The sequence below is a fragment of the Taudactylus pleione genome, unplaced genomic scaffold (genome assembly GCF_031769625.1).
Source record: "Taudactylus pleione unplaced genomic scaffold, aTauple2 ptg000188l, whole genome shotgun sequence".
NCBI lineage: Eukaryota > Metazoa > Chordata > Amphibia > Anura > Myobatrachidae > Taudactylus > Taudactylus pleione.
In genome coordinates, this window is record NW_028284590.1 from 5,174,056 (window position 1) to 5,246,144 (window position 72,089).

Sequence of the window (72,089 nt, forward strand, 5' to 3'; positions counted from 1 at the left end):
TACATGAATTTTACAACAAAGCAACATACTTATTTATTTTTCTATATGACTGGCAACTTCTATGGTAAACCTTTTGTAGGTACATGAATGGGACAATAAAAATACTCTAGGGGTACCACAAATATGCTATAGCATTAGGAGGTGCCCTTGTTTGTGTTTTATTTCATAATATGGAATTGGCATGTAATGCCGGCTGTTGAGATGCCTCCTGTCAAAATACCAACAGCGGCATCTGGTTGGTATCCCGACAGGGGTCGGGTAAGTATACTTACTCTAAACTTTTGGCCATGGCTATAAATGTTCACGTCAAGATGAGCTGGATCTGTCTAGAAGGATGTCCTGTGACTTCCCCAGCAGTAGCTGACCTCAGCTCTGTATATCTCTTTCATGCTCCACTGGCACAACTTTGGTACACACATTTAGCAAAAAAGAGGCAATCACTGACCTCATATTGGACACCAGTGGCAATTTCCATGCAATGATTTGGAAGAGGAAATATAATGAGTAATAATATACTGTAAAATATGCAGCCTTTTTTTATTATATACTTAGCGGGCCTTTATAAGGGATCACAATGCAAAACAAACAACTCATCTATATAAAAGATGCCATGCATGCAATGTAATAATAAACAGAGGACAGCAATTGGTGGATACTTGGTCAATTAGATAAATATAGGACACCAAAGCCAATGTTTCATGCTAAGACGTCATTCTGTAATCACTGGTATTATGTCCAAAGCAGTCATACTGCCAAATTAATTGAATTGTATGTATAGCTACTGATTAAATTAATGGATGCTCAATATTGTTTTGTAAATAGGGTGTAAGACTCTACTAAATAATTATACACAATGCCGCATCCTCAGCAGCCAGTAAAAAGACGTGTTTACCATAAATAATAAATTGTCATAATGATATAAGTGCCCAGTAATAAATTTATATTATTGCCAAAACATTCCTTAGTCATGAGTCATTGGAGTATTCAGTTCATTATGTAAAAAAGCAGCTTCTGTTCCATTTGCAGTTCCTAAACTATTTATTATTTATTTACAAAAATAGAAAAAGAGGTATAAATGTGATTATTATTATTTCCTATATCACAATAAATAGCATGCCTGGCTCCGGAATTTTATCAAGTCAAATACTTGTAAGGCAGAGTTTAAAGAGAGGTTGGTTGGGAATGGGGGGGTCCCCCTGCAGGAGAGGAAACTATTGGGATTTAGAAGACCCAGATTAGCAAGGGCGTAACTAAAAGATCCTTTACTGGAGGGAGTCCACAGCTGGGGGTGGCCATCTTCCTTATCATGCCCCATGTGTTAAAGAGGACCCTTACAAAATGTTGCCATGGGGCCCACATATGTCTATATATGCCAGGGCTGGATTATAGGCGGCACCACCACACATTCACTGCAATTAGTACATTAATGGAGAGCTTAACAGCATTTTGCTGCCTGTGCTCCAATTCACCTCGGTGGCTCAGCAGATCCATAAACAGCGGCCAACGCAGAGCTCATTGCTCTGCTGTGTGTTTCTCTGTCCAGGCCTGGTGGCTGCTCCTTCCTATTGGCCCACACACCATGTTGCTGATGCAGAGCTTACATGTCAGCCGGCTCTCGGTATAAGCCAAGGTGAGTCAGTGACATGTCTACCCCGCCGACTGGGAGGAGTCTCCATGGTCAGCAAAGCACAGGCATTTCAGGGGATAGGCTACCAAAATATGGCATCATTTATTCATTATGGGGCATGGGGCTGTTAGGAATCGACCATCCGCTCGTTCCTTATGCAACACTGGCTGCCTGAATACTTATAAGAATGGTTAGTGGCGTCTCTGCCTTCCAATCACATCCTGTGGTATTAGGGATGGGAATCATTTGATGTTTCACCAGAAGCATCGGTAAGATGGTGCCCATGTTTGATGTTTAACCCTGCAATGGTGATAATTCACTGTTTTCTCACCATCACTAGATTTCTCCCCCGATTTTTCCCATGTATTTTCCAATGTTGTTGTTTTTTGTTTTTGTTTTTTTTACACTGTGTTGCTGCTGGCAGCTGCAGTTACTGTGTGTGTGATGCTGACATTTCAATACACAGTTTACACACACTGCTGCGTTCATGCATGCTGCCGAGGGTTGTGGCTGACAGAGTGAAAGATACTCTGGACAGCCAATCAACAGCAGCAGCACGTTGCACAGCCCCGCCCCCAGCTCACTGCCACTGGTACTGCTCTTTAGTCAGTCACTGCCTGCAGGGCTGGGCTGGCTGCATATGTGCTTCTGGGAGCAGTGACTGACAGTGAAAGGACCACGAGGTGCAGACAGAATAGCGTCACACAGTCTCCCAGCAACACCGCTATTTTTTTTAACCATTGGGCTATAACTATATATATATATATATATATATATATATATATATACAGTCAAGTGCATAAATATTGGGAGATTGACAGAATTTTCATATTTTGTCCTCTATTCACCACCACAATGGCTTTGAAATGAAACAAACAAGATGTGCTTTAACTGCAGACTTTCAGATTTAATTTGAGGATAATTACATCCACATCAGGTGAATGGTGTAGGAATTACAACAGTTTCTATATGTGCCTCCCACTTTTTAAAGGGCCAAAAGTAATGGGACTATCAACTGAAAAGCTATTTCATGGACAGGTGTGGGCTATTCCCTCGTTATTTCATTATCAATTAAGCAGGTAAAAGGTCTGGAGTTGATTCTAGGTGTGACATTTGCATTTAGAATCAGTTGCTGTCGACTCTCAATATGAGATCCAAAGAGCTGTCACTATCAGTGAAGCAAGCCATCATTAGGCTTAGCAAAAACATTAGGTGTGGCCAAATCAACTGTTTGGAACATTCTTAAAAAGAAAGACCACACCGGAGAGCTCAGCAACACCAAAAGACCCAGAAGCTCACGGAAAACAACTGTGGTGGATGACAGAAGAATTATTTCCCTGGTAAAGAAAAACCCCTTCACAACAGTTAGCCAAATCAAGAACACTCTCCAGGAGGTAGGTGTATATGTGTCATAGTCAACAATCAAGAGAAGACTTCACAAGAGTGAATATAGAGGGTTCACCACAAGATGTAAACCATTGGTGAGCCACAAAAACAGGAAGACCAGATTAGTTTGCCAAACAACATCTAAAAAAGCCATCACAGTTCTGGAACAACATCCTATGGACAGATGAGACAAAGATCAACTTGTACCAGAGTGATGGGAAGAGAAGAGTATGGAGAAGGAAAGGAACTGCTCATGATCCAAAACATACCACCTCATCAGTGATGCATGGTGGTGGTAGTGTCATGGTGTGGGCATGTATGGCTGCCAATGGAACTGGTTCCCTTATATTTATTGATGATGTGACTGCTGACAAAAGCAGCAGAATTAATTCTGAAGTGTTTCGGGCAATATTATATGCTCATATTCAGTCAAATGCTTCAGAACTCATTGGATGGCGCTTCACAGTGCAGATGGACAATGACCCGAAGCATACTGCAAAAACAACCAAAGAGTTTTTTAAGGCTAAAAAGTGGAATGTTAAGCAATGGCCAAGTCAATCCCTGACCTGAATCCGATTGAGCATGCATTTCACTTGTTGAAGACAAAACTGAAGGGAAAATGCCCCAAGAACAAGCAGGAACTGAAGACATTTGCAGTAGAGGCCTGGCAGAGCTTCACCAGGGATGAAACCCAGCATCTGGTGATGTCTATGCGTTCCAGACTTCAGGCTGTAATTGCCTGCAATGGGATTTGCAACAAAGTATTAAAAAGTGAAAGTTTGATTTAGGATTGTTTAGTTTGTCCCATTACTTTTGGGCCCTTTAAAAGTGGGAGGCACATATAGAAATCGTTGTAATTCCTACACCGTTCACCTGATTTGGATGTAATTACCCTCATATTAAATCTGAAAGTCTGCAGTTAAAGCACATCTTGTTTGTTTCATTTCAAAGCCTATGTGGTGGTGAATAGAGGCCAAACTATGAAATTCTGTCAATGTCCCAATATTTATGGACCTGACTGTATATATATTGTAAGCCTCCATAAAATAATCATATTATAAGGTGCTAAAACCCTTCGAAGTAGTCACCTGTGAAGTGAGTTCCGATACTGCCAGCTTGAGTCAGGTAATTCCCCTAATTAGACTGTTGGAAAAGCAGCTTGAGTAACTGAAGGAGGAGCTGAAACAAAGTGATTCTGCAATCTACATTGGACCTGTAGATCATCGGGAACCAAGGATTGTCAGGACCTTCCAATCGGATCAATACATTTTGGCGACCATGCTCGATCCTAATTTATGTCATATGTCGTGTCTTTCTTCCCAATGTAGACAGATCTGAAAAGATGCAAAGACCTGTTGGTATAGCAAATTGTCAGCTCAAGTGCCATGTGATGCAGTGATGGCTTCTCCTTCAGTTTCTCCAGGAAGTGCGGCTGCCAAGGAAAAGCTAAACTTTCCCAAAAGACCCACTGGTGATGCAGGTGAGTCATCACAACCAAGTTTTGACATCTAAAAGAATTGCCTACAATTAAATTAATGAGACCTCTACCGTGACTCCATTTGATACTGTCACCATTCAAAGAATGGTTGAGGGCTATTTTTAATGATAGCATCCAAATAGACATGTCAGGCAGTTCATTTGACTACTAGCAGGAAAAAAGGCAATTTGGAGACCCTTGCACAAACTGGCTTTGCTTTACTAGAGCTTCATTCCATTGTGTACTCCGAAAGAGTGTTCAGCACAGCTGGGAACCTTGTCATTGATCGGCTATGGAGGCTACTTCCTCAAAATGTGGAAAAGATGAAATTTATCAAAATGAACTACAAATTCCACGATGAAGACCTTTACCACAATTACATCATAAAATTCCAGAGGTATCTGTAATGGTGGATTCCAGTGGGGACAAATTAATATTGTGTGAAGAAAGATGATGTAGACATTGATGAGGGTGAGGAATCGGATGATGATGGCTACAACATCTTGCCAGTTTGTGCACGTAGAGATCATTGGCAGCAATGTCAGCTGCCCATTCGTAGTTTGTCTTCTGGGGGCCCAAACAAACCAATCGCTTTATGATTGAGGATATTGTTGATGAAGGTGTTGGTGGTGAAGATGGTAGGTATTTGGATCTAGCAAAGAGTAGGGAGCTAGCTGATGCTGGACTGCTTGTTGGTACTTTTTTAGCCAAAGTTTCTGAATTTTGAAAAAACTTTTTTGATGGATGCGCGCAGATGATGTAAAAAGGTACGTTCTGGAGCTACTTAAATTCTAAAAGGTCCAGAACGTTTTCTATAAGACATTTTATGAATTGTAACACCTGCTCCGTGATTTATTTATTAGAGTGTACCTGCGGTTTAAAATATGTTGGTAAGACTAAGAGCAATGTGAAATTTCATATCCAAGAACATTTGAGAAACATTAAAAATAAGGTGGAAAGTCATTCCATCTCCAGACACTTCAAAGTACACCATGGGTCAAATCCAGAATTCCATACTTTAAAGGAATTGAACATGTGAAATCAGGTCCCAGGGAAGTGATCTGGTGGTAAAACTCTCACAGAGGGAGATGATCTGGATATTCGAGCATAATACCATTATGCCTAATGGCTTGAACAAAATTACAAAATAGCTCCATTCCTGGAATTTAATTCATTTATTATTATTTATTTATTAATAGTTTCTTATATAGTGCAGCAAATTCCGTTGTGCTTTACAATTTGAATCAACATTAACATTATACTGGGTTGTAAAAGACATACATACATACATACATACATACATACATAAAAGACATACATAAGGATAAGAGGGCCCTGCTCGCAAGCTTACAATCTATATTCATGTTCCTTTGGACTTTTACTGCACTTTTTATTGTTCATCTGAGTTCTGACCCTATCTTTTTACTGATTTTTATTGAGTTTTGCTGATTTTTACTAATTTTTATTGAGTTCTGACCCTAGCTTTTTACTGATTTTTATTGAGTTTTTACTGATTTTTAATGAGTTTAAATATAATTTATGGTTATTTTTAATCAAGTTTTTACTGCTGCCTTATTTCATTTTATTATATATGTATTGATATAATATCTGAATTGTTTCTTAGTTTTAATTTATGTAATTTATGTCTTAAGTCTCAATTATTAGCTCAGGTATGCACATGTTGTAGTTTAGGTGCAATTTTAAAGAAGCTCATTTTACTATTTGAGTTTCTGGAGTTCTAAACCTTAATTCTGATTGACGGATTCCCTTTCCCAATCTCCTTTCCCTTAATTTTATCCCAAAGGGTTAAATATTCTTTGAAACCCTTTATGGTATATGTATTATTTGTTTTGGGATAATGAAGTTCTTGTTTATGTAACATGTAGATATTATGTTTAATACTATGTTTATGCTGTACATGTTCTTATTTATCCTGGTATAGTGATCGCTATATATGCATACCCAAAAGATGGCTGCCTGTCTATAACCCGAGTTTTGTCCTACACAAGATGGATGACGGCTGCATATGGTCGCTGTTATATTTTTAAACCAAAAAAATTTCCACTTTTTGCGATGCTTACTGTATGTTTGCCCAGCACAAGATGGCCGCCGGCGTGTATGATATTACCGTCCTCTAGTAAGATGGTGACTTATCCTGAAGTGCGTGATCACACTTTCGGATCATGAATAAATTGTTTGAGCGCGATAACTCCAGACCTAGAAAGGAGGGTCATACACCTCAGTAGGCGCTGCGCTGATAGCACCACACGTCCGCTATGGTGAGCGGCGTGTTTGTGCTTTTATATATTCTTCTCATCCACTCGATGGCCCGTGATGCGGACATATGACGTCACCAAGATGGCCACCGCGCAGTGCGCATGCGCGGGCAGCGTTTTTAGAAAATTGGCTTGAGATTATGGTACACCCCTATTGGAGGGTATATAAAGTGGCACTACAGGACCTGGGCATTAACCCTGAGGAAGTCCAGAAGGACGAAACTCATTAGTACTGGTTCTCCTATACCTGAAAAACGTGGACTACTATCTGCTAAACCGTTCCTAAGATAAGCATTGTTTTTTTTAATTTATTTTGGGTTTTACTCTGTTTGTTGTGTCTCCTGTATGGCTAAAAAAAAAAAAAAACTATTTATGGATATTTTCTCCATATCTGGTCTACCATTTGTGGTGTATGAAGCCGGACGTCTGTTGTTTATCATCAGGAACACGGAGGAGTGACGCCTTTATATGCATTATTTAATGCAATATCTGGTACACAGATTTATGAACGTCTACTATAGATATTGTTTGCATTGAGAATACTACACTATTAGGGGAATTCAATATGGGAGCGATAAGTCCGTTTTTGCGTTAATATCGGAGCTATGACGTCATTATCGGAGGTTTTACTTTTACACCTTATTCAATATCAAAGACTTATCTCAGTTTTGAAAAGTCGAAGATAAAAAACAGGGATAAGTTTTCACCATTGAATAGTGCAGAATTGGGGTTTAGGGGTGCAGGCTTAAAAAAAATAGCCTGCACCCTTCAGAATTACCCCTTGAAACTATGTGTGTCAAAAAAAAATAAAAAAAATCGGGACACCCCAAAAAAGCACTTTGAATTTGGGGGCCAAAAAAAAAATTTTTGGGGAACAAAGTTAAAAAATAGCGAACTTGACTCTGGGGGGGTCCCCAAGTATGCCCCAGGTGTTTTTTTCATTGCAGCTCCTTGCGCAAGTGGGTTTTTCACGATTTTTTCAAGTCTGTTTAGCAACTTTAAAATATGCTGACCCCCATTTTCAAGTACCCCAAATTTGCTGGGCATAGTTATATTTCCCCCAAAAAAATTCTAAATGCTCTTCTGCACCACTTTCTTCAAAGTCGCATTTATGCACTTGCCGCGGCTATTAGAAAGCCCGAATTCCTTCAGGAGTTAAAAATGGGGGTACCCATAGTGATCCCCCATGTCTAGACATCATTAGGGGGGTCCCTAGAATATTTCCCGAAAATTCCCGTTTTTGTTAACCTGTAAAAAAAATGTGTAAAAATTTTGAAAAAAAATGACATAAGGTCCCCCTCCAAAAGCCAAACCAGCTCCCCACGCTTGCCAGCCAGTGGTGGTTTCTAAAAATACGGGGAACAAAATGTGTAGGGTTCCACCGTATTTTAGAAACCAACACCAGGCTGCAGGGACTAGTGCTGGTTTTAAATATTGGGGGCAAAAACGACGTGGGGTACCCCCTATATTTAAGACCAGCACCAGACCCAACCGACCGGGGTGTAATGCCACAGCCCGGAGACCCAATCACCGGGGCTCCAGGTCCAAAGCATTACACCCCAAGTCGGTCAGCGCAAGCCGGTGATCTCGGGGGAGTCGGGGACCCCCCAAAAAAGAGTCCCCCCTCTCCCGAGCACCACAGGCTTACGCTGAAGCCTGGGGCTCTTCCTCATACCCCTTGCTTGGTGGGTATGGGAGTAATAGGGGGGCCAAATAATGTAACACTATTGTACTTTACAGTGGAACTACAAGTGCCAGCATGCCTGCCATTTTGCACTTATGGAACTACAAGTGCCAGCAGACATGCGGCACCTGTAATTTCACTGTAAAATAAATAGTTAAAAAAAGACAAAACACACACACACCGTGACTAGTATAAGTTTATTACATACCTACCCATTCACACATACTTACCTATACCAGAAGTTTCTGTCCCCTTGTCCAGTAGAGATCCTTCAAATTTGGCCCTGTAAGGAAGATTTCATACTCGCCTGCATCCAGCGCTGGTCTCCGCAGTAATCCATGGGATTAAAAAACAAAAAAAACGAGTTACCCGATCCACGCTACAAGCTATCTGTATGTGTGTTGTCACATATACAGATAGCTCCCGAATGGCCACTGCTGGGACTTCACGGGGCATTGCAGTCCCATCAGCCAATCAGCGGCAGCGCTCACTGTAGAGCGCCCGCTGATTGGCTCCGGCAACTGACAGTTCCCACGTGGGCTGATTCATTATATAAAGAGGGTGAGAAATAGGCGCTCTCTGGTGTAGTATTTAAAAATATGGGAATTCCAAAGGTAAGTAATATGCGTAGTTATAATATGTTCAGGGCTCCAATAACAACCAAAGATGGCTAATAAAGATTGATATACATAGTGTTCCCGCTAGGCTGTTTTAGCGGGGCGCGGCGCCCTGCCCTCCTTCTGGAGGGCAAAAAGCACCCTGCCCTCCAGGAGGAGGGCAAAAAGCGCCCTGCCCTAACAGCCTGCGGGAGCCGTTCTCACCCGCGGGACGCAGTGTCCCGCGGGTGGACAAACATGCGGTGACCCGGTCACCGCTGGGGAATAGACGCCGGGCGCATGTGCCCGGCGTCTTTTCTCCCTTTCTGCAGCGCTTGGGGGCTGCCCGGCATGTCCGTAAGCGCCGGGCACGCCCCCAAGTATGACGAAAATGGGGACGCGTCTTATAGACACGCCCCCTTCTCGTAACCACGCCCCTTTTCGGACTGACTGGACAATCATTGAATCAGTCCAATTTGTTCACCCATGACTGTCTTAAAGTTGGATGTTTGAACTGATCTTATTGCATATGGTCATGTTCAGTGGGAAATGGGCGTACACCCCTTCCCTCCAATGCCTTCCAATGACAGTGACATGACAGACCAGAGGAGGAGAACCTGACGCAAAGTAAGTATAGTTTTATGGGGGTGGGGAAGGGGGCAGACCCAGACCCATTGTAAATCTTGTCCAAAACTACTAGTTAAAAACATGGTTTATCAACTACAAACAATGTGTATGGCTGGGAATAGAGCTGGATACAATGAAGTTGTGGGTGCAGCCCTTCTATACTTGGTACATTCTGCATATAATCTTAGGCAGTTACAGGTATCTATTTATGGGGTCTATTACTAAGCAGTGTTAGGAGACAGAGTGAAAAGTGATAAGGTGCCAGCCAATCAGCTCCCAACTGTCATCTCACAGGCTGTGTTTGAAAAATGACCGGTGGGAGCTGATTGGCTGGCACCTTATCACATTCTTATCACTTTTCACTCAGTCTCCTAATATTGCTTAGTAAATAGACCCTTTTATCTGTAAAAGCAATAGAACTAGTTGGGGGGGCTCAATTACTAAAATGCTAGATATGTTATGAGGAATACTGTAAATGAATTAAAATATATCTATCCTATGATAATATTCCTACTGTAGGACTTCAGTTAATCTTATACCATACTTGCCTACTTTTGAAAATGACTTTGAGGGAGATTGTAGATGGCTGCAGAATGCGACGCGCCGTTGTGGGGGGGTGGTCTGCTCCACCCAAAGGGCGTGTCTAACTCCACCTATGGGCGTATATATTCCTATAAGCTGACGCCCTAGCTCCCCCACTGACATTAATACATCTCTACCCTGCCATATTGACATTAATAGATTCCCCCCCAGACGCACACATTCATTTATATGAATAGATTCACACACACACAGTCTCACATACACATCCTATGAATAGATTCATACACAGTCACACACAGACAGTCTCAGCACATCCCATGAATAGATTCACACACACACACACACACACACCCACACACACAGTCTCTCACACACAGACACCCAGTCAGTCACACACATCATATGAAGATTTCACCTGCACACACATACATCACATTACTACACCCACGCATACTGTACATCACATTACTACACATACATCACATTACTACACACACACACACACATCACATTACTACACATACATCACATTACTACACCCACACATACTGTACATCACATTACTACACCCACACATACTGTACATCACATTACTACACATACATCACATTACTACACACACACATACATCACATTACTACACACACACACATCACATTACTACACATACATCACATTACTACACACACACATACATCACATTACTACACACACACATACATCACATTACTACTACACACACATACATCACATTACTACACATACATCACATTACTACACACACACATACATCACATTACTACACATACATCACATTACTACACCCACACATACTGTACATCACATTACTACACATACATCACATTACTACACCCACACATACTGTACATCACATTACTACACCCACACATACTGTACATCACATTACTACACATACATCACATTACTACACACACACACATCACATTACTACACATACATCACATTACTACACCCACACATACTGTACATACATCACATTACTACACCCACACATACTGTACATCACATTACTACACACACATACTGTACATACATCACATTACTACACATACATCACATTACTACACCCACACATACTGTACATACATCACATTACTACACCCACACATACTGTACATACATCACATTACTACACCCACACATACTGTACATCACATTACTACACACACATACTGTACATACATCACATTACTACACATACATCACATTACTACACCCACACATACTGTACATACATCACATTACTACACCCACACATACTGTACATCACATTACTACACCCACACATACTGTACATCACATTACTACACATACATCACATTACTACACACACACACACATCACATTACTACACACACACACACATCACATTACTACACATACATCACATTACTACACACACACACATCACATTACTACACATACATCACATTACTACTACACACACATACATCACATTACTACACATACATCACATTACTACACACACACACACATCACATTACTACACATACATCACATTACTACACATACATCACATTACTACACACACACATACATCACATTACTACACATACATCACATTACTACACATACATCACATTACTACACACACACACACATCACATTACTACACATACATCACATTACTACACATACATCACATTACTACACACACACATACATCACATTACTACACATACATCACATTACTACACATACATCACATTACTACACACACACATACATCACATTACTACACACACACATCACTACACATACATCACATTACTACACCCACACACACACACATCACATTACTACACATACATCACATTACTACACACACACATACATCACATTACTACACACACACATCACTACACATACATCACATTACTACACCCACACACACACCCACACATCACATTACTACACATACATCACATTACTACACCCACACATACTGTACATCACATTACTACACCCACACATCACTACACATACATCACATTACTACACCCACACACACACACATCACATTACTACACATACATCACATTACTACAACCACACATACTGTACATCACATTACTACACATACATCACATTACTACACACACACATACATCACATTACTACTACACACACACACATCACATTACTACACACACACATACATCACATTACTACACACACACATACATCACATTACTACACATACATCACATTACTACACACACACATACATCACATTACTACACATACATCACATTACTACACACACACATACATCACATTACTACACACACATACATCACATTACTACACATACATCACATTACTACACACACACATACATCACATTACTACACACACACATACATCACATTACTACACATACATCACATTACTACACACACACATTCATCACATTACTACACATATATCACATTACTACACCCACGCATACTGTACATCACATTACTACACATACATCACATTACTACACACACACACACACATCACATTACTACACATACATCACATTACTACACCCACACATACTGTACATCACATTACTACACCCACACATACTGTATATCACATTACTACACATACATCACATTACTACACACACACATACATCACATTACTACACACACACACACATCACATTACTACACATACATCACATTACTACACACACACATAGATCACATTACTACACACACACATACATCACATTACTACTACACACACATACATCACATTACTACACATACATCACATTACTACACACACACATACATCACATTACTACACATACATCACATTACTACATCCACACATACTGTACATCACATTACTACACATACATCACATTACTACACCCACACATACTGTACATACATCACATTACTACACCCACACATACTGTACATCACATTACTACACCCACACATACTGTACATCACATTACTACACATACATCACATTACTACACACACACACACACATCACATTACTACACATACATCACATTACTACACCCACACATACTGTACATACATCACATTACTACACCCACACATACTGTACATCACATTACTACACACACATACTGTACATACATCACATTACTACACATACATCACATTACTACACATACATCACATTACTACACCCACACATACTGTACATACATCACATTACTACACCCACACATACTGTACATCACATTACTACACCCACACATACTGTACATCACATTACTACACATACATCACATTAAACACACACACATACATCACATTACTACACATACATCACATTACTACTACACACACATACATCACATTACTACACATACATCACATTACTACACATACATCACATTACTACACCCACACATACTGTACATACATCACATTACTACACCCACACATACTGTACATCACATTACTACACACACATACTGTACATACATCACATTACTACACATACATCACATTACTACACCCACACATACTGTACATCACATTACTACACATACATCACATTACTACACACACATATACATCACATTACTACACATATATCACAGTACTACACCCACACATACTGTACATCACATTACTACACATACATCACATTACTACACACACACATACATCACATTACTACTACACACACACACATCACATTACTACACATACATCATATTACTAGACACACACATACATCACATTACTACTACACACACACACACACATCACATTACTACACATACATCACATTACTACACCCACACATACTGTACATACATCACATTACTACACCCACACATACTGTACATCACATTACTACACCCACACATACTGTACATCACATTACTACACCCACACATACTGTACATCACATTACTACACATACATCACATTACTACACACACACACACATCACATTACTACACACACATACATCACATTACTATACCCACACATACTGTACATCACATTACTACACCCACACATACTGTACATCACATTACTACACATACATCACATTAATACACACACACATACATCACATTACTACACATACATCACATTACTACTACACACACATACATCACATTACTACACATACATCACATTACTACACATACATCACATTACTACACCCACACATACTGTACATACATCACATTACTACACCCACACATACTGTACATCACATTACTACACACACATACTGTACATACATCACATTACTACACATACATCACATTACTACACCCACACATACTGTACATCACATTACTACACATACATCACATTACTACACACACATATACATCACATTACTACACATATATCACAGTACTACACCCACACATACTGTACATCACATTACTACACATACATCACATTACTACACACACACATACATCACATTACTACTACACACACACACATCACATTACTACTACACACACACACATCACATTACTACACATACATCATATTACTAGACACACACATACATCACATTACTACTACACACACACACACACACACATCACATTACTACACATACATCACATTACTACACCCACACATACTGTACATACATCACATTACTACACCCACACATACTGTACATCACATTACTACACCCACACATACTGTACATCACATTACTACACCCACACATACTGTACATCACATTACTACACCCACACATACTGTACATCACATTACTACACATACATCACATTACTACACACACACACACATCACATTACTACACACACACACACATCACATTACTACACATACATCTCATTACTACACCCACACATACTGTACATCACATTACTACACACACATACATCACATACAAACACACAGTAATAGATCTCCCTCCCTCCCCCACGGCACTGACATGAGTTATACATGTGGCAGGAGCTGCAGTGACCTCTAACACTCACTCTCAGGCAGCTCCTCTGTCTTCAGTGTCCTGCCGCGTCGGCTCCTCCCCCCTCCGTCCTCTGTCATCACAGGCTGGCCAGGGAATGCTGGGAGCATTAGTCTCTCCCAGCAGCAGTCTGTGAGCAGGGGAAGGCGTGCCCAGGAGACCTCACAGCAGCCACACTCCTGCCTCCCTGCACCCGGTGAGTGCGCCCCTGCGTCTTAAGCTCGGGCCCCGCCCCCTTTACCACCGGACTCGTGCATGCGCAGTCCGGATTTTTAGACACGGCAGAGGGAATGCGGGGATTCAACCTACTTTACGGGGTTGCGGGAGCTCCCACCTTTATTCGGGAGACTCCCGCGAAAATCGGGAGGGTAGGCAACTCTGTCTTATACTGTATGTATAATGATGTCATAGGGTGATATTATTGGGCTCGTGGCCATACCCAACAAACTGAAAATAACAGGAAGCAGCCTCAACTATATTTGCTCTCTCATACACTGTACAGAGCAATAGCAATTTGTCTTGAAAGATGAGAGAGGTTTAAAACTTCACAAGCTGTAATAGAGAGCCAGGCATATCTCCAATCATTAACTGATACTGATATTAATACACATGGGCACAATAAACAGAAACACAGTATTAATACATTTAGCCACACATTCATGACTTTTATTAATTCAGTAGTAAATTGTGTATGCGGTATATTATGGGGTTTAGGGACTTTGGCCACAAAAGAAAATAAGAAAAAAATGTAAATATTTTGTCAAAACATTTCCTAGGACAGCTAGAGAAAGGAGTAAACATGCGTACACGTGTTCAGTGTTACATAGATTTGTGTAAGTATAAAGTGGATTGGAAACACTCTCCGGTGGTTGCCCAAGTTCTTTATAAATCCAATTTTATACTGTAAAAGAGACAAGACAAAAAGGTTAGTACATATTATAGGTAACTGTATCTGAAATTGCGAAATTCTGTAATAAATAGACAGCTGCTAGGCGCTGGTATATTAAAACAGGCATAGATATTTATAAAATAAAAAGTCTTCAGTCCATGGTCAGTGTAATGGATAAGTGAGTGGGGGTACCATATATGATACATGTCAATCAGTCCTTATATCCTGAGATCTAAGTCCTAAATGTTCTCAAGATGACTCTCTGGGTCTCATTCAGACCCGCTCGCGAGCGCAGGACGCTCGCAAGCGGGTCGATGGTGCCCTAGTGCGCATGCGCATGAGGAGGGAGGGAGCTCCGTCGAGCGCATGCGCGAGACCCGGCGAGTGATGGGGTAGCTGTCGCTCGGGGTCTCGCACCAAAGTGGGCGTGCTGTCGATGTTGATTGACAGCACGCCCCCCTTTGGTGGGCGTGCCGGGGGCATGGCTGCCAGACGGAGGCGTTCCCATGGGAACGCCTTCCGTCTGGGTCCAGCCCCACTGACATCAGTAGTGGTGTCAGTGGGAGTGATTTTGGCTCTGATAGAGCCAAAATCACTCCAGGGCTTGCAGCCACGAGACCCTACCGCAGGGTCTCGTCGCAAGCCCGATGGTCGCGATGGTCTTGACCATCGCGACCATCATCATGGACGCTCGCATAAGCTGTGGGTGGTAACCCACAGCTATGCGAGCGTCCAAGAGGCCGCTCCAAGTTTAGGTAGGACGGCCCTGATTCAGAGCGAGCGCTCTGGTCAGAGCGTCCGGCTCTGAATCAGGCCCACTGATCTGACAAATGCAATATAGGTGCTGTTTGACTTTTATTTGTTTCTGGCATTTGCTTAAAATATATGCACTTAAATAGACGTCCATGGGCCACTTCACCCCTGAAATAAAATGGCGCCAGTACATGAACAGAACTTCATAACAATCCTGTAAAGGGGCCTATCCATTAGCAGATGTTTTTCTGAACGATGAAAGACAGAAGATATCTATTGAAAATTGCGGTGGCTGTGCTGAAAGATATCTGTCATGTACATGACAGATTTTGGCAAAAGACGAACGATGAACGATATCGCATGACATCATTCAGGGAGTGGATTTTTTTCTCTGCAGTGCTCTGTAGCAGCTGCTAATATCTTTCGTCGTTCGTCGTTTACCGCATATAACTGCCAGATATTTCTAATATCTGGCAGCGATATGCCATAATTGACCAACATGTTGCAGAGATGAAAGATTCAATTTATTGCGTGCGGGAGTGCGCATCTGTCATCGTTCAGGGCCTATCCATAGCAGATAAATTGAATGACTGAACGATATATTGTTCAGTCGTTCAATTTATCTGCTAATGGATAGGCCCCTTAACTGTGCCAGAGTCTTGCACAATAGTTCATGCATTATCTTTTGAAATATGGTACTGGCACCAAGTTTCTGAAGATCTGAACTGAATAATGGTACTAGCAGCAGAAGGAAGGGCAGGAGGTAACTGACTGAAATGGGAGCAGGGTGTGCAATGTGGACCTATTACAGAAACTCCACTGACTTTGTGCTAATTACAAATGTTCCTTTAGACCAAGGAAAGTTTTCTGTAAAAAAGGAACTGTAGAGAAAAGTTTTGTTTCTTTGCTTTGCACATGATTAGCTATAAGTTGCATCAGTAGGGGGTCATACTTGAGATTTAGATGTGCATCTTATTTCTACTCCTTTAGGACTATGTAGACTTATATTCACCTTTGTCGACCTTTGCTGTTTCTGCTAGTAGTAGTATCCATAACGACCACGATTCCAGTAGTTCCAGCGATTGCCGTGATGACCGTGATGGCCATGATGGCCCCAGTTTGGTCCGTTGTTCCAGCGTGGACGGTTGTACCAAGGTATTGGCCGGTTATAGTAGCCGGGGCCACCGTTCCAATTGAGCCTTGGTGTAGGCGACCCAAAGCCTAAATCAGAATGGAGTGAATTTTGGCAATATGCAGAATTACAGTCATTTTCATTGTGGCGATTATTGCTATTATGCAATCTTGTAAAATGTTAGACGTATAAGTCACCTACTAACCCGGTCATTTCAACATAAGGCTTTAACCAAGAACTAAAGCACTTTAACAATCAATAAATCATTGGATTTATATCAAGCACTTGAAGATATATAAGAAAATAGGGTTGTAAAGCTGAACTCCTCTGCGCCATCTAAAATACATGCGCAAACTGTTATACGGGTATAGGATCTGAGGTCTTCCAGAAACTTTTTTATCTATAATTTGAAGCATTATGCCTTATGTATACAGAAACCTATTTAAAAACTCTGGGCCTGGTTCAGACCCGGTCGCAATCGCTATGCGCTCGCAACCGGGTCGATGGTGGACCAGAGCGCTCCGTCGCTCTAGGTCTCGCAACAAAGGTGGCATGCTGTCGATGTTGAGTGACAGCACGCCCTCTTTGGTGGGCGGGCCGGGGGAGTGGCTGCTCAAACTGAGGCGTTCCCATGTGAACGCCTCCGTCTGGGGCCGGCCCCACTGACATCACGAGTGATGTCAGTGGGAGAAATTTCGGCTCTGTAAGGGTCTCGTCGCAAGCCCGATGGTCGCGATGGTCTTGACCATCGTGACCATCTTCCTGGCCGCTCGCTATAGCTGTGGGTGGTCACCCACAGCTATGCGAGCGGCCAGGAGGCCATTAAAAAAATAAAATAGCCCGGCCCTGATTCAGAGCGAGCGCTCTGTAGAGCGAGCGGCTCTGAATCAGGGCCTCTGTCTGTCCCTACACAGCCACTAGCACTCTTGTTGTTAAGAGGACCTCATCGTGGTAACCATAGACAGGCAGAAGCTTGGTTATCGGGTCACTGTATCAGAATCGCTGAATAGCAGCAAATTATTTTATTTTCCTTTCTGGTTTTATGACATTTCAGTAAAACAGGTTTAAAGATAAGAGATTCCAATACCGCTATTGGTGATTATACAGAATTTGGCCCCACTGATCAAGTTAGGGGGAAAAAAAAGTAAAACCAATATAATACCCTTATAATTTTCACAAAACAGTAGTCAAATTTCATCAAAGAGCAATGCATGTACATAGGTAGAAGTCTGTTTACTGAAATCTATCAGATAGATGATTACATATGTCCAGAGCCGTAACTAGAGTTATTGGTGCCCCCCCCCATCTTTCACATAAGGAAATAAGATATGCACCCGAAAAAAGGGCCATGGCTTTATGGGGAAGGGCGAGGGAAGAGATAGGGGAGGCCAGGAGATGCTGGGGATAAAAGAAGAGGAAGCTTCAATTTAGATGATAATAGACAGGAAAAGTGACAGGCCCAAACATCGCCCCCTGCCCTGCAGTGCCCTGTGCCATGGCACAGGTCACACCACCCTAGTTACCGCTCTGCATATGTCACCACAATTGTTCTCCCTATGGGAAATGTTACTCGACTGATTCAAATATCAGTTTTAAGCGTGTTACTTAATCTTTAAAGCACTGATATGAATAGAGACAGAGGGAGATGTTTAAAAATTTCTAAAGTGAAGTTGCCCATAGCAACCAAGCATCTGCTAAATAGTGTATAATTTATCTAGTACATTCTATAAAATGATAACAAGAGGCTGATTGGCTGCTAGGAACATCTTCTCCGCTGTCTTCTTTAGAAAGTTTGATACATCTCCAACCAGTGATTGTATATTGTATCAACACTAGGGGGTATATTTACTAAAGTGCAGGGTTTCAGGAGTGGAGTTGTTGCCCATAGCAACCAATCAGATTCTAGCTATTATCTTTTAGAAGGTGCTAGATAAATAAGTAGAATCTGATTGGTTGCTATGGGCAACATCTCCACTTCTAAAAACCTGCACCTTTGTAAATATACCCCTAGTTATTTGTCGCCATTCATTACTATTTATAGGTGTATTGCCTATTAAACATTGCACTTAAAAGTTAATGTTTTAGTTGATTAAACTAATGAGAGTTGCAGAATTATCTTTACAGCACTAATTGAGTGATTATTTTGACGAAAACTAATTTAAATCCTAAATGACAGGATACATCTCCCCAGTGCCTTCCCAAGGTAAGTATACAACGGCAAGAGATGACACTCCTGTCTATTAATCAGGCAACTGCAATATCTTTTTTTTTTTACCAATGTTTCAGAATAATTGAATAGTCTCTCATCAGGGCTGATGAAATATATTACATTATTATTATTACATAAGTGAGCCAGGGGCCTATTCATCATCAGGGGCCATATGTATTCATCTCACTGCGAGGGATACTTAAGTATTCAACTCACAGCGGGGGATACTTTACACCGGAGCTCCGAAAAGCAGCTGTTTACACATGCGTGACCCGAGGTCACGCATGCACAAAGCCTCCGGGAGGGTAGAGAGGAGACGGTGAAGGGATCCGCCCACGCATCCCCGGAACTCTGTCCCATAGGTTTCAGTTTTCTGAGTTTGCTGAATATCAGGTGGTCCTATTTGGACCGCTGATGATGAATGGCCTGATAACCTAAATATGCGGGAAACTAGCATTTCTGCATGGTTATCGGGCCAGTTATCGTTTGATGAATAGGCCCACCAGTCTTCATTCGAACACCTGCACCTGTCACAACCCATGCAGTTCCTCTTTCCTGCCTGGGGTGTCTCTCTCTTTGTTCTGGTGCTTCTAGCACACTCAGCGGATGCAACAAACTACTGAGATACAGACCAGAGTGTGCTAGAAGCACCAGAGCAGAGACCGACACCCCAGGCAGGAAAGAGTAACTGCACGGGTTGTGACAGGTGCAGGTGTTAGAATGAACACCATAAGGGGCAGATGAACTAAGCTCTGGAAAGTGATACATTGGAGAGTGATAAACTACCAGCCACTCAGCTCCTCTCATGTTACAGGCTGTGTTTGAAAAATGACAGTTAGGATCTGATTGGTTGGTAGTTTTTCACTCTCCAATTTATCACTTTCCAGAGCTTAGCACAACTGCCCCTATGTATGTGATCTATAACTTTGTATAAATTGTGTGACATATTCCTTGTATAGAAATAGTTGTGTGTGTGCACATGTGCATGAGTATGTACGAGCGGGGGAGGGGGTTCTCTGTGTGTTTCCAAACAAAGCCAGGAGGTGCATGGAATCCAACAGTTCTGCAGCAGGTCTTCAGTAGTCACTTACCGAAAGATACGTTCCATCCAGACATGGTGATGAATCTTGAAAAATAAACAAACAATTAATGATACATGTATATATGTTCCATTACACTAGCTTTGTTTTCTCTATATTTTACCTAATACCTCTTTACCACCAAAAATCCGGGTCCGACCTGGGTTTTTAGACATGGGACCTGAATAAGAGCCGGACACTTATTATGGCTGCATGCTGCAGGCAGTGCAGATATCTGACGCCTGTCATACTACCATGGTTAGGCCCTATATATACGCTGCCATGTGTTTTCCTGTAGCATTTGGATGTTTCTGCATAATGAGTTTCAGCGTAAAGGGCACTATAAAGGATACTATAGCTTTATGTTCTAAAAGCCTACAGTTGTCATGAAGAGATTTTTAATTAGCATCTTTCCCTGCAAGCTTTAACATGTTGCAAGGGAGAAACATTTTATAGATATAATAATTTATTGTAATTAAGTATATTAAAAGGTCACGCATGCACACAAGAGCCCCGACGTCCGGCAAAAGGAGCCGGAGAGGGGCAGAGGGAGCCGAAAGGATCCCTCCTCGCAACCTGGGACTCCTTCTACAAGCGGGAGCACTCGCCATCTAAACATGGCGAATGCTCCCAGCACTCAAGCTGGGAGCATATTGTATTTTTGGAGCTTGATGAATTCTGTCCCCATACTAGTGTATGGGGACAGCGGGCCATTCTACCAGAGTAAGGTAAGCAGGAGATATCTGTTATACTAGTGTATGGGGACAGCGGGCCATTCCGCCAGAGGAAGGTAAGCAGGAGATATCTGTGATACTAGTGTATGGGGACAGCAGGCCATTCAGGGAGAGAAAGGTAAGCAGGAGATATCTGTAATACTAGTGTATGGGGACAGCGGACCATTCCGGGAGAGAAAGGTAAGCAGGAAATATCTGTGATACTAGTGTATTGGGACAGCGGACCATTCCGGGAGAGGAAGGTAAGCAGGAGATATATGTGATACTAGTGTATGGGGACAGCGGGCCATTCCGCCAGAGGAAGGTATATGTGATATCTCCTGCTTTACCTTATTTATGAATGGCCCGAATATTTAATTTTTACAATTGCAGGTGAAAATGGTCATTTTTATCTGCTTTTGTGAATAATAAGTAATGATTAATAGGCCCTTTGGTGAGTTCCCCTGGACTCCGGAGAGAGTAGCCTACGCTCCAACTCACTTCCCCAACACATCACATATAGAAGAATCTTATATGGAGTTTTAAAATATTATCCCTAATTATAGTTTAGTTGTTCATGAATATATTCTCATAGAATATTGACATCCACATTTGTTTAGGGACATTTTTTTTTTTTTTAAAGTTCTCTTTATTTTGGATTTTCAAAAATCAAGCGACAGAAAAAAAAGAAAATGTTACAGACAGATATCAATAACAGTAAATCACAATGTGCAATAGTTATACAAAGGTAATATGGAAAAAGCAAACTGGTGTGTAGATTCAGCCGCTAAACATATATTAGGGAGGTAGAAATATATTCCCAGTTCGAATAATAATTGTATGACACTACAAAAATACATGGGCAATATTATAATATCCAAAGAAAAGTAAAGCAATACATATGGATATCTGGATCAAAATACAAAGATAACAGCAAAAAATTCAAATATTAGAAAAAAGGAGGGGGGACGGGAGAGAAGAAAGAAAGAAAGAAAGAAAGAAAGAAAGAAAGACAGCATTGCAGTAGAATCAATGAAGAGAGAATATGTCTTCAATATCAGGGTGATGTACAGAGCATGTCCCCTGAGCATACATACTATATATAGGAACATCCAGGTTTACAATTGATCAAAAGGAAATACAATACATAAGAATTTCCGTATCATTCAAGATAACTGTCTTAGTAAATACCATGAGGTAGTCTCAAACACCTTCAAAATCTGAGCTTGTGTAGGGGAGTCGAGTGATTCATTTTTTTTACATGTTTCTTCAAATTATTAGGGGGGAGTTTAATTGTTTGCGCCGGCAGCTGTCAGTGATGGGCGCCTGATGGAGTAATTCAATTGTTGCGCCGTTCGGGTGCAATAACCAATGGCGACAGCATTACTGCTCGCAGCCTTCTGAGGTGGCGAGCAGATATGTGCGATAAGTCCATGGTTTGGGCGCCCAAAATACTGTTTGGGCACTCTAACCAGGACTTTAGATGGGTTTAGCTGTTTTATGTGGCTATAATTAATGGGTGCCAAAAAACAATTGAATTGCTACATTGGGGGTACATTAATCAACGCAGCTAAAAAGCAATTGAAGCTCACAATATAAGCTATATTTTCAAAATATCCAAATTCACCAAAAATAGAAGGCAGACTCTCATTAGACACTACTAAGGAAAAAGAAGTATCGCCCATTATACTTTGTGTGTTAATTTACACATTTTGTAAGTAAATGATCTTACTGTATAACTAGCTGCAGATTTATACAAGTGAGAGCTGGTTACACACTACTGTATGCGATGTCATTCAATCAGCTGACGAACTACATATCGCAAAATGCATCTGAACGTGTATACAGATGATTCACAGACGTATTGCGTTGGCCTTGCAGCACAGCTGATGCTGATGTGATATATCTTACAGACATATTAGTACATCTGGCTGAGTGTACGGGTGACCTGCCGACCTCCTGTACACTGGCTGCAAGCACTGCCGGGTTATTACGTTGTGCACCGGCCGGGTCCACAGAGAGGCAGTAATTCTCGATATATTATTAGATAGTATCTGGTACCTGGAATTAGATGCTGTGTGTACAATTAGTGGACTCTTAAATCTCTGTGCAGTCATCTCTTCCTTTTTGATGTCCAGTACTATTGAAAAGCTTTACACTTCCAATATGGTGTCATTTTGGTTGCTCTATTTGGTTAACAAAATCAAACCATCAAACCATGTTTTAGTTGTCTTACAGGAAAAATCCATTCTAATTGGCCCAGATTTGATCATGTTAGCGGAAACTGTTGAACAACTACCCCACTGTTAACACTACAGTAAGTACATTGCCACAATATTTGGAAATATATGATATAATATAAATAATTTGGACAATTTTGTTACCCTTAAAGTCTAGCCAGACCTGGTCAACCTGTGGCTCTCCAGTTGCTGTGAAACTACAAGTCCCAGCATGCTTTATCAGCTGATAGGTGGGAGGGTATGCTGGGACTTGTAGTTTCATAGCAGCTGGTGATCCACCGGTTGGGTCAGTCCTGATCTAGACACTGGAGACAGATAAAGTTGAGGCAGGTTCCATTAACATGTTGTGTGAAGAGTGTAATAATAAATATATGTATATATGCTACATACCAGATTGAGGAGCTTGGCGTGGACTCACAGTGATTATTAACCTGAGAGAAGTTGGTTACATTTATATCAGTAGGACAAGGAGGAGATAGTCAGATTTGACAGGGCAGGTTCTATGATGTCCACGTTTTTAATTAACATTCCTTATTACTGTATATTGTTAATCATAGTTGACTTCTGACTTCCTGCCCCAAATTAGATGACAAGGCATTCCCTGTGTGTGAGACACTTGTTTTATTTAGCACAGGAACACCCTTATCAAAGCTGTCTTTGGCATCAGTGAGATAATGCAACAGATGTCTGAGATGTTTGTATCACATGATCTCACTGTGTGATGCCCAAAACTTTTTGGATACCACACAGTGATATTATTATTGATATTAAATTCTTATTTTATACCATTATAAAATATTATACCACAGTGTCTGGTGGCTGTGTGTGTGTGTGTGTATGTGTGTATGTGTGTGATCATACTTGGAGACTTTTTAAAAGCCCCGTCCAGGCGAGTTCCGAAGGAGTGATCATGCCCGAGGTATGTGGAGCAGCATGATCATGTCGTCATGGTTTCACGCCATTGTTAAACTCCATGACTCATGGCCAGGGCCATCTCTTCCATTGGGCTTGTTTTGCAGTTGCCCAAGGGCCCGAAGCTTGTAGGGGCCCACCAACTCGCCCCCCTACAGCCGCGAGTATTCACCTCAGTCCCAGCTCACTTCATCCGCCGGCTTCAGACCAGTCAGACAGAGTCTCTCTGCATATGTGGGAGGTCTGATGGGCATGCAGGAGGGTTTAATTTTATTGACCATTTAAATTTTTTTCACGTGAATTGGTGGGTAGGGGCCCCAGTGCATTGCTTTGCCCAAGGCCTACACTGCTGTTAAGACAACCCTGCTCATGGCATTTCAGGGCAGGGGGGCAGGGCAACAATGGCGCAATTTAATGCAAAGTGCTTCATTAAACCCCCGGGCCATCCACGTCACTCGAGAAATTGATGGCACACGTTAGATTGTCACACTGTCCTGGAAAGCCCCCTGAAATTCAAGACTCTCCTGGACATTGTGGCTCAGACCCCGGGTGCTGGAAGGCAGCTGCAGAGCTGTCCTCCTCCTGAGAGCCCTGTGTGAGCCCATCTGCCAGCACATTTCCTGGTGCCGGTTCCAGGTAGCAACTGGGTAGCTGTAATGGAGAAGCTGCTTATGGGAGCTGCTGCAGCTGTGCAGGAAGCCGGGGAGAGTTGCAAGAGTCTGCAGAAGAAGCTACCCCGGCTTAACTTCACCTCAGTTCTGGCTTTCCTTCATCTCGGAAGGGAAAAAAGACACATAATGCCATCCAGAGATGGCGTTATGTTTCTCAAATAGAAATATAATATAAATATTGTTATTGCATAGGGATGGGGTTAGGATCCTGACAACCTGGATGCCGTCTGCCAGGTCCCTGGCATCGGAATCCCGATCGCCAAAACAACAGCGGCGCCGAAATCCCGACATGACTCGGGATGCCGACGCCAGGATCCAGGCAGACGGCATCCCAATCGTAAGGATACTGGGGAAAGGTAAGTATCAGCCGCAGGGGGGAGAGTTAGGATTAGACAGCCTGGGGGTTAGGCTGCGGGAGGGGGGAGGTTAGGGTTAGGCTCCGAGCGGGGGGGTTAGGTTCAGGCACCAATGAGGGTGGGTTAGGGTTAGGCACCAAGGGGGAGGGTTATGTTTAAGCAGTTACCAGGAGGGTTAGGGTGCTAAGTAGGGAGGGTTAGTATAAGGGTGCAGGAAAGGAGGATTAGGGTTAGGGGGTAAATAGGACAGGGGAACATTACTTACCGTTCTCCTGTCGGGATTGAACCATCGGGATGCCGCTGTCAGTGTACTGACAGCCGGCATCCCGTCCATCGGTATTTCATACCTATTCCATTGCATAGCCCCCATTAAAAAAGAATGGGGGCTGCTGGAACAGAATGGAGAGATGAAAATGCTCTTCACTTTTCACTTTACTACATAGAAAGAGACAATACTCATTTTTCTCAATAGACTCCTATGTTCCTGCTTTTACCCGCAAGTGTACTAGACCCTTGAAGAACATAGACCATGTTGCTGCTAAATCCCTTTTTGCTATCTTGCCGTCAAATGTGCCACATCCCTTGTATGTCCATATATCATACTAATAACATCCTCTTGTGCAATAGCTATTTCTTGTTTAATGTGCTATTTACATGTGTAATCAGGTTTTAAGTATAACTTGTTTTGTCTAAGCTGCCTACTCGCTGCTTATACTGTACACAGTGTTTTCAGCAAAGTTCCTGATTTCAGAGTTGTAGCTATTGGGGTCATCCTTTAACTCACTAAGGGGCTTATTCATCATCAGTTCATTTTTACAAAAGCAGGTGAAAATGTTTATGGGCCATTCATAATGAAGGTAAAGCAGGAGATATCACAGATATCTCCTACTTACCTTCCTCTGGCGGAATGGCACGCTGTCCCCATACACTAGTATCACAGATATCCCTGCTTACCTTCCTCTGGCGGAATGGCCCGCTGTCCCCATACACTAGTATCACAGATATCTCCTACTTACCTTCCTCTGGCGGAATGGCCCGCTGTCCCCATACACTAGTATCACAGATATCTCCTGCTTACCTTCCTCTGGCGGAATAGCCCGCTGTCCCCGTACACTAGTATGGGGACAGAGTTCATCAAGCTCCAAAAATACAGTATTTTCAGAGCTTGATTGCGAGAGCATTCGCCATTTTCAGATGGTGAGTGCTCCCTCTACCTGCTCCTTCCCTCTACCTGCCCCGTCTGGCTCCTTCTGCCAGACGTCGAGGCTTTTGTGCACAAACGTGACCTGTAAATCACGCATGCACACTTGTCTCACTGCTCCGAAAGAAGCAGTGAAACACTCCAGGGAGACAGCTGATTTTCGTATCAGCGGACCCCGGCTCCAGGGCAATGATGAATTGCGCTGACTCTCGTGTTGAGATAGAATATTGATTGTCAGTATTAACATCATGAATAGACCTCTAAGGAAGCAAAATACCATATAAACATAACAATGGTCTAATATGGATACCATGATCACATTCACATCATCTTCTTCTAAGTATCCATATTAGACCATTGTTATTTTTATATGGTATTTTGCTTCCTTAGAGGTCTATTCATGATGTTAACACAGATAATTAATATTCTAACTCAACACGAGAATCAGCGCAATTCATCATTGCTCTGGAGCCGGTATCCGCTGAGATGTTTTAGATAAAATTAGATGTTTTAGATAAACATATGAGATGTTTTAGATAAAATGGTTCCAGTAATCACTGTGTGTGAATAAATAAGAGATTAATGTGTGTCAGAGGCGGGGTTTGGTCACCTAGGTTGGATTGTTCACTCAGAGCTGTCTGGTGTGCCTGGCACAAAGATACAATCAGTTTATTGTGATGCTGTGACTACAAAGGATTATAGCTTTGTTATAGTACCTCTATGGACAGACCTATTCTTTGTAGACTAAACATAGTAAAACTATACTTTCCATTATCCATTTTGGAGAAAACTCTAACTACAAACGTGTAACAAGTGGAACCAGTCAAATAACATTTATGATTGATAAATGATACACCCCATAAGGAACTTATGGAGATAGTGTATTTTCCTAAGTAACCCATGTATCATGTTTCCCATGCAGATGTGCACAAAATTATGTTGTGTTTTAGTGAACTAGCATACCCACAGGTTTCTTTCATTGAGAGTAAAATGGTTTAAAAGTAATCAAATTATTTTAGAAACCATCAATTCTTGATGACCAGTCTTTCAACTGAAGAATTGTCCATACATTGTAGCCTTCCCCTGGCAGCAGAATTATTATGACAGTTTCTAGTTGTATTACTGATTTATTTTAGGAAAACTATTTTGCCTTTATAGTTTCTGTATGTCAATTTGAAATCATCATTTTAAACTAAATTTAACAAGGTTTTGTCTTTGTGTTCTTTAAAAAATATCATAACCCAAATAGACAGGGAATTGTTTGGTTTGGAGTGATCCTGATTAAATTAGGTTGTGGTTCCAGTATAAGTATTTTTGCAATGTATTTAACTTTATTGCTTTCTCCAGTCATTATTGGATAATTCTGTAGGCTCTATAAAGGGATTAGTCTATGCCTCTATACACACAAAACTTTGGATAAATATTTAATTCAGTGTTGAGATTATTCTTACTGTATGTTATAATGTTTATTTTTGTATTTGGGCTGTGACTAAAAGTATAGGTTTCCGTTAGGGGCATCCGTAATGCCTTGTGGCCATAGTGGCGTCCTCTAATACCTCCAATCACCATAATATGCTGCTGAGCTAAGATGCTCACAAAGCATTTGATATGGTCCTGTGACTTTATTGTTTCCTATATTGGAGTAGCGGGGATTTGAAGCGGACTTTATTACTTTCATTTGTTATTTTTACCATAAACCATCCACCTCCCTACTGTTGAACGGGATAGTTTGGTCTCAATTCCCTACGGAGAGAGGGACCCGCCAGGGCTGCCTGTTTCCTCCTTTATTATTCAATTTAGCTTAAGATCCCCTCTAGAGGTTGCCTCAAACTTGGATATCCTTTCAGGGCATTAGGATCGGAAAGCAGGAGATAAAACGAACGGCTTTTGTCGATGATATCCTTTTCATTATGATAACCTCGTATATAGCTGACCCCAAACAATCTCTTTCAATAACCCTAGATAGGATTGCTTTATTCAGTTCTATTTCAGGTTTTCAAATAAATGTTGATAAATCTACTGCAATTTTACTTCAGGGACAGTCTATTTCTCCAACATGGGTGACCCATCTCCCCTTGCAGTTGGCTAAAACTGATCTTCCTTAATTAGGAATCACCCTACTCAGACGTCCTTCTGACTTACTGTATAGAGACTAAATATTGACAAGGATATAATAAATGTAGCCAATGGCCTACGGGGTGGAACCATCTCCCACTTTCCTATTTAGGTTGAGCTAACATGATAAAAATGATCTTGTTTACCCATTGATATGTCCCATACAATCCCTTGTGATTATTCTCACTAGAGCGGAGGCACACCCTATTTCGTAAATTTATTTGGAAGGGAGGTAGATACCGCATTGCCCTGCGAAAGCTACGTCAGCTCAAATCTAATGGTGGCACAAACTTTCCTGATGTAGTGACTTATAATCATGCAGCACTGCTGCGATAACTGCGGGAATGGCTGCACAGTGAAAGCACATATACCAATACATCCTTAGAGCAGGGCTTCTTAGGTGATATTAGCCTGGTTTGTTCCCTCCACCAACATGACCAGGACATTCCATTAGAAATCAAAGCTATTCCACTCTTGTGGACAACCAGGAATATATGGCACATTCTCTGCTACAGATCAGGTCTCAATGCTATTCATTCTCTACATATACCCCTAATTCATACTCTCAACTTTGTGGACGGCATGGCTGCTTACCTCTTTCACCATCTGGAGCCTGGCGGGGTAACTACAATCCAGTCTCTGTTTACCCTATGACGCATTCTGAGGCCTCTTGTAAATATGAGACTGTTAGACCATATCCCTTGGTGTTTTTACAACCCCAGTTTTATGTGAGGCATGTTATTAGACACTTTTCTGATGTGGATTGGGATAACCCACGTGAGAGACTCTTGGTGCAACCTTCCACAAGACAAAAAGTTATTTTGGTTTGCATAACCTTTCTCAGGGATATCCTGGATCATTCCAAGATCTCTGGGGCTGTGGCCAGTGAAAAAATGCCATTAGCACTCAGCTCCGCTGGGAAACCAACAGATACAAAATATACAACCTCAGCTGCCCTTGTGTTTGGAAAAATTATACTTCCTAATCAGAATAGATTGGGTAGAGGGTAGAGACACTGTGGGAGGAGAGGCAGGTAACCCTCCTATTAATTTATAGTGGATAGTTAACACTCCAATATTCCCCCCACCCTTACTGGACACTAGACGATGTGTGTACGCACCGATATCGGCAGCGGCGGGACCCAGCGGGGATGCCGGCATCGGTAAGTGCGTACACACTTGCCAATGCCGGCAACGACGAACAATGGCGGGGGGTACGGGATCAATACATCGCTAACGATATCCCCAGATCGTACAGCAAGTATAAGCGACTGGGGATATTGTTAACGACCCGCGGGAGTGCGCATCGTTAACGATCTAGTGCGTACACACTAGACGATTAAAGAAAATTGTTGTAACGATGTGTCGTTATCGGCAAAATCATTTTAAAAAATCATCTAGAGTGTACGCACCTTTAGATCTACCTCATTTTTGTGATTATCAGGGCTTATTACCCTCTTACTTAGTTGTTTTATTTGAATTAAAGCAAATGTCACCAACCTGTGAATGTTTTCATTCATCTATATCTGATATTTGATTGATATTTAACTTGTTTGTTTTTTCAGAACTATATTGATATATTTTCTAAGACAGCAATTTTATTGTTTCCATTGTAATTTGGATTTGCAATACAGGTATTTCATTGGCTCGCATTATGACTGTTTTGAATTGCAATGTCTCAATAAAAGTTTATGAAAAGAAAAAGTAATGGGTTTATATCCTTCACCATGGGGGTCTATTTACTAAGCAGTGTTAGGAGATAAAGTGAACGGTGATAAGGTACCAGCCAATCAGCTCCTGACTTGCATGTCACAGGCTGTGTTTGAAAAATGGCAGTTAAGAGCTGATTGGCTGGTACCTTATCACTGTTCACTTTATCTCCTAACACAGCTTAGTAAATAGACCCCCATGTTTGGTAAATGGATACATGTCTACACAACTGTTCTGGTGACTCTCAAGTTCTAAATATACTGTATCAAAAATTGTCCTGTACGTTTCTTAGAAGAAGATTATGATGATGATGATAATAATGTTCAGTTGATCATTAACCCACTATATGTCGTGGTGGCACAGTCCCTGTACAGTATCTTTGCTTTTATAACTGGTAGAATTAATGTTTTTGCATTTGCATATGCCTAAATATGTTCTAGTTGCTATTCCCTACCTGGGAATACAAGAAATGTAGGCATTAGAGTCATTTATTAAGCTTAATATATCAGAAATAAAACTATTTTGGGATATCAAACTGTTTGTTACACAAGGAAGTCTGGAACAATTTAGGAGCTAGTATTTTTTGAGTCATGGTAAATGTCAACTAGATGAAGGAACTTGTCTAGTCACTTAATGCACATTATCACAATGACAGATCATGTAATAAAGATGATGAATTGAAGTGTTAAATATTTAAATGACAGATTAACTGTATGATGATGATATTAAGGTCATGTTGTGGATAAAGGGCCTGATTCAGAAAGGAACGCAAAGGAGAGAACACGCGCACGCGTCCGCTGCGAGAATATGCTAATCAATGCATACGCACGGAGACAGCAGCACAATATGCAGATGCCCAGACCCATATTAAGCCACACATCTCCCTTTACTCAAAGCCTAATCAGTATGCAAGATAGCGTAAACATCGGTAAGATCGAGAACCATCGGATCCATTAGCGTATTAGTGGTTGACCTGACCTGCCGCAGGATTTTTGCCGCTTCCTGTGTAGAGTTGATGGTATGGCTGCCGCACTGCCTTAATTATGCATGCCCCTATAACAGCGTCCCAAAGCACTGGCACGCCTGCGTTCGCCCAAAGTCCCCCCCTCCCGTCACCACCCACAAACGGCACTTCCTGTCAATCACTCTGCCTTGGGTCTGTGTAGCCTCTGCTCATGCAGTTCCCATCGCATATGCATGCGCAGTGCGGAAACATCGGCCGAATGTGTGCATTCTCTCACTTGCGTAGTTAGACATGTAAAAAGTTTGACAGGTACAAAAGGTGGACAGGGTCAAAAGTTCGACATGAAAATGATCAACACAAAAATGGTTGACACATTTTTAATTTTATTTTATTTTTTAGGATTAGGGTTAGGTTTAGTGTTAGACACTTACTGGATGGTTAGGGTTAGGCACTTACCCCCACGGTTAGAGTTAGGCACTTACCCAGATGGTTAGGCACCAGGAGGGAGGGTTAGGGTTAGGCACCAAGGGGAGAGTTAGGGTTAGGGTGAAGATTAGGGCTAAAAAAAGAAAAAAAAATAGTTGACCATTTTTGTGTCGAACTTTTGACCCTGTCGACCTTTTGTACCTGTCGAACATTTTACATGTCTAACTTTAGTGTGTCTGATTTTTGTCTGTCGAACTTGTATACTTGTCTAACTATTAACTGTCTAACATCTGGTGTCTAGCTAGACATTGTCTAACTAATTACTGTCTATCTCTTATACCACACCCTCACTTTCATGCAACAAGTCTTTATTGGATCACTTGATTTTCAAATTTGTAGTTAATCTCTAACGCAGCACAGGCACACCCCGCTACACCCCCAAACAGAGCAGCATGTCAACCATGCTCCGGCTTGGGGGATCTGCCAGAAAGAGAGTTAGGTTTAGGCAGCCCGGGGGTTAGGCTGCGGGAGGGGGGAGGTTAGGGTTATTCTCCGGGCAGGGGGGGGGGGTTAGGTTCAGGCACCAATGAGTTTGGGTTAGGGTTAGGTGCTAAGGGGGGAGGGTTAGGGTCAGGCACCAAGGGGGGAGGGGTATGTTTAAGCAGTTACCGGGTTAGGGTGCTAGGTAGGGAGGGTTAGTATAAGGGTGCAGGAAAGGAGGATTAGGGTTAGGGGGTAAATAGGACAGGGAAACATTACTTACCGTTCTCCAGTCGGGATTTGAACCATCGGGATGCTGCTGTCAGTGTACTGACAGCCGGCATCCCGTCCATCGGTATTTCATACCTATTCCATTGCATAGCCCCCATTAAAACGAATGAGAGCTGCAGGAACAAAATGGAGAGATGAAAAGACTCTGCACTTTTCACTTTACTAAATAGAAAGAGACAATACTCGTTTTTCTCAATAGACTCCTATGTTCCTACTTTTACCCGCAAGTGTACTAGACCCTTGAAAAACATAGACCATGTTGCTGCTAAATCACTTTTTGGCTTCTTGCCGTAAAATGTGTCAGATCCCTTGTATGTCCATATATCATACTGATAACATCCTCTTGTGCAATAGCTATTTCTTGTTTAATGTGCTATTTACATGTGTAATCAGGTTTTTAAGTATAACTTGTTTTGTCTAAGCTGCCTACTCGCTGCTTCTACTGTACACAGTGTTTTCAGGAAAGATCCTGATTTCAGAGTTCTAGCTATTTAGGTCCTCCTTTAACTCGCTAAGGGGCCTATTCATCATTACTTACTTTTTACAAAAGCAGGTGAAAATGTTTATGGGCCATTCATAATGAACTTCGTCTAGCGTTATGGCCCGCTGTCCCCATACACTAGTATCACAGATATCTCCTGCTTCCCTTTCTCTCCCGGACTGGCTCGCTGTCCCCATACACTAGTATCACAGATATCTCCTACTTAACTTCCTCTAGCGTTATGGCCCGCTGTCCCCATACACTAGTATGGGGACAGAGTTCATCAAGCTCCGAATATACAATATTTTCAGAGCTTGATTGCGAGAGCATTCACCATCTTCAGATGGTGAGTGCTCCCTCTACCTGCTCCTTCCCTCTACCTGCCCCGTCTGACTCCTTCCGCCGGACGTCGAGGCTCTTGTGCACAAACCTGACCTGTAAATCACGCATGCACACTTGTCTCACTGCTCCGAAAGAAGCAGTGAAACACTTCGGGGAGACAGCTGATTTTCGGATCAGCTGTCCCCGGCTCCAGGGCAATGATGAATTGCTCTGACGCTCGTGTTGAGTTAGAATATTAATTATCAGGGTTCGGACCCTGATAATTAACATCATGAATCGACCTCTAAGGAAGCAAAATACCATATAAATAAACATAACAATGGTCTAATATGGATACTTAGAAGATAATGTGATCATGGTCACTCCCAAACATATGAGATGTTTTAGATAAAATGGTTCCAGTAATCACTGTGTGTGAATAAATAAGAGATTAATGTGTGTCAGTTTGGGTTTGGTCACCTAGATTGGATTGTTCACTCAGAGCTGTCTGGTGTGCCTGGCACAAAGATACAATCAGTTTATTGTGATGCTGTGACTACAAAGGATTATAGCTTTGTTATAGTACCTCTATGGACAGACCTATTCTTTGTAGACTAAACATAGTAAAAGTATACTTTCCATTATCCATTTTGGAGAGAACTCCAACTACAAACTTGTAACAAGTGGAACCAGTCAAATAACATTTATCATTGATAAATGATACACCCCATAAGGAACTTATGGAGATAGTGTATTTTCCTAAGTAACCCATGTATCATGTTTCCCATGCAGATGTGCAGAAAATTATGTTGTGTTTTAGTGAACTAGCATGTCCACAGGTTTCTTTCATTGAGAGTAAAATGGTTTAAAAGTAAGGAAATTATTTTAGAAACCATCAATTCTTGATGACCAGTCTTTCAACTGAAGTATTGTCCATACATTGTAGCCTTCCCCTGGCAGCAGAATTATTATGAAAGTTTCTAGATGTATTACTGATTTATTTTAGGAAAACTATTTTGCCTTTATATTTTCTGTATGTCAATTTGATATCATCATTTTAAACTAAATTTAACAAGGTTTTGTCTTTGTGTTCTTTAAAAAATATCACAACCCAGATAGACAGGGAATTGTTTGGTTTGAAGTGATCCTGATTAAATTAGGTTGTGGTTCCAGTATAAGTATTATTGCAATGTATTTAACTTTATAATTTTTCTTCAGTCAATATTGGATAATTCTGTAGGCTCTGTAAAGGGATTAGTCTATGCCTCTATACACACAAAACTTTGGATAAATATTTAATTCAGTGTTGAGATTATTCTTACTGTATGTTATAATGTTTATTTTTGTATTTTGGCTGTGATTAAAAGTATGGGTTTCCGTTAGGGGCATCCGTAATGCCTTGTTGCCATAGTGGCTTCCTCTAATACCTCCAATCACCAAAATATGCTGCTGAACTTAGATGCTCACAAAGCATTTGATATGGTCCTGTGACTTTATTTGTTTCCTATATTGGAGTAGCGGGGATTTGAAGCAGACTTTATTAATTTAATTTGTTATTTTTACCATAAATCATCCACCTCCCTACTGTTGAACGGGATAGTTTGGTCTCAATCCCCTCCGGAGAGAGGGACCCGCCAGGGCTGCCTGTTTCCTCCTTTATTATTCAATTTAGCTTAAGATCCCCTCTAGAGGTTGCCACAAACTTGTATATCCTTTCAGGGCATTAGGATCGGAAAGCAGGAGATAAAACGAACGGATTTTGTCGATGATATCCTTTTTATTATGATATCCTCGTATATAGCTGGCCCCAAACAATCTCTTTCAATAACCCTAGATAGGATTGCTTTATTCAGTTCTATTTCAGGTTTTCAAATAAATGTTGATAAATCTACTGCAATTTTACTTCAGGGACAGTCTATTTGTCCAACATGGGTGACCCATCTCTCCTTGCAGTTGGCTAAAACTGATCTTCCTTAATTAGGAATCGCCCTACTCAGACATCCTTCTGACTTACTGTATACAGATTAAATATTGGCAAGGCTATAAGAAATTTAGCCAATGGCCTACGGGGTGGGACCATCTCCCACTTTCCTATTTAGGTCGAGCTAACATGATAAAAATGATCTTGTTTACCCATTTGATATGTCACATACAATCCCTTATGATTATTCTCACTAGAGCGGAAGCACACCCTATTTCGTAAATTTATTTGGAAGGGAGGTAGATCCAGCATTGCCCTGCGAAAACTACGTAAGCTGAAATCTAATGGTGGCACAAACTTTCCTGATGTAGTGACTTATAATCATGCAGCACTGCTGCGATACCTGTGGGAGTGGCTGCACAGTGAAAGCACATATACCAATACAGCCTTAGAGCAGGGCTTCTTAGGTGATATTAGCCTGGTTTGTTCCCTCCACCAACATGACCAGGAGATTCCATTAGAAATCAAAGCTATTCCACTCTTGTGGACAACCAGGAATATATGGCACATTCTCTGCTACAGATCAGGTCTCAGTGCTATTCATTCTCTACATATACCCCTAATTCATAATCTCAACTTTGTGGACGGCATGGCTGCTTACCTCTTGCACCATTTGGAGCGTGGCGGGGTAACTACAATCCAGTCTCTGTTTACCCTATGATGCATTCTGAGGCCTATTGTAAATATGAGACTGTTAGACCATATCCCTTGGTGTTTTTACAACCCCAGTTTTATGTGAGGCATGTTATTAGACACTTTTCTAATGTGGATTGGGATAACCCACGTGCGAGACTCTTGGTGCAACCTTCCACAAGACAAAAAGTTATTAAAATCCCCATCGGCAGATAATGCGTGCAACCTCAAAGTTATGTAACCAACTTAAATAAAATAAAGAGACAGACCAAGTATATATGCGATCAAAAATATATGGTCAGCTTTATTTATTTTACAATCAGGGTATGGTGGCATAAGAAATAACGGCCAGTAACCTGACGCCCCACACTTGACTTAAGCAAAGATGTAAAACACTCACTGAATGGGTCACTATCCCAATTCAATTGTAATAGTGATATTAAACTTCCAAGGGCCAATATCCCTCTCTGGCAAGTGAGACGGTATCCAGCCCCATCCCAATGCACTATTTTAGCCCTCTCCGACGAGAGGTGCCGCTGACCCCAGTAGGGTAAAATCAGCCTAACCAGTGCATAGAAGGGGGCGCACCGCTCATACTGCAGCAAGGTGGACGCTTTATAGATACTGCCGTTCTTTCCCGCCACGCAAGTTCCCAATGATGGAACATGCCCGCCACCATACAACCTACCCTCTAAAACCTCCCCACACCGAACAAAAAACACTCTATAAATGAAATTTGTCCCTGCTAGGCATCTTGTACCCCATTAAAGGGTGATGCTCCACAAATCTACCCCCCCAACCATGCACCTACATCACCAGGAAAGGTTAGCACAATATCGGACAAAATTATCACGACATCTGGCCAAAGCCAAGCAACCCACCCAAATCATGAACAAATAGTGTGCCGCAAGTAAAGCGACATCTGCCGGCACAAATCATTCCCTCCCAGGTGAATTGCTAAGACCAAAGGAGAACCAAAGTCCTCTGCTGACGTCCATATACAGGGCACTAATGCCTCCCAACCCAAACTAGCAAAGCGGGATGACCTGCCCAAAATATAAACAAGTGTCCGATAAACAAAATGAGCTGTAATCCTGTAAACCACCTGCAATACATGAAACATACATGAGTATGGTGATTTTGACATATTGCAGAGGGAGGTGATGGACGGGAGGGAAAGGGGGGGAAGGAGGACTTGACCCGAGGTAAAAACCTACAAAAAACCTGCTGGATCTTTTTATATTGCTTAGTAATGTCATTCTCATATTTTTGTTGTTTATTTGATTACACGAAGTTAAACTATAGCATTAGCCAAACGTTGTCCTAAGCAGGGCAAAAAATAGGGCAAAATCCCTCGAGACCCCACCGGAAAGGTGGCAAGTTGGCCGGAGCACTCAAGTCCACAAACAAACATTACACGTCATTAGTCCACATGAATATAGGCATAGGACTTCCATCATCATAGAGCCTGCCGAGCTGAGACTGCCAGAAAGACTCTCAATGTTGCCAAAAAGCCTGATAGGCAATCAAAGGACTGAGGAGCCAAGGACCGACATGCGAAAACTCTCCATGGCGGCTTGAGGATTGAACAGGGTATCATCTGCGCTGATGACTCCATTCCTGGCAACAACAGAAGCGACAATATCGATCCCTGGGGTGGCGGTAGGAGGGGATTCGGCCACATCAATGTTTGAAACAAAAGAAAAACAGGGGCAGTATCGAAATTCAGGGTCCTTTGCATTAGGCAATGAACCGTATGCGCAGGCGCAGCAGTGTAAAGAGCAAATGAGACACAAGGAATAACAGCCTCAAATCATACCTAGCTGCTTAATTAGTGGACTCAGCACGCCGACATATCGGATGCTGGGGGAGCAAACAATGCCAACCCTTGTTGTAAACAGAGCCCCCGACTGTTATGACAGCAGGGGCCTCAAAAAAAACCCTACTGACACAAGCAACACAGCGATGGCTCCTGAATCCAGGGATGTAGTATTCCCCGATATATGCAACCCCACATAAACACTGACCGAGCTTCTCTAAGCCATTAGGAGACCACAACCCACAGCCCGGGGAAACCCAAGCCAGGGGCGTGTCCCGTTATTACATAGGGCTGTGTATAAGATATGGTGTGCTTAGAAAAACGTTGTATGTGGGGGTGGAGGACTCGGGTCAAACCTGTTTCCCTATGTAGGATTTATATATAAATATATGATTAGTTATATATGAATGGGGATCAGATGCAATGTAAGCTGTGTAGCTCACCTAAATCCTATGAACATGTATTTGTAAAATAAAAAGGGGGGGTGTGCGTGTATAAGATATGGTGTATTTTGAAGAGCGTTGCATGTGGGGTGGACTCGGGTCGAACCTGTATCTGTATATAAAATAAATATATATGATTAGGTCTCAATTGGGATAGGGATGAGACTACCATGCAAAAATGTGTAGCTCGCCTAAATCCTATGAACCATATTTGGCATATAAAACATTTTCAACACCAAAATGTTAAATATAAAACAAATATACCCAAAGGTCAGATACTGAGTCTGAGGAGGAACTGGACCTCTGAGGGGATAATCGAAATCACACCAGCAGTTATCGCATAAATGTACCTTATGTATGACCTCACAATGTATTAGACAAATCTCTTAAATTAAAACGGTATGGAAAAGCACCCACTCATGGGTAAGAAAAACCAACTGCAGGCGCCGGCTATAGGGAAAGGGCCAGAAAACCCTACGTGAATAAAATGCAATCAACTACCGAAAGTATCAGGGAAATTATACGGACAAAAGAAAAATTACCCCAGAACGAAGTGGTCCTATGCATGCACGAGCACCGGTAAAGAGCATAAATTACTGTACAGGGATTAATACAATTCAACTACAGAAAGTATAAGGGTAAATCATATGGGCAAAAGAAAAATGACGCACCGACACGTGGTGTTCCTATGCATGCACACTTATGACCAAAAGGGTGGTCCCAACATTTTATAACAGAGAAAGAGAGTAAACAAGTGAAGAATAACAGAATAGGAGATGATAGGCTCCTAATACTTGATTTTAGACTATGAGCCCGTGATACCATTCACAAGCTGACTCCAACTTGAGCGCATGGTGGGAGGGGGAGCAGCACACGCTTCAAGTCCCTATGTGGTCATAGGGTCCCAAGACACTCCCAAACTCTATGAAACTTAGGGATACCCATGTAATGTAATTTAGTACATTTATGAAATAGAAAGTATGTAATAGCGTGATATTAGTAATAGTGTGCAAGAACACATTTGTGATCGATTAACTGATGAATACTCCATGATACATATTTTCCTTATCCACACTTCTCTGCCGCACTTATTTTCTTATCTATGTGCATGACTAAACATGAATGTTTTGCTGTAATAAATGAGTTTAATGGACGATACGGTCTTATTAAGATTGAGGTAATTAATTGCCTGTATTAATATGAAATCAATATAACTTCATTGTGCGTACTGACTTATAATTTTCGAATGTCAACCATGTGCATGACTATAACATGAATGTTTGCTGTGATAAATGAAGGTCATATGACAAAATCTTAATGCAATAATCTAATAAGGAACCGTGCAGAAAAACCGCAAAACAAAGGGCCAAAGGCACCGTGGTTTTTGACATGCTGACTTACGGCCCTACATGTATGGAGTTTGTATATTCTCCCAGTGCTTGCGTGGGTTTCCTCCGGGTACTCCGGTTTCCTCCCACACTCCAAAAATATACTGTTAGGTAAATTGGCTCCAAACATAAATTAACCCTAGTGTGTATGTGTGTGAGCCTGTGGTAGGGATCATAGATTGCAAGCTCCACTGGGGCAGGGACTGATGTGAATGGCCAAATCAAATATTCTCTGTAAAGTGCTGCGGAATATGTGTGCGCTATATAAATAACTGGTAATAATAATAACTGGTAATAATGATAACGTGTGCTGTAACGCATTTAACATGTATAAAAAATGCACTGCATTTATTAATGAAATAAGTGCTCTACCAATATATTGATTAATAAAACTGTTTTGTATGACTAGATGAATAAAAACTGGTTTGTTGACAACGACCAGCCGCTGTGAATAAATCAAATAAGATGTGCGGAGGTGGGCTGGTAAGCTTCTGAGGAAACGGCATATGGCCGATAAACGAGATACGCCACGGCCTTGTAGTCGTGGGTTATGTATGAAATGATCCCTCACAATAACACAAACAACAAGCGAACATAAGACCGCCGTCTAGCAGCGAGGGAACCTCCCAGCCCTGTACATTACATATTCCCACAGCCTAGCCCAGGAGCTGCGGCTGACATGAGCGCTGGAGAACTGCTTTTTGCCTGCAACCAGATATGAATACAGCTGCCTCCATACAGTCATTTTTTTATATATTAAACTGTTGGCTTATCGATACATAACTTACCACATTCGTAACCATATACCTAATGCCCGAAAGGACCAACTTAATAGCTCCCTTATACTGTGCGTATAATTCAGCCTGTTATTACTGAATATGTATGCACTGCATATTCTTTGTATAAAAGAAAAGGAGGAGGGAGAGGCCACACACATTTTTTAACTGCTGAGCCCGTGTGACGTATGCCGCAAGTGCAGCCTTGGTGCTAAATCTTACCCCCACACCCCCAGACTGCGGAGACCGTAGGGGTGTCAGAGCACCCCCACTGCCACCAGCTGTCCGGCAATAGACCCAGAATCCAGAGCGGCAGCACCAGCCTGACCAGCTGGAACTATATAACAATTGAAGGCAATGGGAAACCCATGGCAGAAAGCATGCCTTGCTGCACTGTGAGGGGTACAGGGCTATAATAGCTCACATAAACATAGCTCACACAGAGATAGCTCAAGCTGAGATAGCCCATGCAGTAATAGCTCATCTTAAAATAGATCAAGCAGTTATAGCTCACACAGTTAGGAGGGAAGGGGGGGGGGAGACTATGAAACCCAGATCTGCAGCATCATCCAGGGACAAAAAACGGGCGTGCCAGGGGTAAGGTATACTGTAGAGAGGAATGGATAGGATAAAGAAATAGCAAAGCAGGAAAGAATAGATCAGAATAAGAGATAAAGATGAAGGCAGGAAAGACATGTATGAGAAGAAAAAGGGGGAAAAATACCAACAAACAAAGGCCAGAGCATTACAACCTTGTGACTGTGCAGTTTGCAGATCAGATTCCAAAGAGGCAGTATAACATTGCTGACCTACCCACACTCCTATTAACCACACCCCTTACACAACACTCCACCAATCCTAACCTAATGTCAATCTGACCATAAAAAACTAACACTCCCCTACCTAACTTTATTAACCCCACGCATCCCTGCCTAGGGGTTTTATGTGCCCTCCGATCTATCCGAACCTCGGTTATCTTTTGGTTTGCATAACCTTTCTCAGGGATATCCTGGATCATTCCAAGATCTCTGGGGCTGTGGCCAGTGAAAAAATGCCATTAGCACTCAGCTCCGCTGGGAAACCAACAGATACAAAATATACAACCTCAGCTGCCCTTGTGTTTGGAAAAATTATACTTCCTAATCAGAATAGATTGGGTAGAGGGTAGAGACACTGTGGGAGGAGAGGCAGGTAACCCTCCTATTAATTTATAGTGGATAGTTAACACTCCAATATTCCCCCCACCCTTACTGGACACTAGACGATGTGTGTACGCACCGATATCGGCAGCGGCGGGACCCAGCGGGGATGCCGGCATCGGTAAGTGCGTACACACTTGCCAATGCCGGCAACGACGAACAATGGTGGGGGGATTGGGTCAATACATCGCTAACGATATCCCCAGATCGTACAGCAAGTATAAGCGACTGGGGATATTGTTAACGACCCGCGGGAGTGCGCATCGTTAACGATCTAGTGCGTACACACTAGACGATTAAAGAAAATTGTTGTAACGATGTGTCGTTATCGGCAAAATCATTTTAAAAAATCATCTAGTGTGTACGCACCTTTAGATCTACCTCATTTTTGTGATTATCAAACTTGTTTGTTTTTTCAGAACTATATTGATATATTTTCTAAGACAGCAATTTTATTGTTTCCATTGTAATTTGCATTTGCAATACAGGTATTTCATTGGCTCGCATTATGACTGTTTTGAATTGCGATGTCTCAATAAAAGTTTATAAAAAGAAAAAGTAATGGGTTTGTATCCTTCACCATGTGGGGTCTATTTACTAAGCTGTGTTAGGAGATAAAGTGAACGGTGATAAGGTACCAGCCAATCAGCTCCTGACTGCCATGTCACAGGCTGTGTTTGAAAAATGGTAGTTAGGAGCTGATTGGCTGGTACCTTATTACCGTTCACTTTATCTCCTAACACAGCTCAGTAAATCGACCCCCATGTTTGGTAAATGGATACATGTCTACACAACTGTGCTGGTGACTCTCAAGTTCTAAATATACCGTATCAAAAATTGTCCTGTAGGTTTCTTAGAAGAAGATTATGATGATGATAATAATGTTCAGTTGATCATTAACCCACTATATGTCGTGGTGGCACAGTCCCTGTACAGTGTTTTTGCTTTTATAACTGGTAGAATTAATGTTTTTGCATTTGCATATGCCTAAATATGTTCTAGTTGCTATTCCCTACCTGGGAATACAAGAAATGTAGGCATTAGAGTCATTTATTAAGCTTAATATATCAGAAATAAAACTATTTTGGAATATCAAACTATTTGTTACACAAGGAAGTCGGGATCACATCTGGAGCTTGTATTTTTTGAGTCATGGTAAATGTCAACTAGATGAAGGAACTTGTCTAGTCACTTAATGCACATTATCACAATGACAGATCATGTAATAAAGATGATGAATTGAAGTGTTAAATATTTAAATTACAGATTAACTGTATGATGATGATATTAAGGTCATGTTGTGGATAAAGGGCCTGATTCAGAAAGGAACGCAAAGGAGAGAACACGCGCACGCGTCCGCTGCGAGAATATGCTAATCAATGCATACGCACGGAGACAGCAGCACAATATGCAGATGCCCAGACCCATATTAAGCCACACATCTCCCTTTACTCAAAGCCTAATCAGTATGCAAGATAGCATAAACATCGGTAACATCGAGAACCATCGTATCCATTAGCGTATTAGTGGTTGACCTGACCTGCCGCAGTATTTTTGCCGCTTCCTGTGTTGAGCTGATGGTATGGCTGCCGCACTGCCTTAATTGTGCATGCCCCTATAACAGCGTCCCAAAGCACTGGCACGCCTGCGTTCGCCCGAAGTCCCCCCCTCCCGTCACCACCCACAAATGGCACTTCCTGTCAATCACTCTGCCTTGGGTCTGTGTAGCCTCTGCTCATGCTGTTCCCAACGCATATGCATGCGCAGTGCGGAAACATCGGCCGAATGTGTGCATTCTCTCACTTGCGTTCCTTGCTGAATCAGGCCCATAGTAACCTGTTTCCATTTAACGTCCTCTAATCATGACATCATAATCGGTAACATTGCAACTGTGTCTAGGACCCGAAAGGTATTGCTAATGAACAAAGCTGATACGGGTCCTATTTTTATGTAATGTACTAACCAGGGGCATGATTCAGAGACGGACACTACAGTAATCGCATCAGCAATTTCGCATGAAAGAGCAGCTACGAAACTATGCTAATATTCCAAAGCTTACCCGAGCACAGGAATGCCCACTGCTGCCTTGTCATATCTGTCCGATGACGTACAACAGCGTAAACATCGGTAACATTGATGCAGATCGGGCGGCCGTGCAGCATATGCAGCAGTTCTGACCAGCCACAAACACAGCATCTCTCCTGATATGCAGAGAGCTCTCATGCTGCGAAGAAGATAGCAATGGCTAATTTATGTACACCCATGAAATGGCGTTAAACGGTCAGACACGCCTGCGTTTGTCTAGCCACCCCCCCCCTTAACACCTCCAAACACAGACTTCCTGTCACTCAGTGTGTGGCTGAATCCTCTGCGCGATCATAATTGCAAAACAATCGCTGCAAGTCCGCAGTGCGGCTGACACATCTGCGCAATGGCAAACAATCGCTGAATCTGTGTAAAAATTGGCATTGCGTACGTCTCTGAATCAGGCCCCAGGCCCTTAGAATACAGCAAAGACAACTGTTCTCTGGACCTGTTTCAGAAATGGCCGCATATCTTTGTACGCAGCGGCTGTGATATAATATGCTAATGTCGCAGGACGTGTCTTGTGTAAATACTGATGCCACTGGTTGGTTTCTCAGATCCGCTGCTGCGATGTTCAGATGATGTGCTCGCAGATGATCCGATGCCGTGTCCTTGAATGCAGCAGCGGATCATCTTCGTGAACATCGGTCATCTGAGTAACACTCAGGAAATACACACTGCTTAAGCCAGTGAAGTTGTGTCCAAGCGAAAACTTTCCAGAGCTTGTACCCATTAGGCAATGCTATCTATAGATGGAGTTTCCTGTAGAAGCCTTTGAGCTTCTTGTCACAGATTTCCCCCTCTCTGACCTCCCTGCGGCTTGTACATCCTCAGGCCGATGGCGCGAACATCATACTTGCCAACTCTCCCTCATTGTCAGGGAGACTCCCTGAAATAGCAGCAATCTCCCTGTCTCCCTGAAGAGTCTAGCAATCTCCCTGATTGCACCTTACCCCCATTATGAAGCTGTTATATAAAAAAAAAAACAGAGATATATACATTCAAATGGGATCATTAGTATCATTTCCCTGCAAATGTATTAGTGTGTTTTCATCAATAAATAGATCTTACTAACTGCTTTGGGGCTCATTTAAATATGGATGTAAGTCAGTGTTATGATACGCCTCTCAGATGTAGCAGTACACGCCCATCACATGTATGACACACCTCTCAGATGTAGCAGTACACGCCCATCACATGTATGACACACCTCTCAGATGTAGCAGTACACGCCCATCACATGAATGACACACCTCTCAGATGTAGCAGTACACACCCATCACATGAATGACACACCTCTCAGATGTAGCAGTACACACCCATCACATGAATGACACACCTCTCAGATGTAGCAGTACACGCCCATCACATGAATGACACACCTCTCAGATGTAGCAGTACACGCCCATCACATGAATGACACACCTCTCAGATGTAGCAGTACACGCCCATCACATGAATGACACACCTCTCAGATGTAGCAGTACACGCCCATCACATGAATGACACGCCTCTCAGATGTAACAGTACACGCCCACTTTACCGCTGCGCTCATAGGTGTTGCTTTCACAATCTTCCTGAAATGCATTTTCAAAAGTAGGCAAGAATGGCGCACATGCGCAGTAGGATTCCTGGGTCATAAACGCGAGAGATATAATTGCAATTATACATGCATACTGTGTTATTAAACGCCGATATGCATGCGATGCATGGCAGGATGTAAGTATTGCAAGCTATATGCAAGGCATGATACATCCCACCCTATGTGACATATTCTATTGTTAGTGCAATCCTTGCTATTTTTAAACTGCATTACTACATAAATCGTTTTTATATGTAGCATCTTCTGTGTTCGGAAGGTATGTAGCTACAAATGTCGATAGTCACTATGTCAGCACTGTAATGTCTCATGATTTAGAATGTTGATATGTTTGGTCAGAATGTTGTAATTATTATGGTTAGCATCAGGCTGCGATTAGGGTAAAAAAGTATTTTTGACATCCTAACTGTCAACATTATGTTAGTGTCAACATTGTGAATGTCAACATGTCAAATATCCACGCTGAGACCCTGACGACATTTGAAACATGTTAACTTTTATATTATGTCGACGTTCTCATGTCAAATGAAGACATTCTGTTTGTGGACTTAGTATAGCACAGCCTGGGCCTGATTCAGACCCGGTCGCGAGCGCTGACCGGGTCAATGGTGGCCCAGAGCGCATGCGCACGACGGAGCCGGCTCCGTTGTGCGCATGCGCGAGACCCGGATAGCGACAGGCAATCCGTCTGTCCGGATCTCGCACCAAAGGGGGCGTGCTGTCAATGTTGAGTGACAGCACGCCCCCTTTGGTGGGCGGGTCGGGGGGGGTGGCTGCCCAGACGGAGGCGTTCCCCTGGGAACGCCTACCATTTCAGGGTGGCACCACTGACATCACAAGTGATGTCAGTGGGAGAGCTTTCAGCCACAAGACCCTACCACAAGGGTCTCGTCGCAAGCCCGATGGTCGCGATGGTCTTGACCATCTCGACCATCATCCTGGCTGCAAACTTTGCTGTGGGTGGCAACCCACAGCCATGCGAGCGGCCAGGAGGCCAATCCATAAAAACAAAAAAAGACGCCCTGATTCCGAGCGAGCGCTCTGTCAGAGCGTCCGGCTCTGAATCAGGGCCATTGTGTGGAACAGCAACCACACATACCATTAGGTCTGATTACCATTATCGATTCTGATTATAATATATCACAACTTACAGTACAGCTGGTTTTCTCCATGTGATAGGGTGAAATAAAGCCACAGTCACTGAGGGTTCCGGACTACTACAGTTAGACAATAATTAGACAATGTTTAGCTAGACACCAGATGTTAGACAGTTAATAGTTAGACAAGGATAGAAGTTCGACATAGACAAAAGTCAGACACACTAAAGTTAGACATGTAAAAAGTTTGACAGGTACAAAAGGTGGACAGGGTCAAAAGTTCGACATGAAAATGATCAACACAAAAATGGTTGACACATTTTTAATTTTATTTTATTTTTTAGGATTAGGGTTAGGTTTAGTGTTAGACACTTACTGGATGGTTAGGGTTAGGCACTTACCCCCACGGTTAGAGTTAGGCACTTACCCAGATGGTTAGGGTTAGGCACCAGGAGGGAGGGTTAGGGTTAGGCACTAAGGGGAGAGTTAGGGTTAGGGTGAAGATTAGGGCTAAAAAAAGAAGAAAAAAAATTGTTGACCATTTTTGTGTTGACCATTTTCATGTCGAACTTTTGACCCTGTCGACTTTTTGTACCTGTCGAACTTTTTACATGTCTAACTTTAGTGTGTCTGATTTTTGTCTGTCGAACTTGTATACTTGTCTAACTATTAACTGTCTAACATCTGGTGTCTAGCTAGACATTGTCTAACTAATTACTGTCTATCTCTTATACCACACCCTCACTTTCATGCAACAAGTCTTTATTGGATCACTTGTTTTTCAAATTTGTAGTTAATCTCTAACGCAGCACAGGCACGCCCCTCTACACCCCCCAAACAGTGCAGCATGTCAACCATGCTCCGGCTTGGGGGATCTGCCAGAAAGAGAGTTAGGTTTAGGCAGCCCGGGGGTTAGGCTGCGGGAGGGGGGAGGTTAGGGTTAGGCTCCGGGCAGGGGGGGGGGGGGTTAGGTTCAGGCACCAATGAGTTTGGGTTAGGGTTAGGTGCTAAGGGGGGAGGGTTAGGGTCAGGCACCAAGGGGGGAGGGGTATGTTTAAGCAGTTACCGGGTTAGGGTGCTAGGTACTGAGGGTTAGTATAAGGGTGCAGGAAAGGAGGATTAGGGTTAGGGGGTAAATAGGACAGGGAAACATTACTTACCGTTCTCCAGTCGAGATTTGAACCATCGGGATGCTGCTGTCAGTGTACTGACAGCCGGCATCCCGTCCATCGGTATTTCATACCTATTCCATTGCATAGCCCCCATTAAAACGAATGAGAGCTGCAGGAACAGAATGGAGAGATGAAAATACTCTGCACTTTTCACTTTACTAAATAGAAAGAGACAATACTCGTTTTTCTCAATAGACTCCTATGTTCCTGCTTTTACCCGCAAGTGTACTAGACCCTTGAACAACATAAACCATGTTGCTGCTAAATCACTTTTTGGCATCTTGCCGTCAAATGTGTCAGATCCCTTGTATGTCCATATATCATACTAATAACATCATCTTGTGCAATAGCTATTTCTTGTTTAATGTGCTATTTACATGTGTAATCAGGTTTTTAAGTATAACTTGTTTTGTCTAAGCTGCCTACTCGCTGCTTCTACTGTACATAGTGTTTTCAGCAAAGTTCCTGATTTCAGAGTTCTAGCTATTTAGGTCCTCCTCTAACTCACTAAGGGGCCTATTCATCATTACTTACTTTTTACAAAAGCAGGTGAAAATGTTTATGGGCCATTCATAATGAAGGTAAAGCAGGAGATATCACAGATATCTCCTACTTAACTTCCTCTAGCGTTATGGCCCGCTGTCCCCATACACTAGTATCACAGATATCTCCTACTTACCTTCCTCTCGCGGAATGGCCCGCTGTCCCCATACACTAGTATCACAGATATCTCCTACTTACCTTCCTCTAGCGTTATGGCCCGCTGTCCCCATACACTAGTATCACAGATATCTCCTAATTACCTTCCTCTCGCGGAATGGCCCGCTGTCCCCATACACTAGTATCACAGATAACTCCTGCTTACCTTCCTCGGGTGGAATGGCCCACTGTCCCCATACACTAGTAGCACAGATATCTCCTGCTTACCTTTCTCTCCCGGACTGGCTCGCTGTCCCCCATACACTAGTATCACAGATATCTCCTGCTTAACTTCCTCTGGCAGAATAGCCCTCTGTCCCCGTACACTAGTATGGGTACAGAGTTCATCAAGCTCCGAATATACAATATTTTCAGCTTGATTGCGAGAGCATTCGCCATCGTCAGATGGTGAGTGCTCCCTCTACCTGCTCCTTCCCTCTACCTGTCCCGTCTGACTCCTTCCGCCAGACATCGAGGCTCTTGTGCACAAACGTGACCTGTAAATCACGCATGCACACTTGTCTCACTGCTCCGAAAGAAGCAGTGAAACACTTCGGGGAGACAGCTGATTTTCGGATCAGCTGTCCCCGGCTCCAGAGCAATGATGAATTGCTCTGACGCTCGTGTTGAGTTAGAATATTAATTATCATGGTTCGGACCCTGATAATTAACATCATGAATAGACCTCTAAGGAAGCAAAATACCATATAAATAAACATAAAAATGGTCTAATATGGATACTTAGAAGATAATGTGAATGTGATCATGGTCACTCCCAAACATATGAGATGTTTTAGATAAAATGGTTCCAGTAATCACTGTGTGTGAATAAATAAGAGATTAATGTGTGTCAGAGGCGGGGTTTGGTCACCTAGATTGGATTGTTCACTCAGAGCTGTCTGGTGTGCCTGGCACAAAGATACAATCAGTTTATTGTGATGCTGTGACTACAAAGGATAATAGCTTTGTTATAGTACCTCTATGGACAGACCTATTCTTTGTAGACTAAATATAGTAAAACTATACTTTCCATTATCCATTTTGGAGAGAACTCCAACTACAAACTTGTAACAAGTGGAACCAGTCAAATAACATTTATGATTGATAAATGATACACCCCATAAGGAACTTATGGAGATAATGTATTTTCCTAAGTAACCCATGTATCATGTTTCCCATGCAGATGTGCGGAAAATTATGTTGTGTTTTAGTGAACTACCATACCCACAGGTTTCTTTCATTGAGAGTAAAATGGTTTAAAAGTAAGGGAATTATTTTAGAAACCATCAATTCTTGATGACTAGTCTTTCAACTGAAGAATTGTCCATACATTGTAGCCTTCCCCTGGCAGCAGAATTATTATGACAGTTTCTAGTTGTATTACTGATTTATTTTAGGAAAACTATTTTGCCTTTATATTTTCTGTATGTCAATTTGATATCATCATTTTAAACTAAATTTAACAAGGTTTTGTCTTTGTGTTCTTTAAAAAATATCACAACCCAGATAGACAGGGAATTGTTTGGTTTGGAGTGATCCTGATTAAATTAGGTTGTGGTTCCAGTATAAGTATTTTTGCAATGTATTTAACTTTATTGCTTTCTCCAGTCATTATTGGATAATTCTGTAGGCTCTATAAAGGGATTAGTCTATGCCTCTATACACACAAAACTTTGGATAAATATTTAATTCAGTGTTGAGATTATTCTTACTGTATGTTATAATGTTTATTTTTGTATTTGGGCTGTGACTAAAAGTATAGGTTTCCGTTAGGGGCATCCGTAATGCCTTGTGGCCATAGTGGCGTCCTCTAATACCTCCAATCACCATAATATGCTGCTGAGCTAAGATGCTCACAAAGCATTTGATATGGTCCTGTGACTTTATTGTTTCCTATATTGGAGTAGCGGGGATTTGAAGCAGACTTTATTAATTTAATTTGTTATTTTTACCATAAATCATCCACCTCCCTACTGTTGAACGGGATAGTTTGGTCTCAATTCCCTTCGGAGAGAGGGACCCGCCAGGGCTGCCTGTTTCCTCCTTTATTATTCAATTTAGCTTAGGATCCCCTCTAGAGGTTGCCTCAAACTTGGATATCCTTTCAGGGCATTAGGATCGGAAAGCAGGAGATAAAACGAACGGATTTTGTCGATGATATCCTTTTTATTATGATATCCTCGTATATAGCTGGCCCCAAACAATCTCTTTCAATAACCCTAGATAGGATTGCTTTATTCAGTTCTATTTCAGGTTTTCAAATAAATGTTGATAAATCTACTGTAATTTTACTTCAGGGACAGTCTATTTGTCCAACATAGGTGACCCATCTCCCCTTGCAGTTGGCTAAAACTGATCTTCCTTAATTAGAAATCGCCCTACTCAGACGTCCTTCTGACTTACTGTATACAGAATAAATATTGGCAAGGCTATAAGAAATTTAGCCAATGGCCTACGGGGTGGGACCATCTCCCACTTTCCTATTTAGGTTGAGCTAACATGATAAAAATGATCTTGTTTACCCATTGATATGTCCCATACAATCCCTTATGATTATTCTCACTAGAGCGGAGGCACACCCTATTTCGTAAATTTATTGGGAAGGGAGGTAGATACCGCATTGCCCTGCGAAAGCTACGTCAGCTGAAATCTAATGGTGGCACAAACTTTCCTGATGTAGTGACTTATAATCATGCAGCACTGCTGCGATACCTGTGGGAGTGGCTGCACAGTGAAAGCACATATACCAATACAGCCTTAGAGCAGGGCTTCTTAGGTGATATTAGCCTGGTTTGTTCCCTCCACCAACATGACCAGGAGATTCCATTAGAAATCAAAGCTATTCCACTCTTGTGGACAACCAGGAATATATGGCACATTCTCTGCTACAGATCAGGTCTCAGTGCTATTCATTCTCTACATATACCCCTAATTCATAATCTCAACTTTGTGGACGGCATGGCTGCTTACCTCTTGCACCATTTGGAGCGTGGCGGGGTAACTACAATCCAGTCTCTGTTTACCCTATGATGCATTCTGAGGCCTATTGTAAATATGAGACTGTTAGACCATATCCCTTGGTGTTTTTACAACCCCAGTTTTATGTGAGGCATGTTATTAGACACTTTTCTAATGTGGATTGGGATAACCCACGTGCGAGACTCTTGGTGCTACCTTCCACAAGACAAAAAGTTATTAAAATCCCCATCGGCAGATAATGCGTGCAACCTCAAAGTTATGTAACCAACTTAAATAAAATAAAGAGACAGACCAAGTATATATGCGATCAAAAATATATGGTCAGCTTTATTTATTTTACAATCAGGGTATGGTGGCATAAGAAATAACGGCCAGTAACCTGACGCCCCACACTTGACTTAAGCAAAGATGTAAAACACTCACTGAATGGGTCACTATCCCAATTCAATTGTAATAGTGATATTAAACTTCCAAGGGCCGATATCCCTCTCTGGCAAGTGAGACGGTATCCAGCCCCATCCCAATGCACTATTTTAGCCCTCTCCGACGAGAGGTGCCGCTGACCCCAGTAGGGTAAAATCAGCCTAACCAGTGCATAGAAGGGGGCGCACCGCTCATACTGCAGCAAGGTGGACGCTTTATAGATACTGCCGTTCTTTCCCGCCACGCAAGTTCCCAATGATGGAACATGCCCGCCACCATACAACCTACCCTCTAAAACCTCCCCACACCGAACAAAAAACACTCTATAAATGAAATTTGTCCCTGCTAGGCATCTTGTACCCCATTAAAGGGTGATGCTCCACAAATCTACCCCCCCAACCATGCACCTACATCACCAGGAAAGGTTAGCACAATATCGGACAAAATTATCACGACATCTGGCCAAAGCCAAGCAACCCACCCAAATCATGAACAAATAGTGTGCCGCAAGTAAAGCGACATCTGCCGGCACAAATCATTCCCTCCCAGGTGAATTGCTAAGACCAAAGGAGAACCAAAGTCCTCTGCTGACGTCCATATACAGGGCACTAATGCCTCCCAACCCAAACTAGCAAAGCGGGATGACCTGCCCAAAATATAAACAAGTGTCCGATAAACAAAATGAGCTGTAATCCTGTAAACCACCTGCAATACATGAAACATACATGAGTATGGTGATTTTGACATATTGCAGAGGGAGGTGATGGACGGGAGGGAAAGGGGGGGAAGGAGGACTTGACCCGAGGTAAAAACCTACAAAAAACCTGCTGGATCTTTTTATATTGCTTAGTAATGTCATTCTCATATTTTTGTTGTTTATTTGATTACACGAAGTTAAACTATAGCATTAGCCAAACGTTGTCCTAAGCAGGGCAAAAAATAGGGCAAAATCCCTCGAGACCCCACCGGAAAGGTGGCAAGTTGGCCGGAGCACTCAAGTCCACAAACAAACATTACACGTCATTAGTCCACATGAATATAGGCATAGGACTTCCATCATCATAGAGCCTGCCGAGCTGAGACTGCCAGAAAGACTCTCAATGTTGCCAAAAAGCCTGATAGGCAATCAAAGGACTGAGGAGCCAAGGACCGACATGCGAAAACTCTCCATGGCGGCTTGAGGATTGAACAGGGTATCATCTGCGCTGATGACTCCATTCCTGGCAACAACAGAAGCGACAATATCGATCCCTGGGGTGGCGGTAGGAGGGGATCCGGCCACATCAATGTCTGAAACAAAAGAAAAACAGGGGCAGTATCGAAATTCAGGGTCCTTTGCATTAGGCAATGAACCGTATGCGCAGGCGCAGCAGTGTAAAGAGCAAATGAGACACAAGGAATAACAGCCTCAAATCATACCTAGCTGCTTAATTAGTGGACTCAGCACGCCGACATATCGGATGCTGGGGGAGCAAACAATGCCAACCCTTGTTGTAAACAGAGCCCCCGACTGTTATGACAGCAGGGGCCTCAAAAAAAACCCTACTGACACAAGCAACACAGCGATGGCTCCTGAATCCAGGGATGTAGTATTCCCCGATATATGCAACCCCACATAAACACTGACCGAGCTTCTCTAAGCCATTAGGAGACCACAACCCACAGCCCGGGGAAACCCAAGCCAGGGGCGTGTCCCGTTATTACATAGGGCTGTGTATAAGATATGGTGTGCTTAGAAAAACGTATGTGGGGGTGGAGGACTCGGGTCAAACCTGTTTCCCTATGTAGGATTTATATATAAATATATGATTAGTTATATATGAATGGGGATCGGATGCAATGTAAGCTGTGTAGCTCACCTAAATCCTATGAACATGTATTTGTAAAATAAAAAGGGGGGGTGTGCGTGTATAAGATATGGTGTATTTTGAAGAGCGTTGCATGTGGGGTGGACTCGGGTCGAACCTGTATCTGTATATAAAATAAATATATATGATTAGGTCTCAATTGGGATAGGGATGAGACTACCATGCAAAAATGTGTAGCTCGCCTAAATCCTATGAACCATATTTGGCATATAAAACATTTTCAACACCAAAATGTAAAATATAAAACAAATATACCCAAAGGTCAGATACTGAGTCTGAGGAGGAACTGGACCTCTGAGGGGATAATCGAAATCACACCAGCAGTTATCGCATAAATGTACCTTATGTATGACCTCACAATGTATTAGACAAATCTCTCAAATTAAAACGGTATGGAAAAGCACCCACTCATGGGTAAGAAAAACCAACCGCAGGCGCCGGCTATAGGGAAAGGGCCAGAAAACCCTACGTGAATAAAATGCAATCAACTACCGAAAGTATCAGGGAAATTATACGGACAAAAGAAAAATTACCCCAGAACGAAGTGGTCCTATGCATGCACGAGCTCCGGTAAAGAGCATAAATTACTGTACAGGGATTAATACAATTCAACTACAGAAAGTATAAGGGTAAATCATATGGGCAAAAGAAAAATGACGCACCGACACGTGGTGTTCCTATGCATGCACACTTATGACCAAAAGGGTGGTCCCAATATTTTATAACAGAGAAAGAGAGTAAACAATTGAAGAATAACAGAATAGGAGATGATAGGCTCCTAATACTTGATTTTAGACTATGAGCCCGTGATACCATTCACAAGCTGACTCCAACTTGAGCGCATGGTGGGAGGGGGAGCAGCACACGCTTCAAGTCCCTATGTGGTCATAGGGTCCCAAGACACTCCCAAACCTCAGCTGCCCTTGTGTTTGGAAAAATTATACTTCCTAATCAGAAAAGATTGGGTAGAGACACTGTGGGAGGAGAGACAGGTAACCCTCCTATTAATTTATAGTGGATAGTTAACACTCCAATATTCCCCCCTCCCTTACTGGACACTAGACGATGTGTGTACGCACCGATATCGGCAGCGGCGGGACCCAGCGGGGATGCCGGCATCGGTAAGTGCGTACACACTTGCCAATGCCGGCAACGACGAACAATGGTGGGGGGATTGGGTCAATACATCGCTAACGATATCCCCAGATCGTACAGCAAGTATAAGCGACTGGGGATATTGTTAACGACCCGCGGGAGTGCGCATCGTTAAAGATCTAGTGCGTACACACTAGACGATTAAAGAAAATTGTTGTAACGATGTGTCGTTATCGGCAATATCATTTTAAAAAATCATCTAGTGTGTACGCACCTTTAGATCTACCTCATTTTTGTGATTATCAGGGCTTATTACTCTCTTACTTGGTTGTTTTATTTGAATTAAAGCAAATGTCACCAACCTTTGAATGTTTTCATTCATCTATATCTGATATTTGATTGATATTTAACTTGTTTGTTTTTTCAGAACTATATTGATATATTTTCTAAGACAGCAATTTTATTGTTTCCATTGTAATTTGCATTTGCAATACAAGTATTTCATTGGCTCGCATTATGACTGTTTTGAATTGCGATGTCTCAATAAAAGTTTATGAAAAGAAAAAGTAATGGGTTTATATCCTTCACCATGGGGGTCTATTTACTAAGCTGTGTTAGGGAGATAAAGTGTACGGTGATAAGGTACCAGCCAATCAGCTCCTGACTGCCATGTCACAGGCTGTGTTTGAAAAATGGCAGTTAGGAGCTGATTGGCTGGTACCTTATCACTGTTCACTTTATCTCCTAACACAGCTTAGTAAATCGACCCCCATGTTTGGTAAATGGATACATGTCTACACAACTGTGCTGGTGACTCTCAAGTTCTAAATATACCGTATCAAAAATTGTCCTGTACGTTTCTTAGAAGATTATGATGATGATGATAATAATGTTCAGTTGATCATTAACCCACTATATGTCGTGGTGGCACAGTCCCTGTACAGTGTTTTTGCTTTTATAACTGGTAGAATTAATGTTTTTGCATTTGCATATGCCTAAATATGTTCTAGTTGCTATTGAATACAAGAAATGTAGGCATTAAAGTAACTTATTAAGCTTAATATATCAGAAATAAAACTATTTTGGGATATCAAACTGTTTGTTACACAAGGAAGTCTGGATCACATCTGGAGCTTGTATTTTTTGAGTCATGGTAAATGTCAACTAGATGAAGGAACCTGTCTAGTCACTTAATGCACATTATCACAATGACAGATCATGTAATAAAGATGATGAATTGAAGTGTTAAATATTTAAATGACAGATTAACTGTATGATGATGATATTAAGGTCATGTTGTGGATAAAGGGCCTGATTCAGAAAGGAATGCAAAGGAGAGAACACGCGCACGCGTCCGCTGCGAGAATATGCTAATCAATGCATACGCACGGAGACAGCAGCACAATATGCAGATGCCCAGACCCATATTAAGCCACACATCTCCCTTTACTCAAAGCCTAATCAGTATGCAAGATAGCATAAACATCGGTAACATCGAGAACCATCGGATCCATTAGCATATTAGTGGTTGACCTGACCTGCCGCAGTATTTTTGCCGCTTCCTGTGTAGAGTTGATGGTATGGCTGCCACACTGTCTTAATTATGCATGCCCCTATGACAGCGTCCCAAGGCACTGGCACACCTGCGTTCGCCCGAAGTCCCCCCCCCCCCCCGTCACCACCCACAAACGGCACTTCCTGTCAATCACTCTGCCTTGGGTCTGCGTAGCCTCTGCTCACGCAGTTCCCATCGCAGATGGGGGTTCGCGCACGCACATTGTTATGCATGTGCAGTGCGGAAACATGGGCCAAGTGCGTGCGTTCTCTCACTTGCGTTCCTTTCTGAATCAGGCCCATAGTAACCTGTTTCCATTTATCGTCCTCTAATCATTACATCACAATCGGTAACATTGCAACGGTGTCTAGGACCCAAAAGGTATTGCTAATGAACACAGGGCCTGATTCAGAGCCGGACGCTCTGACAGAGCGCTCGCTCTGAATCAGGGGCGGGCTTTGTTTTTTTTTAACGGCCTCCTGGCCGCTCGCATAGCTGTGGGTGACCACCCACAGCTATTGCGAGCGGCCATGATGATAGTTGCGATGGTCAAGACCATCGCGACCATCGGGCTTGCGACGAGACCCTTGTGGTAGGGTCTCGTGGCCGCAAGCCCCAGAGAGATTTCGGCTCTATCAGAGCTTGTGATGTCAGTGGGGCCGCCCCCAAATGGTAGGCGTTCACATGGGAACACCTCCGTTTGCCTGGCCACGCCCCCGGTCCGCCTACCAAAAGAGGCGAGCTGTCACTCACCATCGACAGCTCGCCCCCTTTGTTGCGAGACCCAGAGTGACGGAGTGCCCGTCGCTATCCGGGTCTTGCGCATGCGCACGATGGAGCCGGCTCCGTCGTGCGCATGCACACTGGCCCACCATCGACCTGGTTGCGAGCGCTCTAATCAGGTCCACAGCTCATACGGGTCCTATCTTTATGTAATGTACTAACCAGGAGCATGATTCAGAGATGGACGCTAATGCAATCGCATCAGAAATTTCACATGAAACGCAGCTGCGAAAATATGCTAATATTTCCAAAGCTTACCCGAGCACAGGAACGCTCACTACTGCCTTCTCATATCTGTCCGATGACGTACAACAGCATAAACATCGGTAACATTGATGCAGATCGGGCGGCCGTGCAGCATATGCTTCAGGTCTGACCCACCACAAACACAGCATCTCTCCTGACATGCAGAGAGCTCTCATGCTGCGAAGGGGATAGCAATGGCTAATATATGCATGCCCATGAAATGGCGTTAAACGGTCAGACACTCCTGCGTTTGTCTAGCCACCCCCCCAAGTTAACACCCCCAAGCACAGACTTCCTGTCACTCAGTTTGTGGCTGAATCCTCTGCGCGATCATAATTGCAAAACAATCGCTGCGAGACCGCAGTGCAGCTGACACACCAGCGCAATGGCAAACAATCGCTGAATCTGTATAAAAATTGGCATTGCGTACGTCTCTGAATCAGGCCCCAGGCCCTTAGAATACAGCAAAGACAACTGTTCTCTGGACCTGTTTCAGAAATGGCCGCAAATCTTTGTACGCAGCGCCTGTGATATAATATGCTAATGTCGCAGGACGCGTCTTGTGTAAATACTGATGCCACTGGTTGGTTTCTCAGATCCGCTGCTGCGATGTTCAGATGATGTGCTCGCAGATGATCCGATGCCGTGTCCTTGAATGCAGCAGCGGATCATCTTCGTGAACATCGGTCATCTGAGTAACCCTCAGGAAATCCACACTGCTTAAGCCAGTGAAGTTGTGTCCAAGCGAAACTTTCCAGAGCTTGTACCCATTAGGCAATGCCATCTATAGATGGAGTTGCCTGTAGAAGCCTTTGAGCTTCTTGTCACAGATTTCCCCCTCTCTGACCTCCCTGCGGCTTGTACATCCTCAGGCCGCTGGCGCGCACATGCGCAGTAGGATTCCCGGGTCATAAACGTGAGAGATGTCCTTTGCATTTATAATTGCAATTATACATGCATACTGTGTTATTAAACGCTGATATGCATGCGATGCATGGCAGGATGTACGTATTGCAAGCTATATGCAAGGCATGATACATCCCACCCTATGTGACATATTCTATTGTTAGCACAATCCTTGCTATTTTTAAACTGCATTACTACATAAATCGTTTTTATATGTAGCATCTTCTGCGGGACCATGGGGCAGCACCACACCGCGGCTCTCCGCATCACTCTACAGCCCACAGCAGGTCATCGACGGGCGCCCATCTGCCAGGCACCCCGTGGGCTCGCAGAGGTGCAACGCAACACCTGGCCAGCATCTGGGACCACAGCTTGTGCTGCACAGCACCACAGACATCTCTCCACCTACCGGTAGGTCAAACAGGTCCCAGAGACAGTGCGGGATGCCGCCAACTGCACAAGCTACAGGACTTTAACAACACCCCATGCATCCCGGTTCTGGAAGACTGAGATCATAAGTACAGCAGGGGAATGTGCAGGAGTAAGGACCGCTCTGATAGGAGCCCCCTCAAAGGGTCTATCCACTCCCCAACTGAGGATCGCACAGAGCCATCTGCTCATCCCCACACCCCATAACGGAACCACATAGGGAAGCACTGTGTCTTACCGAATAAAACAGGTTAGATTCCACACTTACTGTCTGCCTCATTTTTTCTCACCCATACACCCACTAACATAGCCTCCATTTAGCCCCAATACACACACCCCTCTCCTCTCCATCTCCCCTCCCCACATTCCCCTTGCCCCCCCCTCCCCAGCCAATTCCCCCACACCATCGTATCACACACACTCAGTAGGAGCGCACGTGTACCCCTTTTTCCTCATATTCTACCTGCAGGCATTGGTACTCCTGTTAATATCATGTTGCTGAATCTGCCCACTTCCCGCTAGTCCCCCATCCTCACCCCATCACTCCTCTACTTTCTCTCCTCATACCTTCCTTCTATTATCCTCGGTGACTTCAATATTCCTATTGATATCCCCACAGAATCTACCACCTCCAAACTACTCACCCTCACTTCCTCATTTGGACTCTCCCAATGGACCTCCTCACCCTCCCATGCGAGTGGGCATTTGCTTGATCTGGTATTCACTCACCGTTGTGATATTTCTGCCTCCTCCAATTCCCCATTCCACCTCTCTGACCATCACCTCCTCTCAATTAACCTATCCCTCTCTCCTTCTCCTCCTCTACCTCCCAGAGCCACCATCGCTAAGCATAACATTGAAACTATTGACACTGCTTTCTTTTCTTCCCTACTTGACTCACTTCTCTCCCCTATCCCCTCTTTCTCCTGCGCTGAACAAGCTGCTTCCCTATACAATGCCTCCCTTACTTCTGCACTTGACTCTGTTGCTCTGGCGATCACTACTCACCCTCGCAAATCCACACCTCAACCCTGGCATTCCAAATGCACCAGATACCTGCAAAAATGTTCACGAACTGCCAAGTGACAGTGGAGAAGATCATGCTCTCATGCAGATTTTCTCCATTTCAAATTCATGCTGTCATCTTACAGTGCTGCCCTTTCCCTCTAAACAGTCATATTTCACGAATCTCATCTCATCCCTGTCCTCAAATCCCCAGCATCTCTTTTCCACCTACAACTCCCTCCTCTGCCCACCCCCTCCTAGTCTCCCCTCCTTGCTCTCTGCCACTGAGTTTGCTACATATTTCACATCTAAAATTGATTCCATATGTCAGGACATCATATCCAACCAGTCCCCCAGCTCTCCACCTCCTTCTTTCCCGGATCACCCCTCCCCATCCATTTTACCGACTCTGACATCCTTCTCCCCTGTGACTGGAGAGGAAGTTAAGGCCCTTATCCAGTCCTCCCCCCCTTCCACCTTTCCCCTTGACCCTATCCCCTCCCACCTCCTCTGCTACCTCTCTCCTTCTGCCTGCTCCCATCTTGCCCACCTACTTAATTTCTCCCTCTCTTCTTGCACTGTTCCTTCTGCATTCAAGCATGCCCTTGTCTCCCCCATTCTTAAAAAACCTAACCTTGATCCTAACATTCTCTCTAACTACCGACCAATCTCTCTCCTCCCTTTTGCCTTCCTGAGCGTATTGTTTATAACCGCCTCACCACATTTCTTTCCTCCCACTCCCTCCTTGACCCTTTTCAGTCTGGCTTCCGTTCTCTCCACTCCACTGAAACTGCCCTCAGAAAAGTCTGCAACGACCTCCTTGCTGCCAAATCCAAGAGCCACTACTCCCTGATCATTCTCCTTGACCTCTCTGCTGCTTTTGACACTGTGGACCACCCTCTACTGCTGCATATTCTTCACTCCCTTGGTCTATGTGACACTGTTCTCTCCTGGCTGTCCTTCTACCTCTCTGAATGTTCCTTCTCTGTTTCCTCTCATGACGATTCCTCCGCCCACAGCCTCTTACAGTAGGTGTTCCCCAAGGTTCTGTTCTTGGACCTCTCCTATTCTCTCTCTATACGTCTTCTCTAGGTAAACTCATCAGCTCTTTTGACCTCCATTATCATCTCTATGCTGATGATACTCAGATCTACCTTTCCTCACCTGATCTTTCCCCCTCTCTACTGACTCGTATCTCTAACTGTCTCTCTGCTATCTCTTCCTGGATGTCCCAGCGATTTCTCAAACTTTATATGTCTAAGACTGAGCTGTTAGTCTTCCCACCCTCCCACATAACATCATGTCCCACTATTTCTTTATTAATAGATGGCATAACTATCTCATCTAGTCCCAAAGTGCGTTGTCTTGGAGTCATCCTGGACTCTTCCCTCTCCTTCAAGCCACACATTCAGAACCTCTCGCAGTCCTGTCATTTCCATCTCAAGAATATTTCCTAGATCAGACCCTTTCTCACCCACGATGCTACCAAAACCCTTGTGCATTCACTGGTCATGTCCAGATTGGACTACTGTAACCTTCTCCTAGCTGACCTCCCCAAATCCCATCTCTCTCCTCTCCAGTCTGTGGTCAATGCTGCTGCTCGGGTCATCTTCCTCTCCAAATGCTCTACATCTGCCTCCCCTCTCCTACAAGCCCTCCACTGGCTCCCCTTCCCTTTCAGAACCCAATTCAAGGCTCTCACACTCACTTACAAAGCCCTCACCCATTCCTCTCCCATTTACATCTCTGATCTCATCTCCCTACACTATTCTGTCCGCCCTCTTTGTTCACTTAGTACATGCCACCTTTCATGCCAATTGATTACTTCCTCCCACTCCCGCCTCCAAGATTTTGCCCGTGCTGCTCCTCACTTTTGGAACTCCCTCCCTCTCCCCATCAGACTCTGCACCTCTCTACAATCTTTCAAACAAGCTCTTAAGACCCACTATTTCATTAAAGCCTTCCAGCTCTCATCCTAACTTGCTGCTACATCTTCCTTTCTCCCCGCCTACCCCATCTGTGTCACTCCTGTTTGTCATCCCCTCCCTTAAAGAATGTTAGCTCTTTCGAGCAGGGCCCTCTACCCTCTTGTGCTTCTCCCTACTGTAATTTAATTTATCTCTTACTCCCCACTAGGGCAACTAACACTTGGCTGCTTATGCGGGCATAACGGTTGCTAATATAGCAATGTTTATCCATGTCCTGTATTGTATTGTATTGTAAGTCAATGGTTACTTATTTGTCTATGTACTTTGTAAGGCGCTGCGGAACACTTGTGGCACCATATAAATAAATGATAATAATATAAATAATAATTTGAAGCGCAGCCCACCCCTCTTACTTGTACAGTGTGGCAGAGCTGGAAAGTGGAGGTGAGTGCTAACACTATAGTCAGTGGTGTAATAACTTTTGCTGTGCTGATGATGGTAATGTAACACATAACTACTACTGCATGTACTATTAATTATAGCTGCAGATAGGAGACTGCCTCTTTTCAGCTCTTTCTCCTGTGAGGATCGTGCTCCTGCTGCAGGCAGGTTATGTATTAATGTTACTTTCACTTTCCTTTCTGTCCTCATTCTCTCTAATCTCAGCTCTTTCTTTACCCTCCTTTCTCTTCTTTCTCTATGTCTGATTTCTTGCCAGTACCCCAGGTCCCTGCTCATGTTAGGGAGTGCCCTGACTCCCAGCCATACATGCCTACCCTCCCGGTTTTCGCGGGAGGCTCCCGATTTTTCGGGTAACCCCCCGCAACCCCGGAAGGGTAGGCATTTCTCCCGCATTCTGCCCACTTCCTAGTGAAGTGGGCAGAATTAGGAGAATACCCGCGGCAATCGCGGGTCTCCGTGAAGGGGGCGGGGCTTAAGCTGTGATTCTGCATGAATCACAGCATTTGGCCCTGCCCCCTATGTAAATTGTGCCCAATCGTGGCAATTTTACAGCGAGGGGGCGGGGCTTAATGACGCGGATCGTCAAGCCCCGCCCCCGTCGGCCCCCTGCTGCATCTCTTACCCGGGCTTCTCCCGGGAAGAGAATGTTAAAGGTAGGCAACCCTGCTCCCAGCAAGATGGCTCCTTCATAATCCAGCAGGTGGGGTAGGATTCCTCTATTGTCTGGCTAGATGTACTGACTGTATGCAGGCTGCTGGGTCAGAGGTTTATAGTCTGCCACAATCGGCAGTAGGCTGTGGTTTTCACACCCCATACATGCACAGCGTTATTATAACACTTACATGGCTTTGTGTGTTTATTTAGTGCATATACTGTATAGGTACTGTATGTGCATGTCTAAATACAATTCTATGTCTAGGGCTTTATATTGTGTGTGTATTAGGGATGAGCGGGTTCGGTTCCCTGAGAACCGAACCCACCCAAACTTCGGGGATCCGGGGCGATCCGAGCCCAAGCTCGGATTTCCCTGTCTGCCCCGGATCCCTCTCCTGAGGCAAAACCTCGAGATCTGCTGTCGGATCTCGAGGTTTTGCCTCGAGCGGCCATTTTAAAAAAAATGCCTTTGCCTTTAAAGGGCAAAGTGCTGATTGGCTGACAGAGCCGTCTGTCATGGCTCTCAGCAAATCAGCATTATGGTGCTCATTTGCATGTAGCACGGACTCATGAGATCTGTGCTACATGCATCTGTGTGATTGACAGTGACACAGAGCATAGATGGGTCAGTGAGACCCGTCTGTGCTGCTGTGTATTTCAATGACACAGATGCACGCACGGACCAGGAGATCCGTGCAACTTGCATCTGTGTCATTGACACAGAGCACTGACGGGTCCATGAGACCCGTCTGTGCTGCTGTGGTAAAAAAAGAAAAAAACCTGTGTAAAAAAAGAAAAAAATGGCGTGCCCCCCCCAAAACAGAGCAACCAGCCCCGGACATTAGTGACCCAGTGCTGGGTGTGCTTAAATACAGGGGACAAACAACGTAGGGGTCCCCTGTACTTAAGCACAACCAGCACCGGGCTAGTCAGAACCAGCGCTGGTTGCCAAAATATGGGGAACAAACGACGTAGGGGTCCCCTGTATTCTGCGCAACCAGTTCTGGGCTCTGATCCGGTCCAGGTTCTGGAAATACAGGGGAAAAAAATTAGTAGGGTTCCCCTGTATGTTCCAGAACCAGCACTGGACTTTTTCTAGCGGGGGGCTGATGCCACAGCCAGGGGAGCCCTTTCACCGGGCCCCCCAGCCGCAGCATCAGCCCTGACCGCTAGTCAGCCCTGGCCGGGGATCCCTGGAGAGCTGGGGACCCCCCCAATAAAGGGGTCACCCTCTCCAGGGCACCCCAGGCCCAGGCTGATAGCCCGGGGCTATCCCCGCCACCCCTGGTGGCGGTGGGTGACGGGTTGATTGTGTGGTGTGGTGTAAATAAAGAATATCAAACATTGTCTTTACAAGTAGAACTGCAAGTCCCAGCAAGCCTGCCCCGCATGCTGGTACTTGGAGAACCACAAGTACCAGCATGCAGGGCATTAAGGGCCCACTAGTATCTGTAGTTCACCTGTAAAAAAATGTTTAAAAAAAACACAGGACACACACACCGTGACAGTATAAGTTTATTAAACATACATACACACACACATGTACACATACTCACCTATGTAACCCTGTAGCATCGGTCCACTTGTCCGGTAAAGTATCCATAGGGGACCTGTGAAAAAAAACATACTCACCATCTCCTATGCGAGGTTCTGTCTTCTTCGTTCCAAAGTAGGCATCCCCGGACTTGGCAAAAAAAAAAAAACGAAAACGCGATCCACGAACTTAGTACCGTTCTATAAAACGGTATTTCCCGAATGAGAGCTTAGCGGCGGGGTATCACCATGAGAAAACCCAGCTGCTAAGCATTCTTTGGCTGAGAGAGGCCATCTCCCGTCTCTCTCAGCCAATGAACGGCTCCCTCCCTCCATACGGCCGCAAGCCGTAATGGTGGGAGCCGCAAGGTTATTAAAGTTTACCCTGCGGTTCCCACCATTGACTACAATGGAGGGAGCCGTTCATTGGCTGAGAGACGGGAGATGACCTCTCTCAGCCAATGAACGCTTAGCAGCAGGGTTTCCATGGTGATACCCCGCCGCTAAGCTCTCATTCGGGAAGTACCGTTCTATAGAACAGTACTAAGTTCGTGGATCGCGTTTTCGTTTTTTTTTTTTGCCAAGTCCGGGGATGCCTACTTTGGAACGAAGAGGACAGAACCTCGCATAGGAGATGGTGAGTGTGTTTTTTTTCACAGGTCCCCTATGGATACTTTACCGGACAAGTGGACCGATGTTACAGGGTTACATAGGTGAGTATGTGTACATGTGTGTTTGTGTGTGTGTATGTATGTTTAATAAACTTATACTGTCACGGTGTGTGTGTCCTGTGTTTTTTTAAACATTTTTTTGCAGGTGAACTACAGGTACTAGTGGGCCCTTAATGCCCTGCATGCTGGTACTTGTGGTTCTCCAAGTACCAGCATGCGGGGCAGGCTAGCTGGGACTTGCAGTTCTACTTGTAAAGACAATGTTTGATAGTCTTTATTTACACCACACCACACAATCAACCCGCCACCCACCGCCACCAGGGGTGGCGGGGATAGCCCCGGGCTATCAGCCTGGGCCTGGGGTACCCTGGAGAGGGTGACCCCTTTATTGGGGGGGTCCCCAGCTCTCCAGAGATCCCCGGCCTGGGCTGACTAGCGGTCCGGGCTGATGCTGCGGGTGGGGGGCCCGGTGAAAGGGCTCCCCTGGCTGTGGCATCAGCCCCCCACTAGAAAAAGTCCAGTGCTGGTTCTGGAACATACAGGGGAACGCTACTAATTTTTTTCCCCTGTATTTCCAGAACCAGGACCGGATCAGAGCCCAGAGCTGGTTGCGCAGAATACGGGGGACCCCTACGTCATTTGTCCCCCGTATTTTGGCAACCAGCGCTGGTTCTGACTAGCCCGGTGCTGGTTGTGCTTAAGTACAGGGGACCCCTACGTCGTTTGTCCCCTGTATTTAAGCACACCCAACACTGGGTTACTAATGCCCGGGGCTGGTTGCTCTTTTTTGGGGGGGTGCACGTCATTTTTTTTCTTTTTTTACACAGGTTTTTTGTTTTTACCACAGCAGCACAGACGGGTCTCACGGACCTGTCATTGCTCTGTGCCAATCACACAGATGCATGTAGCACGGATCTCCCGGGTTCGTGCTACATGCAAATGGGCACCATAACGATGATTGGCTTCCTGTCTGCCACTGCAGTGCCACTCCTAGATGGGCCACGTGTTTGTGCCGCCCACTTGTGTCGCTTAGCATAGTCATCCAGCTACCTCGGTGCAACCTTTTGGCCTAAAAACAATATTGTGAGGTGTTCAGAATAGAGTGGAAATGAGAGGAAATTAATGTTATTGGGGTTATTAATAGCGTAGGAACAAAAAAAGGCCCATTTTATGTGATTTTAGCGTTTATTTTTATTTTTTAAGAAAAAATACAGATCCAAAACACAAAACCCAGAACCCAAAACACGGAAGGGTGGTTTTGGCAAAACCAATCCAGATCCAAAACACGAAGAAAGATCCAGATCCAAAACCAAAACACGAAACGTGGCCGGTGCACACCCCTAGTGTGTATGTATGTATGTATGTATACATGGGCGCCGAGAGGGGGAGAGCGGGTACAGTTTACCCGGGCCTGGGCTTGCTAGAGGGGCACGGCGTGGCCCCCCCTTCCCTCACAGCAGCTCAGCACACAGCCGGTGCTGGGCTGCAGCAGCCGGAGCAGTCTCCTATGGCTGTGGGGGGGGAGCGATCACACTGATCGCGCTCCCCCCTGGTTATCGCTGGGCTGATATATTTTTGTGTTTTTTCCAAGGGGGCGTGGCCACGCGTCCCGCGATTAGGCCATGCCCCCTCCTTTACCCAGGACTGGCCAGGCTCTCTACGGCCCTGTATGTATGTATTTATTCTGCCACTCACAAGTAGCGGAAGAATAAATACATACATACATACACAATATAAAGCCCTAGACATAGAATTGCATGTAGACATGCACATACAGTACCTATACATTATATGCACTAAATAAACACACAAAGCCATGTAAGTGTTATAACATACCTCCCAACTTTTGCAGAGTTCCACTCGGGACATCTACGCGGCGAAGCTTTCCTGAAAAGGGGTGTGACCTATGTGAAAAAAGGGCGAGACCTAGCAGCACGCCCTGTTTACATCTCCGAGATGCTGGGCTGCCCCCGGACTTCTCCCTGTACTGTGAATAATATTAGATATGGCAAGAACTTACCATTGTTATCTCTATTTCTACGAAGTCCATAGGGTTCCACAGGACTCCAGCCCTGTCGAACCTGTACTGCAGATAGGCTTTGATCTGGTCACCGTTTTTCTGTCTCCTTCTGGTGAGAATGTGATTCTTGTGTGTTCCAGACTTTCTTCTCTCTCTTTCTTCTCCTCCTCCGGCCTATGGCTTGTTATATAACTGGTTTGCCTTGGCTCTGGGGTGGGTTATAGAAGGGGGACCCCAGTCCATAGGGTTCCACAGGATGCCTTGGGGTATAGGCGGATGATGTCAGACATAGGACACCACAGAGTTAAAGTTTTCAGCCTCCCAGGATGCACTGGGATCCCCCTTCTATACCCCGCCCCCAAGCCAAGGCAAACCAGTTATGTAACAAGCCATAGGTCGGAGGAGAAGAAAAAGTCTGGAACACACAAGAATCACATTCTCACCAGAAGGAGATGGAAAAACCGGTAACCAGAACAAAGCCCATCTGCAGTACAGGTGAGACAGGGCGGGAGTCCTGTGGAACCCTATGGACTTTGTAGAAATAGAGATAACAAGGGTAAGTTCTTACCATATCTCAGATTTTCTACTTCAGGGTCCATAGGGTATACACAGGATACCTTGGGGATGTCCCAAAGCAGTATCCTTTAAGGGTGGGGACGCTCCTGTGCTGAAAGGGGAATCCACCGCCCAAAGGAAGCATCCTGAGAGGTGAAGGTATCGAATGCATAATACCTTACAAAGGTATGGACAGAAGACCACGTGGCTGCCTTGCAAAGCTGAACAGCAGAGGCACCACATAGAGCTGCCCATGAAGGACCCACAGACCTAGTGGAATGAGCCCTAACAGAGGATGGAACAGGAAGGCCTTCATGAATATAAGACTTAGAAATAGCCATGCAAATCCATCCTGCCAAAGTTTGCTTAGTGGCAGGCCCTCCCTTCTTACGGAAGCTATAGAGGACAAACAAGGTCCGACTTCCTAAAAGAATTGGTACGGTCAACATAAATCCTTAGAGCCAGTACCACATCTAAGGTGGCCTCACCAACCGAGAGGTCTGGAGAATTAAAGGCCGGCACTATGATTTCTTCGTTAATGTGGAAACTAGATACCACCTTTGGGAGAAAACTAGGGCGAGTGTCCCTATGAAAAATGAGAAAGGGAGGCCGACATGAGAGAGCCCCAAATTCTGAAACCCTTCTGGCCGAAGCAATGGCCCGAAGAAATACAGTCTTAGCTGTAAGCCATTTCAAATCCACTGAGCCCAGTGTTTCAAATTGCGGTCCTTGGAGAGCCCTCAGGACCACAGCAAGATCCCAAGGAGCCACTGGAGGAACAAAGGGAGGCTGAACACAAAGTACACCTTGCAGAAAGGTGTGGACATCAGGAAGAGTAGCAATCCTACGCTGAAACCACACTGACAGGGCAGAAACCTGCACCTTCAGAGAAGCAAGGCGAGGACCGTGATCTAAGCCCACCTACAGGAAAGCCAACACCCTGGATATCCGGAACACCTGAGGATCATAGGGTCTAGGGTGACACCATTCAAAGAAAGTATGCCATACTTGATGGTAAATTCTTGCAGACGCAGGCTTCCGAGCTCTGAGCATGGTGTTAACTACAGAGCTGGAAAAACCCCTGGACCTTAAGTCTCAACAGCAATGCCGTCAAAGACAAACGACCCAGGTCCGGGTAATGGCAAGGACCTTGAGACAACAGGTCCGGACATAGAGGCAACAGCATTGGAGTGTCTAAGGAGAGACTCTGAAGATCTGAGTACCAGTGCCATCTGGGCCAAGATGGAGCTATCAGTAGCAGCATGCCACCTTCTTGCTTGAATTTGCGAATCACTTGAGGAAGAAGGGAGAACAGAGGGAAGTGGTACGCAAACTGGAAGGTCCACCGGACCAACAGAGTTTCTACCAGAAGTGCCTCTGCATCTCTTGTTCTTGACCCATACACAGGTAGCTTGTTGTTGTGTCGGAGGCCATGAGGTCTATCTCTGGAAGGCCCCACTTGTTCACCAGGAGTTGAAACACCTCCTGGTGAAGAGACCATTCTCCTGGATGCACGTCTTGATGGCTGAAGTAGTCTGTCTCCCAGTTGTGGACTCCTGGTATGAACACTGCCGAAATGGCAGGGAGATTGCCTTCTGCCCAAGTTAGAATGCGGGACACCTCCGTCAGGGCTGTCTGACTGCGGGTCCCTCCTTGGAGGTTTATGCAAGCCACTGTGGTGGCATTGTCTGACTACACCTGCATGGGTTTTCCATGCAGGACATGTCTTGCTTGCTGGAGAGCTTTGAATACTGCCCGAAGTTCCAAGATGTTTATCGGAAGCACAGATTCTGCTGGCATCCACCTTCCCTGGAAGAAGTGTGGACCTGTCACCGCTCCCCAGCCTCAGAGACTGGCGTTCATTGTCAGAAGGGCCCAGTCCGCAATCCAAAAGGGGTGCCCCTTGTTTAGGTGAGCAGTGTGCAGCCACCAGGCCAGAGACAGACGTACCTCCTGGGAAAGCACCATTGTCTGTGTCTTTATCCAATGGGGAAACCCATTCCATCTGGAGAGGATCAACTTCTGCAGAGGTCTGGAGTGAAACTGGGCATACTCCACCATGTCGAACATCGACACCATGGATCCCAGTAACCTCATCGCCGAGTGATTAGACACCCGGCAACTCTGCAGGCAACTGCGTACTTTTGCCTGTAATGCAGAGATCTTTTCCTCTGTCACAAAGATCCTCTGTTGGGAGTCCAACAGGGCTCCGAGATGGAGCATCCTCTGTGAGGGAACCAGGGAGGACTTCTTCCAGTTTACCAGCCAGCTATGAGTCTGCAACACAGAGACTGTCAGTTGCAGATGGCACTGAAGTATCAATGGAGACCCTGCTAACAACAGGAGGTCGTCCAGATAGGGCAACAAGCGGACCCCCTGCATCCGCAAGTGGGCGGCCATAACTGCCATGACTTTGGTAAACACTCGAGGTGCCGTGGCCAGACCAAAGGGCAGTGCCTGAAACTGGAAGTGTTGGTCGACCACTGCAAACCTGAGGAAACATTGGTGTGCTGAAACAATGGGGATATGCAGGTAAGCGTCCGGAATATCTAGCGACACCATAAAATCCTCAGGCTCCATTGCTAAAATGATGGAACGCATGGTCTCCATCCGGAACAGAGGAACCCTCAAGAATTGTTGAGGGATTTGAGGTTGAGGATGGGCCGGTAAGACCATTGGGTTTCTGTACCAGAAATAGATTGGAGTAATACCCCGATCCCCTCTGGGACAATGGAACCGCCACTATAACTCCAGCCTGGAGCCGAGAGTGTAACACCTTCCGGAATACCAGGGCCTTGTCTTGATCTGACTGACAGCCCGTGGTGAAAAATCGGCTGGGAGGCCTTCACCGGAAGGAGAGGGTGTATGCCCAAGAGACCACTTCTTATACCCAAGTGTCTGTGGTGGTGAGACACCAGCACTGTGCGAACTGAAGAAGCCAGCCGCCCACTTTGGGGTCCCCCAAGGAGAAGCCCATCCCATCAGGTGGAAGGCTTGGAAGCAGGACATCTTGTACTCCAAGCCTGCTTCTTAGGCTTGGCAGCATTCTTGGCCCCTGACTGTCTCGGAAAGAAGTGTACTTTGGACTTATCCAGGGCCCTATAGGGCCAAAAGGACAAAGAACTCGACCCTGATGGGACTGTAGCCGATGGCAGACACGCAGACTTACCTGCTACCAGAGTGGCCACAATTTTGTCCAGATCAGGGCCAAACAGGACCTGTCCATTAAAAGGCAAGCATTCCAAACCTTTTTGGAATTTGTGTCGGCTTTCCAAGAGCGCAACCATAGGGTGCGGTGAGCCGCTACCGCTACCGAGGAGATTCTGGAAGTGAGGAGACCTATATCCGAGGCTGCCTCATAATGTGAGTTTCTGAGATTACCCACTAACTCCACCTGCTCAGGTGAAGAGTCAGTGTCCAGAGACGCCTCCAAGCTATCAGTCCAACACTCCATGGCTCTGGCCACCCAGCACATAGCCATAGCCGGTCTGGACGCCCCCCAGCAAGGGAATAAATGGATTTCAGGCATATTTTGACCTTGCGATCTGTAGCATCCTTTAAGGAGGACATGGAGGGCATGGGCAATGTAGCACTCTTCACTAGACGTGTGACATGAGAGTACACTTGCAAAGGAGTTTCCCTCTTGGAAAAATAATTATCCGCAAAGGGGTATGCAAAGGCCAAATGTTTTTAAGGCTGGTACCGCTTACCCGGATTTTTCCACGCCTCCTCTAAATGATCCACTAACTGACCAGATAGAGGAAATACAGTGGTGTATTTAGATTTAGCCAAATAAGAAGGTGTATTTAGATTTAGCCATGGGGGAATCATCATCCTCAATGACCAAGGCCGTGCGGGCTGCCCATATAAGGCCAGGTATATAGACTTTAGACTTAGACTCC

The 72,089-nt window shown here is 43.8% G+C and overlaps 1 protein-coding gene across 1 annotated transcript; it reads right to left on the reverse strand.

Annotated features, from left to right (window-relative positions):
- Positions 1-15,942: 15,942 nt before the first annotated feature.
- LOC148519595 (uncharacterized) lies at positions 15,943-36,830 on the reverse strand. Its single transcript, XM_088476412.1, has 5 exons — positions 36,766-36,830; positions 24,647-24,687; positions 21,316-21,350; positions 17,896-18,104; positions 15,943-16,142 (listed from the first exon to the last, which is right to left on the reverse strand). The coding sequence occupies exons 1-5, from the start codon at positions 36,828-36,830 to the stop codon at positions 16,124-16,126; spliced, it is 369 nt and encodes a 122-aa protein (XP_088332538.1). The 3' UTR covers positions 15,943-16,123.
- Positions 36,831-72,089: the final 35,259 nt, after the last annotated feature.

Coding starts and splice junctions, on each gene's coding strand:
- LOC148519595 (XM_088476412.1), bottom strand. CDS start 36,830: ATGCATCATAGGGTAAACAGAGACTGGATTGTAGTTACCCCGCCACGC. Junction 24,688..36,765: donor CGCTCCAAATGGTGCAAGAG/GTAAGCAGCCAT, acceptor AACTTCTCTCAG/GTTAATAATCACTGTGAGTC. Junction 21,351..24,646: donor ACGCCAAGCTCCTCAATCTG/GTATGTAGCATA, acceptor TTATTTTTCAAG/ATTCATCACCATGTCTGGAT.